Source organism: Thunnus albacares, chromosome 8, assembly GCF_914725855.1.
Source record: "Thunnus albacares chromosome 8, fThuAlb1.1, whole genome shotgun sequence".
Lineage (NCBI taxonomy): Eukaryota > Metazoa > Chordata > Actinopteri > Scombriformes > Scombridae > Thunnus > Thunnus albacares.
Window position 1 is genome coordinate 29,980,757 of NC_058113.1, and position 72,089 is coordinate 30,052,845.

The 72,089-nt window shown below is 39.1% G+C and overlaps 2 long non-coding RNA genes across 3 annotated transcripts in view; both read right to left on the bottom strand.

Annotated features, from left to right (window-relative positions):
- Nucleotides 1-21,901: 21,901 nt before the first annotated feature.
- LOC122987629 lies at nucleotides 21,902-43,611 on the bottom strand. 2 transcript variants are annotated; one of them, XR_006404535.1, is made up of 4 exons: nucleotides 43,438-43,611; nucleotides 22,774-22,959; nucleotides 22,130-22,153; nucleotides 21,902-22,014 (listed from the first exon to the last, which is right to left on the bottom strand). It is a non-coding gene; the product is annotated as an uncharacterized LOC122987629 (long non-coding RNA). The 2 variants fall into 2 exon arrangements; XR_006404536.1 differs by lacking the exons at nucleotides 21,902-22,014; nucleotides 22,130-22,153 and adding an exon at nucleotides 22,185-22,702.
- Nucleotides 43,612-70,312: 26,701 nt separating this feature from the next.
- The window catches only part of LOC122986678, a 9,660-nt gene continuing 7,883 nt past the window's right edge, over nucleotides 70,313-72,089 (bottom strand). The window contains exon 3 of the long non-coding RNA XR_006404347.1: nucleotides 70,313-72,089. This exon is cut by the window's right edge and continues 873 nt beyond it. This is a non-coding gene — a long non-coding RNA (uncharacterized LOC122986678).

Below are 72,089 nucleotides of genomic sequence, written 5' to 3' on the forward strand. Positions count from 1 at the left end.
TAACTGAAGCAGAAGTAAACCAGCCAGGCTCAGAGAAAGTGGGTAAAGCAGACATAAATTACAGCCCATCATTACAAAACAACCCTTAATAGTGTAAAATTATCTGCAGAGCAATCTGAGGATCAAACACTCCTTTAATGTCGATGTGTGTAAATAATTCTTTAATAAATGAAATTTGCAGCCACAGTGGTAGCACCGCTAATGAGTTAGCTGTACTCTACACTGCCCTGATGGTAACCATAGGGAGGCACAGTGGGGGAGGGCTGGCTGTCAAAGAGACATGCAGTGCAGTGCTTCTACTGTGGCCCCATACAGCCGTGATGAAGTGGCTCCATCCATCTTGTTGGCTCCCAGTAAAGAACAGCCTCATTTGGCTGCTGAGCTGATGACAGATGGGAGCCGCTGCAAGCTTTTCTCTGCAAAAGGCCGGGACCCCTGGCTCTCAGATCTGCGGACTGCACTCTCAGTGTCGGAGGGGGCAGAGAGGGTACAGATACACACAGAGAGGATGATGTCATTCAGTATGGTCTGCCTCTCTCTGTAAGTTCTTCTTCCAGTTATGCTCACAAAAAGAGTGACTCATAATGAGAGCTTGGATTCCTATATTGCTAATATTACCAGCTACTAAAATGAATGTTGTCATCTGTTGGGATCATAGATATTAAATCGTACAAATAGGTCATAAGCGCCACAGACACATATGTCAGTTGTAGCTATGGATACCTTTAAACATAACTACTGCATCTATGCTTGTTACTGTAATAATATATTCAAAATATGTTGACTCAAAGCAGCTTGTGTCTCTGCAGTGCCTCTTTACATTCTCTGCGTATTAATAATGATGAGCAGCCGGCTCCCATGATACCTCTGAATGTAACCTAGCATTAACCGCTTGTTATGTGCATTGCATCGTCTAGTGTTATTTCTGCATTCAACTTTCATAATTTGAGCACCGTGGATAGCATTTAAAAAAGCAGTGTGTACGACATCTCTTCACTTTGCCTCATCTCATTGTGATCCTGCAAACTGCTGTGTGCTGTTACAGTACTCTAACTATCCTGAAATGTAACTTCAAATTTGAATTATCGACAACATCGGCATGCTGCGTGACATCTCGCATAATAAATCAAGTTATTCTTTGAACACTGTAAACGTGTAGCCAAAGAAGTAGCATTATCTGGAGCACACATCATGGAAGAGGAAGAGAGAAACAAGTTGGCTGGCAGTGGGAGATCATTTACTCAGTGCGGTTTTTTGTCTTCTTTCCTCCCTTTTAAATTTAACAATGGATGTAAGAGAGCTGGATAGGATGCAGCCTGTCAAACTTTGCCCTGGTGACCGACTGTGGTTTTGCAACAAAAAGTCACCTCCTACCCAAAAAAAAACACATTGTCCCCATAGACCACTAGAATAAAAGCAAAACAAGGTATATTATTAATCTTTGTATTATGACTATTTATAGTATGAGGTTGTTGAACAGATGGGGTCTGGGACAAAACAGCACAATCCACAAAAGAAAAAAGCGTAGGTAGAGTTCATGACGCACTTAAAAAGGTTCAGAAAGGTTCAGAAATTATTAAAACTCTATAATTATTAAAACTATCATTTTTTCCAATATATCCCTCTTCTCCTTTTGAAGATGAAGGGTAAAAGTCATTTTTTCCATTGAGTGAATAGGATTGATTATACTGGTATGAAAGGCAGCTGTGGGATGGTTCTTCTGGAGCCAGCATTTTGTAATAGTTTTTTTTTCAACTTGAAGCAATAAAAAATCTTCAAAAGATGTGTGTCACTTTAACTTAGACCTTTGAGAATATTTCCAAGGTACAAAAAAAAAAAAAAGAAATCAGATTTGATTTCAGGTCTAGAATCTCTGAAACTAAACTACTCACTTCTTTCCAAAAAAGGCTGGATAGATGAAGAAAGCTTAAAAATATGTGTGTGGTCCACCCAAACCGATCCACAACCCCTCCAGCAGGGGTGATGAGATCCACTTAATTTGGATTTCTGCATTGAAAGTAATAAAAGAATGAATCAGGTTCTTTAAGCAGAAATCTCTCCAAAAGAAGGAATTAGTGCAAGTTGACTGGGTGACTTCCACTTCTGTGTTTGATATGTGAAAAGAGTGCTGCTGGTGAATGGTGACCTATTAATTTGATTTCTACTGTATACCTGGAGCCATATTTTGTCTCAACACCATTTACTGTGACTACTGAATGATTATATGAGAGAAAGGAATTGGAAATGACAGCTATGATTCAGAGGGGAGACGATGTGTACTGAACAGATGAATAGGTAAGTTTCGGCCTACGAGTGGAAGACAGGGACTGATTCTATTGTAATAACTGGAGCAGGAAGGTCATTCTGCTGTCTGGGAGTAAAGGAGAAGAGCTGAGACTGAGGGGAGGAAGTCAGTGCAGGAAGCGAGCCAACAGCACAAACTGGACACAATCTTTTTGGCATATCATCCCCCCACCATGAAGCAATACATGAATGTATCTGTCTTCAGCAGAGCCTGCTGATGCCAAAAAAAAATGCTCTACTTGTAAGTTCGGGGTTTTTTTTATCTGATGATCTGTCAGAAACTTTGGAAATTGTTCAATATTTCATAGAGAAATTATGACACTTTTGGCAAATTAGACCTGGGTCTTTGGGGTGGGTAGATTTGTAGGTTGCTACAGGAAACAAAAGGGCTACGAACAGCTAGGGGACATGATAGGCGATTTAGCAAATGACTGTTGGGTAGATATATATTTATATATACACTGGGGATAATGGGATAATGAGGGGAACTGTGTAGGCAGGTGAGGTTCAGTTAACTGGTAAAGTTGGGAACACAAGTTAGAGTTAGTGGAGAGGAAAATGGAATGAATAAATGAATGATTAATCTGATGGAGGTGATTGTGAGGATGAAGTGGAAGTCATGACAGAAACAGATTAGATCAAATAATTCAGAAAATCGGAGAAAAAAAAAATTATAATACATTATATCATAACATGAGTGAAGCTCCAAAATCATGTTTTCCATTCAAATGATTATGGATTAAATTTGCACAATAACACAATTTCAAACTGAGAATTTGCTCTAATGTTTGAAGTGACATTGAAACTCCTGCAGGTGATGATTTCTGGGCGTGTGGAGGTGAAGGGATGAAAGTTACTATACTGTATATGTGTGTAGATCACCTTTGTATACCAAAAAATGAGAGTTTTCTAGTTTAGCCTGAAGAACTGGTGTTGGAAGTGTCGGAGGAATGTGTCATGGCTGCTGAAGACAAGATAGAGAATAAAGAATATACAAAAGCAATTCCACCGCAAAAAACATTCAGCTGTGAAGTGTTTCTCAAAGTAGCAGTCTTCATTTAAATAAAGAGACCTGTCAGATGATGTATTACCTTGTTTGGATACAACCTTTTGATGTTGCATGCTACATTAAGTGACAGAGGAACAGCACTGCTTGAGTTACGATAACTGCGCCTCTGTGCATCAGCTTTATCCTTTTTTTTTTTCCACCACCTCGCTCTCCTCACTGCAACATTACCCTTAATGTTGCAGCAAAAAGTGAGCAAAGCACTAATTAAAAAAAACAAGGACGGGTAATGGCGTCATCTCATATCCCAGACATTCATAGCCGTCACAAACCTCATTTGCGTAATTACACCCCTCAGTTCCACAACACTGAGAGCGTGGCACTAATTGCTTTCTGTGTAATTGTATTACCTTTCTTTGGGTCTCTTTATTTCACCGGAAGAGATAATGAAAGGTTAGTGCTGACCATCTGTACCAAGCAGACAAACCAAAATCAGAGTCTACACTCCTCTGATTACACAGGTACAAATATGTTGCCATTTAACATTGCTAAGCAGCTGGAAAAAATGTCTGGGAGCTATTGATGACAAGTTGTTGCTGAATAATAGGCTTTTGATACAGTGTGCCATGGGTGCATTACACTGTGCATCATTTTTTACTCTTGAAATTACATTATAGTCCTCTAGTCGATATGAAGGACTTGATGAATGCCAGCACAGGCTCCTGAAAGCCTTCCCTACCCCACTTGAAGACACACACACACAACATCCACACGTACATCCAATAATGAGGGGTAATTCATCTTCTGATGAATATTGATCATTTACATTCATTTGTGGTTTAGCTTATTCATCAAGAAAAATATGTAAATGTATTGACAGGGCAAAGGAGAAATAACTGTTATGAATTTGGGTGAAGAGTTCAAGTTAAATCAACAATATGTAGCATCTTGTAAACATTGAAAATGTCACTATAAAACAATGGAAAAATAAATTATGTGTAACCATCTTAATTCTTGCCTATAAAGATATTTTGGAGACATTTTCAGATCATAGTTTCCAGTTGTGTGTCTAACACAGCAGGAGTGCTAGCTCTGCCTTTTTTTTTTTGAGGAAAATGAAGACTTCAGCCTCTCCAGTTTTCCTGTGTTGCTCTATTTGTCATCCACAAATAAAGCGAAGCATGAGGTTTTATTGAGTTGTTTAAGAGTGAGAATATCTCTGAAATTTAAGCAAAATTTAGGAAGTGTACTTCATAATGTTTAATTTTTTCTTTTAATTTATAAGGAAAATAGAGCATTTTTAGTTTGGTTTTTGTTTAGTTGTGAGGAGTTTAAAAGCAGTTGTTGATTTTTGAAGGTATTTACTCAATTTAAACCAAACTTAATATTTATCCATTATTAATTTATTGTGACGTCCCTCGTTTAAGCAGGCGATGAGACATTAGCTGGTTTTCGCTGCAACTTTATTGCACACAATAACACAGGCTACTGTGGGCCGTAGCCAGCGCCAAAATAACAAAAGAGCTGCCGTAACTCTTCACAAGCCTCTCACACTTAGCCTCTCGTAACATAAAAACTAACTGCCGGGCGCCAAAACAAGAAGAATGAACAACCCACCCCCCCCCCCAACTTCTCGCCAATTACAGGTGTGCTATCTCCTGCTGATCACTGTTAGAGGTAGCTCACATGATGGACAGGCTTACAGCATCTAAGCTGACAACGACATGTTCACTGACAGTCTGTAAATATCAGTACTGCATCTCAGCAGACCTTATGTCCGAACTAAACTAACAGTAACAATCATAACAGTTAAACACTAACATGAACACAGTCTGTTACATTGTTATCGGATACTTTACTCTCTAAATACAGTACCAGACAAAAGTTTGAACACACTTTTTCATTCAAGGGAATGGGAAGGTGTGTCCAAATTTTTGACTGGTACTGTATGTTAAAGGACAGATTGCAACAGACTGAATACACCCCCATCCCTCTCCTCTTCTAAGCCTGTAGGAGAACCTACAGTCACTGCGAAACTCGCGAAAAACGTGAAAGGCCCTCTCTAGAGCCAGTGTTTGGTTTGTCTGTTCTGGGCTACTGTAGAAACATGGAGATGCTACATGGTGGGCTCCCTATGATTATATAAAGGGCTCATTCTAAGCTAATGAAAACACAACAGTTCTTATTTTCAGATGATTATACACTGATTAAAATATAACTATGATTATTATATTCTATTTCTGCCAAGTCCGTTCCACTAGATGCAACTAAATTCTACACACCGCACCTTTAAATTGTATGCTTGCCCAGAGACAAATTGAACATTTTTGTATGTTCAACTGTCCTGCTATGTACGGATTAAAAAAAGGAATAGGAATGGATTAATTATCACATTAATGCACCACAGTTTCCATTTAACCAGTAATTAGTGTCAAATGATATGGTGCTGTCCAGGAAACCTCCACGGCAATTGTTAGAAAGTCATCCATTTGTTTTCCACATGCATATTATGGCAAAATGTTATCTGAGTGCTGATGATGTGCAGTTGGGCTGTTAGCATTGTATGATTAGCATACACGCGGGGATAGAAACACCTGCACAATGTAATCTAATCCAAAAAAGAAACAACCCTGTAATTAATCCTACCTTTGTTCCCCAGTGTATGTAAACTGAGGCGGTCAAAACACACCATGCTGCATGTATAATGCAATCCAATATAACAACGGTCTTCAGAGGTCCAGCAGCAGATTATCAGTTATTATTTAAAAAGTGCTCCAACGATTTAGCATTTCACTCCTATGACACCGTCAGAGTCATGATGGACAGTTTAAAATCAATGGAGCAGAACTTTTCACCTATGTTACCCACAATGCAACTCCACCACTATCAGTTCTGCTGGAGATTTGGGTGTGTTATACTAGTAGTGGTTAATGTAGCCTGGAGCTGCTAGCCTCAAGCAGAGATGAGGAGCGGGCTGCAGACCCACAGAGTTTTTGTCATTTTCAAACTTGTAGTCTTCAGCCCCAGCAGATGCCTCAAAAGGCTTTATACTACTTTTTTCATATATGCAGTAGTACCTCCCAAGACCTGTTAAAAAAAGACTTTGATATGTAAAATTGGTGGAATTCTCCTTTAATGGAAACCTGTTACATAAGGATAGAAAAGCACAAGCTTTCAGAGGTAGAGGTCTTCCTGGGTCTTAAATGTTAGGCCCAAAATTCAATGCGCATACATTTATTTTCAACAAAAGAGACAGGGACCAGAGGACAATCGGATCTACAGTATGAAAAATTCAGCAGACTCAACTAGAAAAAAACCCACAATGGCAACAGCATAATGCGCTATCAATTAACAAGCATTTGAAAAGAGCGGCAGTCATGTCATTTTTCCCATGCAATTCACAGCCATCTGCCTTTAATTAAAACACATTTTGTCTCCTGTGATGATGATGACGTGTGTGATAAAAACCACTTGGATCCACTCAGGTATTAGACAGATCCCAGACTCCCAGATGTAGCACGGGACCCTACACAGACCTGACCAGAGTGGACCTGTGATGATCTCTAAGAAACTAATGTCCCCATAAATAACCATAGATTTTAATCAGAGTCACATTTTTAATCTATTGCAGTGTTGTTTTTTTTATTTGGATAGCATTTCATTGTACAAGGTTTCCATTTTCTGAGTCATTGAGTGTAAAGTGTATTATTTGCAGTAACCCTGAACAGACTAGCATGAATCATGTTAGATGTTTGTCTCAGTGTTTCAGTCTCGCAAATTCCTTCCTTTCCTCTTATACTGTCACTGAATGAAATGTTGTCGATTTCACTGATTGTATTTGGTTTTAGTATCTGAGTCTCAGGGAAGCATTTTGTAATGACAACAAAGATGAAAAGCGCTAATACATTAAAGGCCGGTGACAGCTCAACATTCACAAACACAATGAAGGTCAGCGCTGCTTGTTGCACACCGGCTTTGATCATAGCGTATTTTTTTGAGTGCCTGTGGAGGCTTAATAGCCAGACGTGTGCCAATGGGAACACTCAGAGTTCAGACAGCTCATCTAGATACAGTAGTAACACAGAGCTGAGGAGGAAGGAGTGGTTACATACTCTCTATTTAAAGGTGAAAAGTTGTACTTTTAAGTCCTGACTCCACAACACAATGCTGGATAATTGTGGCTTCTGTTCCTTTAAAGACAGAAATAGAGTTCAATCTGATCTGTATCACAAGGAAGTAGAGGATCATTATTATCCTTCAGTTCAGGGAACAAGTGTAGCTCCAGCAAGTGTTATTGTAGGGATGTGTACCTGGTAGAGCTGCAACTAATGATAACTTTCATCATCGTTTCATTGTTTTTTCATTAAGCACATTAAATGTATTCGATGAAAGAAAATTGCAAACCTCAAATCGTTACATTTATAATGAAACAAAGAGAGAAAAGAAGGAAATCTGCACATTTGAGAAGCTGGAACCATGAGAAACACAACAAAACAAAACAAAAAAAAACCCTCAAAGGAATAGTTCAACACACAGTTCACACTTATTTGCCTTCTTGCTGAGTTAGATGAAAAAATTGATACCACTCACAACTATTAATATATAGCTACAGCCAGCAGCCGATTAGCTAAGATTAGCATAAAGACTAGAAATAGCGAGCCCAGCTCTGTCAATGTTATGTCTAATTTCTTAAAGACTCATACAAACAAAGTTATGGTTTTATGGTACATTATGCACAGGATTATCTCTTAGCCTGGAGCAATGTTGAACTATTGCTTAAAGCGATTATCAAAATCACTTAAATTTCTGCCAATCAATTAATTTAATTAACCATCAATTGTTTCGTTACTAAAAGCAGGCAATGAAAAGCATGTATTAAGGAGTAGAAACTGATCTTATAAAAATCTCGCTTGACAGTTCAGTTTATAGTCTGTCAAGCTCAAGCTTTTAAGTCTAAATAGATGAGAAGTCTTGGAGGTGTTCAGAATCAGACTTATGCAATTAGGTTGAAAGCTGCAGAGCAGCTACTAAATGGATCTTGAAGTAAAACTATTTTGTCAACAAAATAGATGCCTTTAATGGCTGTGGGAAGAGGAGAAAAAAATTAATGTAAATGTTTCCCTCCTAGAGTGAAACTTCGGTCGTGGTCGTTAAACCATTTTTTTTCAGCCTTTAAGATTAAGAGTTTTGGAGTTAATGAGGAAATACTACTTCAAAGTTGTTTAAAAATGGAAGTGACTGTTGCGTATGTGCAAAGCAAAGACGAAGCGTCAGTGTCTTGCATCTTGACACCACATCCAGCATATAAAGAGTAAGCCGACAGATCATTAGAAGGACCAGGAATTAAACACTTTTTGGCCAAATTCAGTCTTGGGATTAAAACTAATAAATAGTGTAAGAGTAAAAGCTTCAGGATACATCTTTCCTCTTTTTTTTTTTTTTGCACTCTGTATGCGTGTGCAACTAATAATCCACTATTGAATATTACTCTCCAGTTTTGGCACGGACTGCTGTCTCAACAAAACTTCACGCTGAGTCCAAGCGCATCATGGCCCTAAGAAGTGGTTGTGTCTTTGTATCTCATGCAGCTCATGAAAGTAAACTCTTACACCTGTCACAACAGCAGATGTCAGCTCCGTCAGCGTGTTTTAACATCCTCCTGACGGCTGAAGCTGCATAATTCTACATCAGATGATTCCTCGTCACCACAAGGCATAATTACTGCGTCAGAACTGCCTGATTTGTGGACCATTATACATACAGTAATTTTCTGCAGATCATACACTATATTTTGTACCATCCCTTCCCTTTATATTGTGTCTATCACTGCTACTGAATCTGATGCACTCATTTCACAGTCCTACTTATTTGCTATGGTTACAGTAGTGAATAAAATCATTGTAGCTCTATATGCGGCCATTTTTAAATTATTTTTTGAAACATTTCCCTTCCTCCAGTGCAAAGGCTAGTGTCATTTCAGAATGCTTGACAGATAGTAGCCGTAGACCTTGAAATATGGCACCTTTCCAAACCCAGTCTGCCATTATTAAGGTTGTGGCTTCGCTCCGAGACACACTGAAGTCACACTTGAGGTTAGATCTCATTTATGACAATCTCCGTGTACCTCGTTGCTGGCTTAATGTACCTCAGCGTTCTATTGCACACACCACTAAGCTCCCAATGGCCAGCATGAGCCGCATTTCGCTGAAGGTCGCACAATGTGAATATAAATAGTTACTCAGCTGAGACATTACAGCCACCAATATTTTTAAAGTCCACCTAATGCCAACATTTGTCTCAGGGAGTTACCAGTGACCGCACAGGTGTGTTAACATGTTGCTTGTTGCACAGTAAAGAGCAGATGATGTCTTATATCCGCCTTTTCATGGGCCACTAAACTGCAATTCCACTATAGTATCTTGATTTACGGCTTTATAGTAGAAAGAGAGAAGGTGGGCCTAGGTGTCTATCTTTCATAAAGGTAATTTGTGCAAACCAGAAAAGAGCAATAGGCTTGAACGCACTAAATAACGAGGTTTTTTGTTTGGTTTAGATGTGCTTATGTGAAAGAAATAGGACCAGAGCAGCTGAGAGCAATGAATAATAACACAATCTATCAAAAAATATGCACATCATACAAGTTTCAAAAGGAAAAAAAGTAATTTAGTTTGGATGAAGTTTACCCCAAAACAATAAACAGCACTGAGCTTTGGGCAGATTTAGTGCTCAGTGAATGCATGCAGAGCACCTACTGGATCCACCAGTTTAATAAACTAATCTCACCATGGAAACATCCTGACTGCAGCCAAGACTAGGTCCAAAATCATAACCACAGTATGTCTGGCAATTGTGCCCTCACTGTGCCAAGCCAACAATGAACTCATCATGACAAATGTGAACATGATAAAAAAAAAGAAGAAGAAGAAGTAAGAAATCATTCAAAGCAACATTTGTGCAAGATGTGTATTATTTTTTGCCCTTGTTTGGATTGTTGTGTGAGAGTTCCTGTAGTCGGGGCTCAATACAGTTGGTGGGAAGGCGTCAATACACAATCTCACCGAGGATTAACCATTTTAATTACTTCCACCTCTGTGCTATCACCATCTGCTTTGAGTCTGGATGGCCCTCCTCGAGCAACATGCTATTCAAATCAATTGCAGCAATCTGCACAATGTTACCATGATAAGCCATGCTGAGGTATTTTCTGGCTTTTGTAATCCAGTTTGCGTAGAACAGATAAGGTTTATTACATCCTGCGGTAATCTTTCCATGTTTGGCAACCTCCGGACTAACTTATCCAGCGGGGGTGTTGTTTCAGAAAGGACCCAGTGAAACAAGAACAAAAGGTTTGAGAGAGAATTATATGTTGTCAGATTGTTGTTAATGCATTACAGATTTAATGAGATAACCCTAAATACCAGCTTAAGTCATTATGCTTTCATCTTCTGCTGTGCTGCTGCTGCTTCTGCTTTTAATATAAAAGTCTGTCTAGAAATCCCTTGTTTTTTTCCACACTGCTACAACGGCCACGCTTTTATTCTGTTATGTTTGAGTCATATTTATGCCATTGATTTTATAAGTAGTGCATACCCAACACGGTCAATCCAGTTTCTTGCTTAACACAGCAAATATTGCCCGGCAGTGAATTGTTTAAGGCCAGAACGGTTCACAAACATGCCTGTTGATGAAATGATACTTGATACAAGATGTTGATGTGTTGAACGCCACAAACAATCGATGGTTGCGTGGAGGGAGGGTATTTGCTTGATGACTCGCGGTGCACCTCTCTCACAATAATTACTGGAGGATATACAGTATATTTCATACTGTACTTTGCCTCCTGGCAAGGTTGACCACAATCTACTAAAGCTCTGCTGTGAAATAAATCAATAGTCCTGAAACTCAGTAATTGCTACAAGAATAGGGCCATAAAATCCATCATCCAAAATGTTTACCTAATTAGATTAATTTAGCAGAAATGGCTATGTGGGTGAGTCATGGTGAAAGTGCGTGTGACAGTCTCTACGGTACGGTAAGATAAATGAACTTTGAACCACAGAACGACCAGGCCTGCTGGACAGAGAGGAGTCTGGTTAGTGTCTGAGGAAAATAAGGATGGAGGGCTCATTATTGGCTTTTCACTGTCAGTCTCAGTGGCTTCAATGACACTGAGGGCTCTGTAATTCCTTTTCAGTCTCTCCCTCAGTCTTCCTCACTAAGTCCAAGATAGACAAAAATAGAGAGGGAGGATTAGGGAGAGTTCGGCAGACAAAAACTGCAACGGAACGGAGGCGAGATAAGGAAGGGGGGGGGGCAAAAGAGAGAGCAACACCCGACGATGACATGCTAAGGAGACAAGCCGGGGGAGCAAAAAAAAAAGTTTAGACTATGTCAGTGTGGGATGAACAAGTTCATCAGTGTTACAAGAGTGTTAATGAGGATCTCAGGGTGGGTGAGCCCTGTGGTGAGAAAAATAAGAGAGATTAAAATCTGCCATCTTCAATGGCGAGGGTGCATTAGTCCAGAGATTGCCTTATTTAAACTGTAGACAGGATCAATTGGGCCTCATAGTGCAGCACAACGAGATGGCCTCCTCCGGCAAGAAAGGGTCAAGCACTCAGCTCCGGCGTGCAGAACACTGTTTAATTTGACTTAATAATGCGGTTCTAACCGAGAAAAGCCTTGCATATGCTGCTGCACATACATCAATGGATAAACGCCAATTTGTCTTTGAGTGCTGATGGCTATTTCTTTCTCTCTTTTCCGCCTTTTTTTTCCCCACCATGAATAAGTGCAATGAGTTTGTTGTTATGGAGGCGGATACCAGGCAACAGCAAATGCATATTATGGAGAGTAAAATGTCCATTGTTGCTTTGTTCTCATGCAGAGAAGAGAGCCAGATACAACCATGAAATATACTAAGTACTTTTTTTTAAAATCAGGCTGCACTTTGCTCCTTGAAGCTCCACTAAAAATATTTTTACATTAACATTGAATCAAGTCATCGGGGTCACTCGCAGTGATTCACCTACAGAGAATTGTAACCAAACTCTGCAGCCTTTTAGCCTCTTTTAGCTCATAGCTTTGGATTTTTGGCACACATGTGCACTGTTCAGCATCGATGCTCTCATCAACCTGATTTCCAGCAGCATCAGGCAGCAGTTTTATGCAAAAAAGCTGCGATAAGCTCTGATAAGCCCACTGTACACTACACTACGTGCCCCCGCACCAAACAGCAGACAAAATTAGCGACTAGCTGGTGAAGAAAGTGGAACATCTAGCAGCTAAAGAGTCATATATTTCTCTGAGGAGCTAAAAGGAGAGTGAATATTGAAGGTGGATCTCCAAGTGATTGCTAATGTTGCTCTGTGTGGGCTGGATGTGTCAGAAGGCAATTGCTTGATAATACATTACAATTTAGACAATATTTCCTGGTTGCTCCAAATAGCCATAAAACAATTAATTAAGCTTTGCAAATTTGAACAAGAAATAGCATATTCTTATTCCTATAAAAATGAAAAGTTGGATTTAAAGGCAATAAATCACAGCCATACTCACTTGAAAACACAGTTCAAAAAAAGTTTTGCCACAAAAATCACACTTAAATGTAGGACCAGAGCCTAATGTTAGCTTAGCTTAACATTAGCTAGATATTTGTGTCTGGCTATTACAGCTTTAGTCGTCACTATTATAAGGTTTTATCACAAACAACAAGAGTAAACAAAAACAATTAGTAAAAGAGTTTGTTGTCCTGGATACGGTGCTGTTGCATCTGCTCTCAGTCAGGTCACCAACAGTTTAGCTACTGGTAACTTGTACAGATCATCGTGCAAACAAAATCATTGAAATCACCTGTTTTTACATATGAAGTTTCAAGCCCCCTCTGTTTTATTGTTTTTTTTATTTGTGATTCACTTGTAATTGTTACGGTTAACATGTAGCGTGACATAACATGTTGGTGGCATATGTGGTCATGAAAAAAGAGAAGGAGAGGAGTACAGATTCAGGAGGGGAAAGATCAAGGTCAATGGTGAGGAATGTCTGACAGTCAAACTATTTTTAGGAAATATTTTATATATTAACACATATATACTGTACATTATTCTCTCTTGACACATAACCAGTTCATGGAAAGATCCCCAGTAACTATTCTAAATTCTCATTGTCTGGTACCTTTTTTACTGCATTTCCATTTTACATTTATGTGGTGTGACAAATAAAAAGGTATTTAGTTATTATGAGCAATGATAGCCATCATTACTAAACAGAAAAAGAACAAAACTGATCCTCATTAACAGAAAAAAACAAGGAAAACATATCACAGTACCACCCACACTGTTTAATTGACAGGAGATCACATGGGAAGAGCAATAAAAAACCTCCACGACAATGAGCACTTAGCTTATTAAGATTAACCCACAAAAAAGAACATGTCTGTAGATGCAAAATGCCATTCTTTCTTGTGGGAAACACAGTGTTATTCTGAACTCTAACATCATTTCATGTTCATTTTCTTTATGCACGAACAACAGATGGTCTCTAATTTTTTTCCTCTCAGTCGGTACTGCAGTTCTTTGCAATCGTAATGTCATTAATGAACCCAAACACCATCTACTGACAAATAAACAAAGCCTGTGTTCCATAATAAGTGGTGAACATTGCTGTAATGACAAGATATTTAAGTCTTCCTGTAGGAGACTGTGTTCTGACTGTACAGTACAAGTACATGAGTGTTACATAAAATGTACTGCACTGAGAAACGTCACCCCCGGACTCTGTGTCCGCAATTAATATTCTGCCGAGGGTCTGATGAACTAAAATGAAAGTACCAGCCAAGGATCACTTTTAGTGTCCGGAATAATAAATATCTTCTTGTTAAGGACAAATTGCACTCTGCTCATTTTGGCATTTTGTTTAATCATTTCAAGTACTGTAAAAAAAAAAAAAGATTAGAATTAAAAGAAAAGAGCAGATTTAAGATTCTATTACTTATTCTTATTCATGGTGGATCTTTTGACTTTATTATTATTATGTTAAGTCAGCTTTATTTGCGTGCAGATCGTGGTGGCGATAACTCGCACCAAACTGAGCAACTGTGACCATTCAAGTCATAGTTTTTCACAGGACAGCGTGGCAAAGTCAAAGGCTTTGTTTTCCGTGATGAAAAGTTGGACATGTGTTGGGTTGCAAAAAAATTAAAAAAAATACAGCAATATTAGACTGTCGCCTGCAGCTCTTTATCTAACAGCTCACTGTGACTGTTTCTCCTTATATTATTCCTTGTTGCGATGTTTAAAACTGAACCACAAAATAGAAACAGAGACCTCAGGATGAGCAACAGAGCTCTCTTCCAGGACATGCAATATATATGGTGTGTACAGAATAGATCAATACAGCAAAATAGTATGTAAAAACAGATAACATTACATGACTACTTCAAATTAAAACCCTGCAGGTGGTTCGTCGGTGTTCGTTAATGTTATGCATCGCCGTAACTAAACACAGCTACGATGCGGCTGTAGGAGAGTGATCAGTTAACAGTAAGGCTGATATCTGTTAGATGAAAGTATGATCAGTTACGTAACTAAACCACAGAGATTCAGTTACAAGCTCGAAAAGTACAGAAATTAAAAACAGAGCTCTCTAACTAAAAGCACAATCTCACATGTGTTGCTTCATCAAAGACATGGCTTTGGTTGGAGGGAGAAGACAGTTCCAGGTTGGCCTCTGTCAGCCCTGCTGCAATGGAAATGCATGAGTTTGCGGATTGGCACAGCATGCACAATTATTGGTAGTTGGTGTAGATATTATTTTACTGGTTTTATTAGTTGTATTAGTTTGATCGCTTTTTGTTTTGTTTTATTGTTTTTTTCATGTATGAATGAATTGTAAGGACATTGATGAGTATCTAAGTATTTCTGGACATAAATGCTTTGTGATGCAGCAATGCTGAGCCCAAGAAAAAAATCTCTAAGGGGACAATAAAGTATATCATATGTTATGCTATGCTATGTTATGTTATGCTCTTATGTTATGCTGTGTTATGTTATGTTATGTTATGCTATGCTATGCTATGCTATGCTATGCTATGTTATGTTATGTTATGTTATGTTATGTTATGTTATGTTATGTTATGTTATGCTATGTTATGCTATGCTATGCTATGTTACGATGTTATGTTATGTTATGTTATGTTATGTTATGTTATGTTATGTTATGTTATGTTATTCTATGCTATGCTATGTTATGTTATGTTATGTTATGCTGTGTTATGCTGTATGTTATCTTATCTTATCTTATCTTAACCTATCTAACAAAAGTACTTGGGCCACTCAAATTTGGGCATGTGAGACACCAGGAAATAAATAAATGTAACACAAATTGAATTCTGGTCAAGGTTTAAAAAGGTCCAATGACACTCAGACTAAAAGTCAAAACTGTACTGTGTGTCATTCCTTCTCTTTCACAGAGTGAGACTGACAAACTATCTGTTTTTTGCACAACTGTCTGACCATAAAGGCTAAAAACCCTTTACAAATAAACACAGATAAAACAGAGGTCCTTATTTTTGCTTCAGATAGCACAGCTCCCAAGGTTGCTCAGTGTATTGGGTCCCTTTCTTCAGCTGCACAGTCTAATCCTAGAAATCTCGATGTTATATTTGATCAGGCTATGCAATTTGATCAATATATCAAATCGTTAACACATTCATGTTTTCTTTCATTTAAGAAACATTGCCAAACTCAGGTCTGTTATATATCACAACCTGAAATAGAGATGATTATTCACGCTTTTATATCATCCCTTTTCATCTCAGTAAGTCGTCCCTGGATCGCCTACAAATGGTCCAGAACGCTGCTGCGAGGCTGTTGACCAGGTCCAGCAGGACGACTCACATCACACCCATCTTATCCTCTTTACATTAGCTGCCCATCAGGTTTAGGATTCATGGTTCCTGACCATGCATGTGCATCTCTTACCTGCTCCATCATTATATCACCAGTAGGCCACTTACGTCCTCTGATCTGGGCTTACTGGTTGTACCTTGTGCTTTACTCTTGTGACGCACTTGCCCTGTGAAAGGTGCTATATTGAATAAAGTTTGCTTACTTACTTACTAATAGGGAGAAATCTTCCATCAGCAGTTGGTTTCAGTGGGGAGTTTGTTGCTAGTAGCAACCAATACTGGCACAGTTACATTAGCATTTGCTGTTTCACTGACATTGTGACATTCAGCCTTTTGTCAGTGACCAAGATGATCACTTTACTGTTGTAATTACACTGGCTGTCTGAGGCAAGTGTGTTGCTAACACAGTGTTTACTAGATTAATTACCAGTTGTTTTTTTTTTGCTTGAGCAGAAGTAGCAATAACACAGTATAAAAATACTCCATTACAAATAAAAGTCCTGCATTCATAATTTTACTTGAGTAAAAATGAGTTACCAGCAAAATGTACTTAAAGCATCAAAATTAAAAGTACTCAGTATGCAAAATGGCACTATTCACTATTATTTGACTATTTTTATTGATACATTAACATGTAAACAGTAACTTACACTAATATACTGTTGGGTACTTTAACCTATAATGATGCATCATAAACATGTCATCATGATATGTTTTACATGTAAAGTCTTTATCTGAAAAATAATTAGTAAGTAAAGCTGCTGAGTAAATGTAGTGGAGTAGAAGTATAAAATAGCATACAATGGAAATATTCAAGTAAAGTACAAGTACCTCAAAATTGTACTTCAGTCCCGTATGTTTACTTTCCACCTCTGTTAATTACTGTTTTGTCCTTTTGGAGACTTTAATTTTGGATTTTTCACTGGTGACTCAGTGTGAATAAAATTTTCTTGCTAGTGTACTGATTGATTTTTATAAAAAAGGCTTTTATTGTATCTCATCTTTTCCTAATTTGCCATTACTATCACTGAGCTTCCAGCGCTTCCAGTAAAAATGTAAAAAGTCCAATTTGTGTCTGAGACAAAGGTTTTAAATCAATATGTAACTTTGTGCATTTAGTTCAGCTTTCAGGACAGGAAACATTTTGTTGAGCCAAATAGTGAGCATTTCAATTTGGAGCATAACTTTCTAATGTGCATTTATTCATGGCATATACTCTTATAATGGCTGAGATTGTTAGTAATGGATGGTGACTTCACTCAGTATTAATTAATAGATGACTCCACTTGTCACATTAAGATTTAGAAGGCAAAATGAGCCATCCTGTGATTAATCAAAGTGCTTAATGAAGACAAAATACGTGAATGTCACTGAAATGCCAAGAGATTTAATTGTTGCCGCTAATATGGATAAATCAGAAATAACACACACATTAACGGAAGCTTTTCATCTATTCTAAAGATGGTTTGTTCCAGCACTAGTTTTATGTAATTTCATCTCTACCTTTTCTAAGCTTCAAGTGTCGCCTTTAAAAAGGAGCTCTGCAGAAATCACAACATTTGGCAATGAGCCTAACGTCTTCAAAAAAAATGACAGACGCCTCGATAAATGTGGTTTTGCCATTATGAGGAAATCAAGAATTCACTGGTGTTGGTGAGAGGTTTGAAGTATGAGACACAGTTTTTAGAGTATAATTTTCTTGCAGTGTGACAAATGAAAAGACGCTTTGTTGCCAGTAAGAAAACCGCATGGGTAAGACTTAATTTGAACCCCACGTTTAATATTTACAATAAGTATAGAAGCAATTAAGTAATAAGTACTGTATAACATACATTAACACACTATAATGTAGTTTTAAGCAGATATAATTGAATTATCTATGTATTTGCCAACAACTGTAGCTGTAGAAGCAATAGATAATGAATGATTGACAATATAATATAGAACAATTGTACTTGTATGATGTGTTCTAGCAGATTTAGCACTCATTTTGACATGCATTAATTATATGTTTGGGCATGCTAGCAGCATGGCTCTATGGATACCTCAATAACTAAATTCACAACATTTATTTTCCGTAGATGATAAATCATGCTGACTTTGGTGATCTCCTGACTTTACCTCTATAGCACCACCATGAGGTTGGCAATTCAAGTTTTTAGTGAAATGCTCAACAATTATGGGATGGATTGACATGAAATTTGGTCCACATATCCATGGCGCCCAGATCATGAATCCTAATGGCTTTGGTGATCGTTTGACCTTTCGTCTAGCGCCACCAGCAGGTCAAGCAGGTCACTTATCTTGTGAAATAGTTCAAAATCTACTTCATGGACGAGCACACAAATCTGTACAAGCATTCATGGTCCTAAGAGAATGTATCCTGATGACTTTGGAGATTTTCCCTGTTTTTTTCTCAAGCAGGTAAACATTACACCTGCTTTACATTTGAATGTTAGCATTTGCATGGCAAACATGTTAACGTGCTGACCTTGGTATTTAGAAAGAAAGCCAGCATTACAGTTATTGTACATGAACTTGACACTTTAATGTGGTGGACAAGGTGAATCCAGTTAGAGGCTGTTATCCCTTATTGAGTTTTCCTTATCAAATCAATACCAAACACAGCAGAGGAGATGTAGATAACAGAGAAACCAACTCCAACTAAATATCAGAAAAACCGATGTTAACCTGCTGCAGCCACTGCAGCTGTGAACATGCCACCTGAAATCACCAAAACTCAGTCATTATTCCTGTTATAATGGCAGAAAAACAGCACTCAGTAACCTTGACAACTTCCATCCTTTGTTTGTTGAAGCCAAAAGTTTGGCTACACTTCGGGGCTTTTGTGATGCCTGTGACTAACGGTACCATTTCCCCCTGCCTGCCTCTGTGACACTATTACAGGTAGCAATCAGCATGCCTGAATGGGCCATCGGGGGAAAATGGCTTTAAAAAGAAGCACCTTATTATTTCCAAAAAAAAAAAAAAAAAAAAAAAAAAGCTTTTACATCTCAATCTTATCCAGAGTGACAGCTGAATAAGCTTTAAATTATAGTTCATCATTGTTGCAAGCAGACTAGTGAGCACTTGCGAGGGTCAAATTGACATTATTCATATGGAAATACTCAAAATATCCAAATAGTTCTGACAGTGTTTTACGTTTGCTGGTAAAAGAAATGAGCCTGACAGAAAAATCATTTTTTCCAGGTTAAGACTAAAATCACAGTGAGAACAACAGGGCACTAGGTGACACCATGTTTGTTTGACCTTCATTCATCTTTCCAGACCAGGAAATTATGATAATTATCCAATGATTGTGCTCTGCTCCACAGAGAGTGTGTGGTAATGTTTTATGAAATCAAAATTAAATATAACTATGCTTTCCTCCACCACCTCACACACAGATGATTAAATTACAAGCACGCCTGCACACAACAAGCATACAATCTTATACACACAAATCAGACACAGAGAAAAAACACATAAACAAACATGTGCACTCACAGTCTCTCAACCAGCCCTCCCGCCCCGCAGTCGAGCACATTAAAAAACAATTAGGCCTCTCTGATTTGTCTGTTTTTTCGCCGCCTCGCCTCGGCAGCAACCCGCAGAGTCCAGCTGCTTCCCTCAGGCCTCTGCGGAGCAGGAGGGAAAAAAATTGCTCCTTCAAAGCGACAGAAGAAGATGACACAGAGTGAGAGAGGGAGGACTTCACTGCAGCCAAAGTGGTGGACAGAATGAACTGGTGGTGGTGTTTTGAGTGTGTAATGGCAGTGGAGTAAGCATTCATGTGTGGTAAGTCCCGTCGGCCGGATACTGTTGCTGTAAGCTCTCTAATTATGTTGCCGGGCAGGCTGATGGACAGGCAGGAAAGATGCAAAGCCTCTAGAGAGGTAGGATTTAAAAAATATATACAAAAATAAGATTACAATTACTGACTAAACTATTATGCAACTCAGGGTTTTTTTGCAGGAAGGATGAGTCTGGTTAGTTTCAGTGCAGCTCTAAATGAAACACAAAAGTAAAAAGATTCTTAAAAGGCAAGATTCAAAGTTATTTTTTTTTATTTTGTGTCCCATCTTTGTTCCAAAACACATTTCTGTTGAGTTTCTATTCAGCAGAAATGTAATTTCCAGAGATCACTTTCAATCAAACAGTGAGACTATGACGTCAGTGTTACGCTTGACACTGGAACTTTGAGGCATGAATTAAAGAGAAGGTAACATGCACATTTCCAGGTCTATATTTTTATTCTGGGGCTCTACTAGAATCTCTTTGCAAGATTTACAGTTCAAAAAAACTCTTTATTTATCTTATACTGGCCCTTTATGCAGCTCCTCAGTTCAGTCCTGTCTCTGTCAGTCTGCCCTCCCGATGCCCCTCGGTAGATTTCCACCAGCTCCAACGGCTACATAAACAAACAGTGGTAGTAGGATTTCACTTCTTCTTCCCACCCTTTACTCAAAATATAAATCCAAAATATGTGACTGGACAACGCAAACAATCCATGGAATAACCTTTGCTAAAACCTCAGCAACAAAGGTAACTTTGCAAACGGAGTGTTGAGAGTAGGCCAAAGCTCTGGGTTTTGACTTGCAGGGAGCATTTTTATACACGTTCACCTCAAGTTTTCGAACTTTGACTATGTTTAACACAAACATCCAACATTATAATAGTATAAAAATGACAGAAAATCACAAAAAAACTGTTAAATTCTATGAGAATGCCGGGTGGATTTTGCTTCATTTCTTTGAGCACTGATTTGGTGGTGTTCAATATTAATTGCCCTTTAAATATATGTATTGCTCACATACAGTACATTAAAGCAAGAGAGAGACCGCAGGCAATACATAACCACCCTGGAGCCATAACTGGTAATAACATCAAATGAACACAGTCAAACAATAAAATCTTTATGCATAAAAACGGTTGAATAAATAAATAAAACCAGCGTTCCCATAGGGATGCTATCAGCACCATAAACCAAGAATGATTTGTACCAACATGTATACACAACATTACTGTGTATGTATGAGAATAATAATACAACCGGCGTGTTTGGAGTTGCTGTCACAGAACCTGGCCGTGCAAATTTTCATACTTTTGTAGTTTCAATGTGAAGCAGGTGCAATTTACATAATATAGTTATTCATATGCTGACAAAACAGTAATATTGTCTGAACAAAAACATCAACTTTCCAATCAGGGTCAGCCCAGATTTAATTCAGACATCTTTTCTTGTGAAAACCACAAATCATTCTTTGTTCCATGTTTGGGCAATTTGCAGTACTCATCTGACCCTGCACTGTCCTGTCAGTGTTCAGCTGAGATATGATTCCTCCGTATTTTACCCCTTTATACATATACATTTCACTGTATAAAGAAGATTACAACCAGATTTGAAAAACATCTCACATTATCAGCAATAAGACAAAACCCTCAGTGAGCAGTGCCACACACTCAGATGATCTGTCGCAATAGGTAACGGGACTTAATTGGCCCAACTACTGGGCCAATTACACATCGCAACATTGGCTTCATCTGCTACTTCATTCGACCAATGGGTGGCGATGGTGAACACTTGAAACCTCGAGAAGCATACATATATTCATCAAATGGCTAGAAAGCCTCAAAATTTCATTGCCATCACTGTTGTTTCCTCGGATTTTATGTTGCTGAAGTTAAAGTGTCTTTTCAGCCATGGTTGTCTTCATTGGTCATGATAACAACTCTTACATTTTTTCCAAAGAAGACAGAACTGAAAAACATGTAATTTTCTGTGCACTGGACAAGACTGCAGTATTTTTTTGGGGGGGGGAAGAGGAGAAGCAAATAAAAAAGCTTTCATGAACTGTGTACAGACTGAATAACTATTATATCAGTTGGCAATGGAGAAAAAGAGAAATTACCTGAGAGGTCTTGAGCCATTTCATCTATATTTGAAAAAAAGAGAAACCAAATATCATTGGGGGTCAAACTCTGGGTCATTGTTTTACCACTGTTCACATAAAAATAAAAATATTTAACAGTCAGCAGCTGCATCACTGGTGACATTCTGAATCACACTGTAGGAGAGGTGAACGTTTTCTGGTTGCAGATTGCTTCACCTCTGTCATCCCCAGCTCCATCAGCAGGTGACTTGGAGGGGATAATCCCCGCCAATCAATTACCCTTCACAGCCAAAGTCATCAGCCGGCGCCGGCTGGGCTTATTTCAGCAGTCGTCGAATCAAAGGGGGGAAAATGAAGGGAAGCATTTAACCGAAGTGTGCACATTCTACAAAGCTGTATAACCTGCTAATGGAGCGCCATAGCAGCGAGTCCCATGTGACCTCGGCATTCTTGCAATGATGGATACAGGTGATTTAAGAGTGGCTCGCGACGTTCGATTGCGCTGCTTTGTCGCAATTTCTCTCAAATGAGACAATTTGGTGTTAGGGAAAAGCAGGATTGCTGCGCCTAGAGTCGATAAATAGTTTTCTCCTGCAAAGCAAACAAGAAGCCGGGTCACTCCGCGGTCACTGTGGTCATCACTAGTGAGTTCAGTTACTTACCATTTAGGATTAAGTCATCATTTCGTGTCACATTGCGGAGGTCCCTCACAAATCACCCCACGCTGATCAACTCAGCTCAGCTTAAAGCAAACACATCATGGAAGCGAAGTGAGCGTCCCATCTGTCTGCTGGTGGTGGTGGCGGTGGCGGTGGCGGTGGTGGTGCTCCCTCTCTGGCACACTCTGTCTGTATATCATAATCAGGAATGAACACAATCAGGAATGAATGATCACAGAAGAGACAGAGGAGATGTCTGTGTGGATTCTCAGTCATCCAGATCATGGTTATCCAAGGAGGGTTGAGGATAGAAGATAGCTTTGGATAGACAGAAGAGATATGTATTAGAGCTTGGCTGATGGCATTCATTTCAATCGCAGCCAATTTATTCTCCCAAATAATACAAGCACTAATCTAATAATGACAAGGAGGGGAAATTGCTTTTCACCAGCGCTCTGTCACACAGGCGTACACTCACTGCAAAATTAGCAGTATGTGAACGTGTGTGCTTATGCGTACATGTGTAAGTATACTGTATGTGTGTTGCAGTTGCTTCCATTGTGAGAACATGTGTGGGGATTTTGACTATAATTTTAGTTACAGTTTGCATTTGGCAAGATAGATGATAGTGCGTGCGTGCGAGCGTGCGTGCGTGTGTGTGAATAGCGGGCTTAAACTAATTCTTCTTACCATTATCATTAGACAGGGTGAGCAGAGCTGAGAGGGGATTACTGTCTTAGTCATCCTCTACATCACTTACTTTAATAAAACTTCAAGCCTGTGATTACATTTCATATGCAGATACAGTATGCTGCGTGAATAGACAATGAGTAGTAAGACAAGGTTAACTCTTGTGTCACTCCTCATTCTGTGCTCTCTCTCTCACTCTCTCTCTCCTCATGCAGTAAAATATACTTCAAGTATAAACAGTAAAGGTATATGTGTAAATTTTCTTCAGGTAATCTAGGTTTTTTCTAGTTGAGCAAAGGTTTGGCATTTTTAGCAGAACATACTGTAAGTGTAAGAATTAAAAGTAAACATCCTCGTTATGTAGAACGACTGCTTTCACAGAGTTGTGAATCATATACTGATTAACCTGCAAATCATTCGACATAGCACATGTTGCTATTTCAAACTGTTTACAGCAACAGTATATCATATTACTATGGCTGAAAATCAAACCTTAGTGCTTTTTTTTTTGGTGAAAACCATCCCCCCTCCCTCAAATTTAGATTTCATTTAGGCAAAGTTTTAATAGGAAATAATTTAATAGGAAAAGCTTTATATTTATTTAAGTAAGATATCAAAAAAAGTATTTCTGTGGAATCAAAACTTATATCAGCGATAGTATCAACTAGTATCAAAAAAGCTGTACATATTGTGGGAATTTATCAAATGTTTGCTTTGTAAAACCTCAATCTGACAAGTTACTGTAGCAACTAAAAGCTACAAGTACAATATTTTCCTTTATGTAGTGAAAACGAACAACGCATCTAAAAAATGTACACAGTTACTTTACATATGTGGCAGCCTGTACAGCCGTCAAATACATATAGTCCAGCAAAAACTACATTTCCTTCTTAAATCTCGTGGGGGAAAAGAACAAGTGTCTCTTAAAATGCAAATAGTCCAGTAAAGTATCAGTGCCATAAAGGTGTTGATTACTTGAATAAGTGTATTTCGTTAATTCCCAACTCTGCTCACAAACACAATCACATACTACCAGAAGTATCTTTCAAAACAGTCTTCCATCTCATTGCTCGCTTCCTCCCCTTTTACTGTGCAATTCTCAAAAATAGTACAATCGTGTCAAAGCGACCCGCCTGCATCGGTCTTTTTGACGTGCTTCCTCAGCGGTCTGCCCTCACATGTGATTTTGAGTGTGACCATGTATGTGTGTTTCATGCATGTCAGAGCTGGATCAGTTTGGGTAGAGTGTGTGTGTGTGTGTGTGTCATTCCTCTGACACACCTCACAGGGAGAGGCAAAGGACTACAGCAGAGCTGACAGTGCATGACTAAATGCCCCCCCGTGAACCTGCCTGAATGGAGCTGACTGCTCCAATGAGGCAGGGCAGACGAGACAAAGCACATGTGGGCGAGGGACCGGAGAGCGATGGAAGAGGCCGGGCTGGATGTGTCAATCTTCCTCGCCAGGGGACAAGGAGACTTTGTGTCAGGGCTAAAGGATAGGAAACTCTGCATTGACCAGGCTATAGTGGGACACTGAAAAACCGGAACTATTGTTCCATGATTCGGTTTTGAGGGCGTTTTGTTTCTTTGGAGGAATGGGAAGCTCGGTGACAATGAGCTTGATGGATGTCCGCGCCTCTGCCCTCTAACATCTGTGGATGATTATTCTTTGTGTCATGCCACTTTTTGGGTTTTGGAGGAAACTGGTGAAAAGGATAGTTTTGATTCTTCATCTGATGGGCCTATTGTTCACAGAAAAATCCTGAGAGTTTTTCTCACATGCTGACGTCTATTTCTTCATTGTCATCGCCTGAGATTAGTTTATTATTCTGCTCCAAAAAATCAGCACAGCAACCAAGAAATTAAAAAAAAGAGAGAGAGAGCATTTTCAAATTTCTCCTTCTCTTCTTCATGCAAAGTCAAGTGTTGGTGCTTGAAGTCAGAGTTTGGGCAAACCCATATTGAACTAATCAATCACCTAATTCAGGTTCTTGTTGAAATTGGCTAATTATCCCTGGAGCCCAGTGGAAAAATCAATCCTACTGATGATTTTGATTGGACTAACCATACTCCAGTTGATTATAAAAGGGGCTTGATTGTGTAAGAGAAGGTGTAGACCGCCTGCTACCATGTGAGAAAAACAAAGAACACTGGCTTGTTATTCATGGTCTAAAAAGTTAAATGGCACTTTAAGCTGGACATGAAACACCTTTTCTTTGTGCTTAAATGAGGAACATTGCAGCCATGGAAGCACTTAACTGCTGAACATGGTAAGTGGGTAAATTGTACTTTGTTGTACTGGCTGTGTGCAATGAAACAGCAGTGACGACTTATAGTTTCAGACCATGAGAAACATAAAAACGTCTCAACCATCTCCATGTTTTACTTGAATTGATAAGCCGGAGTCATATAAACAGAGCTAACGGGGCAGTGAGAAGACAAACTGTGCCATCAGATCCTCACAGAGAATGTCTCGGCACTCCCTTAGCTTTTTACTATTAAAAAGCAAAGGCGTGGATTAACTTCATGTATTATTCAGTTTTGATAGATAATCTTTCTTTTGCTGTGGCTGTGTTTACGATCGAGGTTAAGTTTATTGCATTGTCTGGCTTCATATTTTATTGTATTTCCTTGGCTGGCACCAAATAATACAATTAGATTTTTTTTCCTGAGTTGTGTCATTTGGATCATGCTTCAAGCTGACACACTGCAATCTCAATCTCATTAGCAGAGAAGCGGAAGCATGCATATTATGCTGCGTGCTCGGTCGGCAGTGGACACCGCTTTGCCTTTAAACTTCGTTGTTTTTCATGCGTGTATTTTGGTTTATTCATCATTTTGAAGGAAACAACCAATTATGCAAATAGCACTCAAAAGCAACCCATTCAGCAGATTTCAAATGGCCTTTTCTCTGTCTTCTTTCAGTGTTGGTTGTGCTCTTTGTGTATTTTTGATAAATCAAGTAAATCTACAGACTATGGATCACTCTGTGTCATCTGTCAGCAGGAAATGAATGGTTACTTGGAGATTTACACAGGGCTTTTGTATCCTGTTCCCTCTGAGGACAGCTACCATGAGAGAACAGGAGAGCAGAGGTGAACAACAAAGAAAAAAAAAATCAGATTTAGAGTCTCCTCTGAGAAATTCATCTGTGATATTAACATCTGATATCTGAAGCATGGCTGCGTCTGTGTACATCAGGACGAAATACCCTTTAAATTTTCCCAGGACGTGCCACTAAGTCTGGATCGGTAAGTAAAGCAGGGGGAGAAAAATCAATAGAAAACGCTGGGGTCTGTCGCAAATGAGGGAAAGAAGATTCATGCAGCAGTCCACTAAAAATAGATAAAAACCTACAGAGTTGATAGGAGCCAGGCAGCTTAGGGCCAGAATCTCCTGAGTGGCTCCAGTCTTCTTATGCCTTCCTTAGGCCTTTAAATCCCTGACCATGCAGACCATGCAAACCAGGCCGACGCCAGCCGCCTGCAGTGTGTCCATCCCCTCCACCTTATCGTTAATTTCCACTCCCGTCCTTGGAAGGTCACACAGTCTTCAGGTCCAACTCCTCTCCCTTCCTTCACTCCCTCCGCCCCATCTCTAATCCAAGTGTCAAAATTGGCCTTGGAGCGCTTGTTAAACACATAGATGGAGCATGCACATATGGCGAATGGCACAAAGGCAAAGATGGACACTCAATCACACACACACACACACACACACACACACAGATGGATTGCTGACAGAGCTTTCAACATAAAGTGACCAGAACATATGCCTGTTAACACACGCTGTCAATTAAGGGCCAGATTGTGATGGGAGACAGTTGGACCCCTTTCTTCAAAGCACTTAAAACGTATCCATCTTAAAAAGAGATCTAAAGTGCAACTGTGTCTTAAAGGGGCTCCATTGTGGGAATTCATGATTTCTACCATTTACTCACATTAGTAATCAAAGATGTTTCATGCAGGGATTGATATATCTGGGTGGTGAACAAGAGGCTCGATTTAAAGTTATGGAAATTATGAATATCTGCTCTGTTCACCAGGCAGTTTAGTGTAACTCTGGTCTTGGTTCTGGTCAGTAGCAAAAAAACGATTCTAATCAGGGTGGTTTTCAGCATTTCATCTTGGTTCGACCAGTCTGACTCACTGGACCACTGGGATAAGACCTCCCACTGTGACATTCTGCCTCTTTCCGCTTACTATTCTCAATTCCATTGACATTTTTCAATACGAAACAAAAACAGCAAGTGGTCGCCCTCACTGTCAAGCTACATAATGGAAAATGTTGACAAAAAGGAGTATTCTGCATAAGTCAGGGAACTGGCCAGGTGTAAAATATTCCTCAAAAACATTTAGGCCTCTAGCAAAAAGTGGGGAATGTTATTATAATGCTAATAAAGCTTATTTTTATTGCACTTATCAAAGCCAGTAATTACAAAGTGCTTTAGGGCAAGCATAAAAACAAGAAAGAAGAACATACCAAACACACATACATTCCCACATATATAACATTTAAAACTGAATGTAGAGGGGACGTGATTTTCTGCCATTTATATACTGTTATAATGTCTGATATTCATGTGAATGGTGGTCAAAATTCCCAAACTTGAGGTGAAAATATGTAAAAAATTCCGTCTTCAAGTCAAAAACCAGGGCCTCAACCTGCTCTGAATGCTCTGTTTGCAAAGTTACCTCTACTTCCCCATCGAACTGATATCAGATTGTTTGCATATGCCCACAGATGGCCATCCGTTCCACAGCCTTTGTTGCTAAGTGTGGTATATTGATCACATAATGGTTGTATTGTTAAAATGTTTACTTATGCTTTTGGACCTCTGTGAACACGGTAAAATTCAAGGGTTGTAAGTGGTGCATGTGCATTGATCTGTAATGAGAAATATGGCCTTGTAAAGTGAATGAACACTACCCCTGCCTCTGCCTCGTTAATACACAACAGAAACTGGCCCTTGCGGGGAAAGATAGACACTCGGTGTCAGTACTAGTGAGTACAATGGCCCTGTTTAGAGGAATTGACAAGTTCAAGCCAGAAAATGAGCAGTGGTCGGCATAGATTGAACAGCTGCAACAGTTCTTAGAAGCTAACGACATAGCAGAAGAAAAGCAAGTAGCTATGTTGCTAAATGTAATGGGTGCAGCTACCTATGGACTCTTGAGAAATTTAGTGCAGCCCAATAAGCCAGAAGACAAAACATTTGATGAAATAGTGACCATTCTTGAGGGACATTTTGAGCCAAAGCCTTTATTGGTAGCGGAGAGGTTCCATTTTTAGCCAAAAGGCTAACCAGTCAGTGGCACAGTATTTAGCTGAGTTGAAGCAATGCACAGCTAACTGTTAGTTTGGTGTGAACCTAGACTCATCACAACGAGATCAGTTCATCAGTGGAATAAGAAATGAAGCCTGCTAGACGACACTGCTCTCTGAAAATTATCTCACTTTTGCCAAAGCTTTTGAGATCGCTCTCAACATGGAGTCGGCCGACAGAGACACACATGAGAGGAATGGAGAGTGAAAACGTCGGGGCAGCTAGGCATTCACAAGGTGAGGCCACAGGGAACCAATAACTGCTACAGATGCAAAGGGAAAAATCACCATGCCAACGAGTGCCATTTCAAGGAGACAAAATGCCATAACTGTGGCAAGACTGTGCACATTAAAAAAGCATGTCATTCCAAGACACAGACAGAGAGTGTAAGGAATTCTCAGGGCTGAGGACAACAAAAGAAACACACAAAATATGTGGAAGCTGTAGAAGGTGGAGGTGTTCACCATTTTTGACTGTCACAAGTGAGGATGCTGAACTGTAGAGAAAAGCAACATTCTCTGTAGCTGATGTTGAATTAGAGATGGAAATAGATACTGGAGCTGCAAGGAGTATCATATCACAAGGAACATACAGAAAGAAAATCCTACATCTGTCACTGCAGAGAACTAAAGTTAAGCTTAAAGTTTAAAATGGAGGTTACATTCCTATTTTGGGGCAGATCACAGTCAAGGTGGTCTACGAGGGTCAAACAGAGGACTTGCCACTTTTAGTTGTTAAGGGAAATGGATCAACACTGTGTGGCAGAAATTGGCCAAAGAAACTCGGGCTAAATTGGCAGCAGATACAAGTATCTGAACAAAACAATGTGTAGGTCACTTGGTGAAGAGCTGGATAAGTACTCAGAGGTGTTCGGAGAGGAGTTGGGGACTCTTAAGGACATAAAAGCCTCAATCATAGTTAAACTTGATGTACCCCCTAAACTTTGCAAACACAGACCTCTCCCATTTGCTAGGAAAGAGAGTAGAGAAAGAGCTCAGGAGGCTGGAAGAAGCTAACATTATATCTCCAGTGAAGCACAGTGAATGGGCAGCACCAATAGTGCCAGTGGAGAAAAGAGACATGTCTTTCCACCTGTGTGGGGATTATAAAGTGTCAATAAGTCAGGCAGTTGAAACAAACACCTACCCCTTGCCTCGTTTGGAGGAGCTTCTAGCAACCCTTAGTGGAGGGAAGGTCTTCTCTAAGATAGACCCAGCAACAGCTTACCAGCGGGTGTTTGTATATACTGTTAGGACTCGGACGGCACATCAAACCAGTTCTGAATGACAATAAATCATCATAAAACAGCTGCCCGCAGGTGTCCTGACTCCTTGCAGGAAACAGAAGGGTTGTTTTCCTTTTCCACTGCAGCACAACTAGACTGTTTCAGTAACAGTTTTGGCCAATGAGCTATTGTTGTATGTTTACATTTTTCAGTATAAAGGACCAAAATATTATTTTCTACCTTTCTTTTTTTCATGCTGTATTGAAAACGTACCAAACCGTGAGTTTTGTATACTGTTTCACCCCTAGTGTCATCAGATCAAGTCAATAATTATTCTCAATGAGTCTTGGTGGTATCAGTCGCTACATTCAGGCCCTCCGTTAAGTGTGCTGGTGGAGTTACACCAACAAGACCCTCACAGGATGCTGTCATGCAATATTTTAAGTTTAACGTTACGTGATTATCATACATTGGGAGTGTTTGTAGAATGTGAAAGGCAACACACCGCAATTCTTATTTGGAAGGTCCTGGCTCCAAATGGAAAAGATGGCGCCGACCATAAGCAGCAACTCTGGGCTTCAAACCAGCTCCAATGCAAACCATTGGATGACGTCACACCTCGCTACGTCCATATCTATATACAGGCCATGATGTAAACTAAGGCTGAATCCAAATGTCCAGACTTCCCAACACTTGCTGACTTGTTGACGTAGATGGTGCACTCTTGGGAGGTCTGAGAGCGTCAAGGTCCAAATCCACAATTCATGAAGTCCAAAATGGACATTAAGAGGCCTTTCTGTGAACTTCCAGAGAGCCTGCTTGGGGATTTCCTCGGAAGATTACCCATAGTTCATAGCAAACGTAAAAGTTGGAGTTGTCATAATATATAAATAATAATTTAACAACATATATGATAATAGCAGGAGAGCTGAACACAAGTGGAAAAAAGACAAGTTGCAGGTGTCTTGACATTTTAAGACAACTGGCACAGATATCAGAAAATTGTGAGCACTAAAAAGAGAAAAATACTTTTCTGATATTATTTCACATTATATGTCACAAACCTCATGTTCTTTTTAGTACCATTATTCTTAATATCCCCCAATCTGCTTGTCTTGATGTTTCCTAAGAGACCTAAAGAAAAATTCCTCCTTTTTTGTTGACAAGATTGCGATCATTAGTTACACATCTCACGGACTTCTTATGACCCATCAATCATCCATCCATGCTCTATGGGCAGAACATGCACACTAGAGACTTCTGCCGGCCGAGCGGCTAACTTCTGGTTAGTTCTCTGCTAACTTGAATGGGGATAAAATATTTTAATCACGTGGCTCTTCTACACTTTCCAAATGTTATTGGACTGAATGGATCAATTTCCAATAGTGAAACGAATCATTTCGCTGGGGATGTGTGACACTCAAAACAACTTATCCACCATTTTACAGCCACAAAAGCAGCGACAGAGTAGGCTACGATGGAGCCTATGATGTAAGCACGTGTTGACATTGTTAATTATTGTCAGTTGTAATTATTCTCATGGCCAGAAGGGGGAGACAAAAGTCCCGTATCCCAGCTTTAAGCCCTGTCTTAAAACCATAGACTGTATGAAAATATGGATGTAGTTACCATGACGTCACCTATTGGTTTCTGAAGAGCGGTTTTGAAGCTCAAGGTGAGCCGCTCCGGCCACTGCCATCTTGGCAGTACGTGACTCTGTCTAACTCCCAGCCAATGAAAAATGGGCAAAGAGGCAGGCCGAATGGCTGAAACAAGCCACCTAGCGGCTGGCGGACCTGTCACTCAAAGCAGCCATGTTCATCATTATGCATAACTTTACGGCTTAATAAAATTTAAACGGATGAGTTATAAACAAATACACCCCTCATAAAGTTGTCATGAAAGGGGAAATTAGCTACAGAGACCAAAACCATTTTTTGTACCAGGCTGTAAACATGTTTATTTCTGCTGTAAAGTTGGGCATTTTAACATGGGGGTCTGTGGAGATTGACTCCCTTTTGGAGCCTAAAGTGGCCATTCAAGGAACTGCAGTTTTTGGCACTTCCGCATTGGCGTCATTTTAAAGCCCTGGTGGTTGCAGCTTGCTTAAAACACATCTTTATTCTTTGGCTTTTAACTCAGTATGAGAGTTGCCTTTCTTTGTCCTTTTGTCCGTTAAACTGTACTTTGTGTTTTTTACTGTGTTGTTTTATGGCTTTTGCTATTTTGATTGTACAGCCCTTTGGTCAACTGTTGTTGTTTTTAAATGTGCTTTATAGATAAATTTGACTTTGACTTTGAACAATAATAAAAGCAACCAGTGAACTCCCTGCACACAGTTTATAAACTGTTATATTTATTTTTGATGTGCCTGACCTATAACTTTATTGATGTTGTGAGGTTTATATCACATGAATTGTTTATTCCAGTAACATTAAAAAACATTCCAAAAATTTCTTTAAAATGAGTTATAGGGTCAGGAATTTTGATTCATCACATCACTGAATCACTGGCCATTTAAAGATCCCTTTCTAATTCACTTTCAACGTCCTTTCAAAATATGCAGTCTTTGTTATGTGCAAAACTGTATTATTTAAAAGTTTATCTGAAGCTAAAATGAATTAGCCAAATCAAGTGGATATCTTTCAGGGTTAGTCTTTTTAGTACAAAATTCCTTCTTTTTGTTTAACTAGAGAGACTAACAAAAAGAGGCAATTTGGCACTAAAAAGACTATTACTTTGGAAGATGTCCACTTGATTTGACTAATTTAGACAGCTGAAACCTCACTTTAGATTCAGATAAACTTTGGAATACATTTTTATCCAAAATGAGGACTGTACATTTTGTCTTCCATCACTTACACTGAAAGCACATTTTGAAGGTGAAGACGTCATTGGTATAACGCAAGTCTGGAGGTGTACATTTGGATTCAGCCTAAATTGAATTGGTTCTCACAGAGACGGAAGCACAACAGCACACACACTCTTACTGTACAGTGAACTGGGTTTGTGTGGAAACCAACATAACCTCCCAGTCACTGCCACCAAATCGCGCTATGTTCCTCACTGTAGTTAACACTGCTTCAAGGTCTCAGGAACAGAGTTTCATGCATACATAAAATATGAGCGCTAATGACCAGTTTCACCATTACTGCAACGTGCAATTACCATCATAATGATTTGCCATTTATTTGCTTTCACAGCAATGTGAAGAATTGGGTTTAATTAATAATTTGCTAGTGAGGAATTAATTGGAGGATGCGGCTGTCACAGCTGTGCGAGTGTCCCCTGCCTTGCACGGAGGGCACAATTAAGTGATGATTGCCAGAGCTGCCATGTTGAAATGTGACCCGCTTTGAAGACCAAAACGAAGAGGGAGGATGAGAGTTCGGGAGGCAGAAATGACACTGACAGACAAATGGAGGGTGTTAGGTTTAGCTACTGTCGCTGTGTCAGCTCCCATTAATGCTTTCTGCTGAAGTGGGACAGGATGCTGAATGCTTATATTTTTTATACACACTGACATACATACACATGCACTTACATGGTCCTTGGCCCTGTTTGCATTAGAGAGAAACTGTTATGGAGGTTTAGCATCTGAATTTTCAAAAACGCATTAACACTAGAGAGTGAATGTCTCTGCAATCACCGGTGCCCTTTAACATTTTACATTTTGTCACTTCACAGTTTGATAAAGCAAACCTTGAGCTTTGCACTCAAAAATTCCAAAAACCTTTCCTCCATTTTTCATGACAGGAGGAAGATTGAAAACGTGTTTCCAGCTGAAACCTGCCTGCTGAAAACAAACAACGGCTGAAATGGTTTGATTTGCACAGGATTAGCGTTGTCAGGGGACGTCTGTCGTCACTGAAATATGGCAGATCGTTTTCTGTGGATTCTTTTTACAGATTAAGAGAGGATTAAAATCACTGTCCACAATTATCATAAATTAGCGGATGTCCCTATAGGTGATGTTTGTGCTTTGCCAACAGAGTCTGCCTCTCTCTTTCTCTCACACACACAAATGTGCTCACATAAAGACCAATATCAGGTTGCCATTACAAATTTAAGATGATTTTGGCCTTTAATTAACCTCTTGATCCCGTTTTTTGTAGTTAACTTACCTCATAAGTTGGAAAAAAATAAATTTTCACTCACTAATTTATATATACCCACCAAGATATTCTGTATTCTCTTTGTTTTTGTATGGGCCTTGAAAAACCGTTGACTTAAATCTAAAATTTTATTATTATAATTACTCCCACAGAACTGAAAGATCCATGACTTATTGACACGACTTCCTAGTTTATATTCAGAACTGCCCGTCAGACTCTCCTTTGCTTTGTCACATGACAAACTGCAGATGTATTCACACTTAATTTCTGAAATTTCTTGTAGTGCATCAAGAAAGACCACAGTAAGTTAGGCCAGAACCAGTAATGGAGGGTACTTTTTTACAATTTTAAGGTACTTTTATTTTATTTGAGTATTTAAATACTTATTATTTATTGTTACTTCATTCTCTAGTACATTTAAAACAGATATGTTGCAGTTTTTACTCCTCTGTCGTAGTTGTTAAGATCTTACAAAACAAATGATCAACTCATAAAATTTAACACAACAGTACATACATAAGTTAAAATTCACTCCCCCTTGACCTACTACAATATTATGCAGTAATGTAATATAGAATAGCAGAGGCCTTTCTGCATGAGTATTTTTGCTTTTAATACTAAAGCTGCATTAATCAATATTTTCATATGAGCAATGATTTATGATTCATATGAGCAATGGGTCAAATTACTATGTGGGATGTGAAAGGCTCATAGTGACGAATCCACAGAAATATCACCTGATTTTAGTGTCCTCCACAGCTCTACAGAGGATTTTTCATTGTTTTTTTTGTTTTTTTTTTTTACAAAAAAAAACAACAGCAGCTTCACTGTTTGATTCACTCTCACTGCTCTAATCAGCCTCTTCTCCAACAGCAGCTGGGAGTTCAGCTAATGAAATGAATGCTCTGCTGGAGGTGTAAATAGGGAACTTTTTGCCGACACACTGCTGCATTAACTGTATAAGTGATAATATGGCAATTCTGTGTTATGTAACAGTTTAATCCACTGCCTCCATGTGGCCAAAAAAACACTCACACATCTTTGACATATAATCACAATATAAAGTTGAAAAACTATTAGCAAACAGTTACCAGTTTACATAGAACATTAGCATTCAGACACAGCACAACATTAGCAATTATTTAGAGCTGTGTTTGTGGCAATATTCAGTCAATATTCATTTACCTCTAGGCTATGTGTATGTAGGGAAATATCTGGCTTTTGATGCTTAACTATTATCACCAGCTGGTTGCTAAGTTTGTCTGTTTGCTTTGTGGCCGTGAGTGGGTAACATAGAGGGGGATTATCAGAGCTGAAACCAAACCAAAAAAATTAGCTAAAAGACGCTAAAATGCTCTTAGGTGATAACTCTCTGTGAATTTGTCACTACGAGTGACCCCTTTCATATTGTATATAGTAATTTGAGCCATTGCTCATATAGAAATATTGATTAGTGCAGCATTAATTACATTTTGCTGATAATATTCATGTATAATTATACTTATGTGTAATTTTAAATATACAACTTTTAGTTTTTTAAAGGATCTAAATACTTCCTCCACCACTGGTCAGCACTGGGTGAAGTGAACATCAATACTGCATGAGCCGAACACGATCCTGGTGACCTCTTGCTGCAGATCACTGATTGCATACAGTAAAGGCACAAGCAACTGTGTTACATGTGACACAATCAGGACAAAAATAAACACAAATCCATTCAGAATTCTATTAAAAGCAAACAAAAACAGTCAGATTGTGTCCACTTGCTGCCATGTGGCGGTCACTGACCTCAGCGCAGCCAAACACAGAGCTAATAACCAGGTACGTTCCCTGGAGGTCTCCCCTGTGTCCTTTAATCCCTCTGAGACGAGCTGCACTGCTCCAGAGGAGATGAATAACCACAGCACTCGGTTTCAACACTCTCACAGGGGTTGTATGTCAAGATCACACACTACCAGCCTTTCCGTTTATTACATGAGAAACTCTGGACACAGTAGGAACAAAAAAGAAAGAAAAAAACCTAAAGGACAAATGTCAAGATCTGGGAACAGCAGTTCAGAGGTGGACATGCTTTTCTGGACAGAGACAAGTCAGAATTCGTCATCGTGGTCAGGATGAGGGACTGTAGATGCCAGAGGTGTTGCTTGAGTAGATTGTTTATTCCTGCCACTGGTCCGAGGCAGATAGAAACTTGAAAGGATTATGCACCTATTCAAACTCTCCCCTGTAATCCTTATAAAGGACAACAAACACCTGAGGCGCTACGCCTCCACAAAGTCCACAAAGATGATTGTATACAACTCTGACAGGATGTTTGTGACTTAAAAAGCTGCTTTCCTCATTTACATCTCTTGCAAGTTTTTTTCACTCAAGGTCGGACATCTTCCCATGGGGAAACTAGCAGTAGCAATGCAGATGAAAACGAGTCCAAATTCTTTTCTCTGAACAAGCTGTCAGATATAAGGGCCAAGATTGGAGGAACAACATGTCATGTCTTTAGAGGAGATTTTCATGAAGTCATTGTTTGCTTCTTTGCTTTTACGGCGCTTTTATGTGAGTGAATTAACACAAGCAGACATTTGACGGGAAATAAGTCCTTTCCTCCATCCTGCAACCACTTCTGCTGTAAACTTGAGTTTTCTTTATTTATTGGGGAGTGTTTGTTGTGAACAGACACAATTGTGCTGCAGGATGAAACTGGCAATTTGTCTGACACTGACCTATAAAAACGTCTTTGCACTTCCACATTAAAAGGTTCGACTGGTGTGTGTACACCAGTCGCCCTTGTAATTTCTCTGATGATTCCTTTCAAGCAGTTTGGTTTATGGATCACGGAAAGGCCGCCGACCCAAACAGCTTCAGATACAATCAGGGGAGTGCACTCAGCTTTTTTTCAGAATTAGCTGTCTGTGCACTATACTCAGCATCAAATTAACGTAAAAGTAAGAGGCTGGAGCACTGATTCAATTTTGACAGAAAAGGTGGAGCCATATCCATTGAATTTCAAAATCTTCTTGACCTCTGAACGTCCCTGCTGAAACACAATGTTCAGTATAGTCTCACATTAGTGACCTGTATCCTTAGTACGTAGGAGCACTGTGCCAGTGCAGGACAATGGCCTGCCAGAAGTCATTCTGTGTTTGTGTTTGTCGTTTTGTTGTAAGTGAAAGACACATTATGGGTTGTTTTAATTTCTTAAAAAATAGGTATCATCAAGGGCACAAAGTTGCACAAAGCTTCAATCTCTTTGCTGGACAGAAACTTTATACTGAACGGTCTCACAAAAACACAGATTACACTCAATCCCAACATTTTTTTGTGAATTCTTCCTGCTCTGCCTGCAAATGGCAACTATAGTTTGGTTATGGTTAGGCAACAAGAACTAAGGTATGAAAGACATCCATCATGTCTGCACCCTGACAGGACACACTATCTACCACTTCTAAATCTTGTTCTGCAGTATCGTCCAATATGTATGCAGTTCCAGTGGAAACTAGGCTGCAAAGCTCACTGGTGCCTTTACAAAAAAGTGCTTGTGGAAAAATCTTGCACTTGGGTAACTAAAACTTCTCATAACTGCTCAACACACCTACAAGAACATTACTTTTAGATAGTTTTTAGTAGGCTCAATCGACAGCAATGTTGGTTGGTCAGTCAACCATTTTGGTGCCGAATGAAATATCTCAACATGTACTTTATGGATTGCTATGAAATTTTGCACAGATGTATGTGGTTCCCTGAAGATTTATCCTATTCACTTTGATGATCCTCTAAGTTTTCCTCTATAGCTCACATTTCACAACTAATAAGATCACATTGGTGTTTTTTAGTTCAAGGTCTCAACAAGCATTGGATGGATTGCCATGAAATTTAGTAAAGAATTCATGTCCACCTTGGGATAAACTGTGATAACTTTGGTCGTCCATCAACTTTTAGCACCATCATCAGGTCAAAATTTCATTTCATTCAATCCTTATACCTGCAAATCTAATGACATTCCCATCATCAGCTATACTTTGCTAGATATGTTTTAAATTGGCAGTGCTAATTGGCTTGTGTATCATCCTGCTAATGTACATTCTCTCAGTCTACTGACCTGATGACACCCTACAGTTACAGTTGGCAGATGCATTCAACTCAATGCTGGTGAAATTGGATGGATTTTTAATTGGTTGTAATATGGGTTATTATTAGTAGTACTGTGGTCATGTTTTGTTAAAGGCTGCAAGGAATTTGAGCCTTTAAATCCTCTATCCTAGAAAACACTGCAAACACATGGTATGAATGTATGTTATGGTAGTTTCTTTTCTTTTATGTGGTCTTAAATGGGTCCACATCAGTGACTGCCAACTATCCACACATGTCCAGATTGCATTTCAGCACTTCACAAATAATAACATGTAGTCTCAGGTTTCCTGTTGTGTTTTAGTGGAACACAGATGATTTCTCCATGAGAAAGAGTGAGGTTACTAATTAGACAAAGCAGATGGTGTTGTGGAAAATCTGTGCTGTATCACTGTTGACTCATGACACTATGATTTTTTTTGTTGAAAACATGCATAAATGTACACAGTAACAACACTGAGCTCTGCTAGCACCCCCAGGAGGCCAAACTGCTCCTAACACCCAACAAACAAACCAATGAGTCAAAACTAGTTTCTTTATTAGAGTTTTGGATCTTAATACCAGGAGACTTTGTGAGTAATTGTGATTTTACTAGTTATAGGTGCAGTGTGTAGATTTTAGTGGCATCAAGTAGAAAAAGAATTAGCAGTAATGGAATATAATATTCATAAGTATGTTTTAATTAGTGTATAATCACCTGAAAATAAGAATCTTTGTGTTTTCGTTACCTTAGTATGAGCTACATAGTTGCACAGCCATGTTTCTACAGTAGCCCAGAATGGACAAATCAAATGCTGGTTCTGGAGAGGGCCTTTCATATTTTTTGCAAGTTTCACGGCCACCGTAGGTTCTCCTACACAATGGAAGGGGGCGGGAAGGATATTCAGTTAGTTGCAATCTGCAACCTCACCGCTAGATGCCACTAAATCCTACACACTGGTCCTTTAAGAATTTGCATGAAGAAAATAGTCTGTCAGTCAGTCCAGGCTGTACTTTGCTATTTGGTTCATTTCCTTATGCCAAACTTTTCAAGCATGCTGTTGGCAACAGCTGGCTATCACATTTCCTTACCTGTCTCCTTGCAATGAAAAATCCAAATACTTTAAAAATATTTTCTTGCACTTTGAAATCTCTCAGTTTGAATTGCATCATTCTCACTTTGCAAAACAAACTGAATCAAGTCTTTAATATATAGTTTTCTCCTCTTATTTCCTATTAAGTGGGTTTAAGGTTGGAAAGAAAATTACACAGACAGTAACATATATATTCTGTATCAGCTTGTTCTGCTCTTCATTGAAGCTTAATGATGTTTACATTGAGTGACATATTCAAACCAAAGACTCCATGTTTTTATGGTAGCACTGTCCATCAAATGGAAATAATGAATAAATAATGAGTCATGTCACATCATTCTGTGCCATGTTGTGCACACTTTCCTAAAAGTCAGCACAGCAACATATTTGGTATCTTTGGGACCTCCATGAAGTTCTGTTTGGCTGCACAGCATGAATTTGTAATGACTGTCCCACTGGTGATTCAGTGGGGTTTAAGAGGCGTCAAATTAATCAGTGCCAACTCTACTGTTGCGCTCAGAGTGAGCTGCCCTTGGTAACAGAGCCAAGTAAATACAGAAAACGTAATTGGATGCACAGCAAATCTTGTTACCTATGGTGAGAAAGGATGATTGTAGTAAGCATGCTATCCTTTTGCAACAGCAGTCATGTACAGTAAGATTATTTCACAGTGTGCACCATCCTCTGCTCAGATGTTACTTTAATCAAACACTACCACTCTTCACCCTGCATTCATAAATGACAGAAAGATAAGCGTTTTTTGTTTTTTTAAAAAAAAGGCTGCTACAACTTAAATGCAGTGTTTAGAGGAAGAAGTCAAGCAGGAAAGTAAGGAACAGAAAAAGCAAAATCAAGACCACCAACTAAACCCCTGAAGAAATGAACTCAGGCATGCGGTGTAACTGTGCTGCTCCCTGTTTTCCACAGACCGGTGATGGATGGAAGTCAGCAGATTGTTGCAGCCCCAACCGATTCATCCAGGAATGTTGTGACATCTATTTCTAATGGCATCTGCGTTCCACGAGAATCAAACCTAACACCGTCTGACAGAAACATATGTCTCCGTTGTGCCTGTATGACTCCAGTTCTCCAGGCTCAACTCTACTGTAGGGATGAAAAGGGAAGCTTTGTTTCACAGGTACTCGCTCAAACATTCAGTAGCTGCTCCTCTGATCTGCCTGCTGCTCACATGTAGAACAGCTGATTGCTTATTACTCTACCAGTAATAAGCAAGGGGTTAACATCAAACAGAATCCTCTATTCTACATCCTATACGGTGCAGCAACCAGTGCAACAGCCGCTAGTACAGAATTGTCACAGCCAGATGCTGTGGAGATGAATATTAACTGGAAAATTAAAACACCAGTTTCAACCTTTTAAACTGCAACTTTTCAAATCACTCTTGTGGTGGCTTCAAGTGGAATGAAAGGATCTGCTGGGAGATTAGGAGTATGGGATATGGGGATGAGGGATGTGGCTCACAGACATTTGGTTTATGACCAAATACCTGAAAATCTAATGACATTCCCATCAGCCCCAGCTGTACTTATGCCGTGTTAAGTGCTAATTAACATGCTAACAAGGTAAACTAAGATGGTGAGCATGGTAAACATTGTACCTTCTAAACATCACCATATTGTCACTGTGAGCATGTTAGCCACATTAGCATTCTGATGTTAGCATTTGGCCAAACACTGCTGTGGGTTAGGGTTCATTATGACTAATTATAGGGGAAGGAGATGGAGTGCGACAAAGATTCCCGACCAAACTCAAACTGAGGACATTGGTTTATGTTAGGGGCTGAAACATTGTTTTTCTATAAATTAGTCTTTTCACTTTCTATTATCACCTCCCCACCAGAGGACTTTGTTTGCTGTAAACAGAGCTGCAGACTGAATACATTTTTGATGTGTGAGGACATAAAATCAAGGTGAAAATCTGTTTAAAAAGATTTACTTTTATTCCCCTCTTGTGGATCGATAAGGTGTTACTGTACCATATTTTTTTAAAAAGTCAAGAAATTGATGAGCCACTGGAGATGAAGTAGCAGAGCAGCAGTGGCTCGGTAAACATACAGAATAAGCCATCATCTCTAAAAGTAATCTAAATGTTAAGTAAAGTAAAACTGCCATGTTGATGTGTGTTTGTAACTCAGTGGGATGTCATGTAATATAGACACAAACTGTTTTAGTGGCTGCACAGAAATAGTTTGCACATAAGCTAGATCTTTAGATAGTTCTGCATATTTCAAAAGTTCATCCCTCTAAATCCTACAGGAAACTATTTCTGAGGAGTGTTCAGGCATGTGTAATGGGTTGTCAGGTGTCCTTGCGATTTTAAAAATTTATACTGTACTTTTAAAATGTTCTACTTACTTTTGCACATGTATTTTACTGCACTGAACAGTGTATATCTATTTTTATAACACATCCAGAGACAAATGTTGCAGATGAATTTAGAGATCCTATAATCCTAAATGTTGAGTCTATTCAATGAATACTCTATAGTTATACAGTATGTATCTGTTCATTTAAAGTATGAACATAAATTAATTAATAAATAAATAAATACAGTTCAGGAAACAGGGTTGTTGGAGGGGATGTGTAGTCTTTGTGACAGGTGGAGGTTGGTGGAGTAGCCACGTAGTATTAAGAAAAAGGGACACCTGCACACACAAATCTGTATGACATATCTAGGAAAATATTAAAAATGCAATGGAAATATTAAAATCACATGTGATTTTTTTAGATATATCATAGATTTGTATCTGATTGGGGTCGGGTGATGCCCTGTGGATTGTGGGAGGAGTTCAGTCTGAGCCACAAGGTGTAGCCTACTGCCACTAATAAAATGTTTGTGATAATTAGTCACTATGAACCCTGCCTTTAAAGATGTTTATTTCCATTTATCAGCATAAACCTGAAGAAGGTGGTTGACTGAAATGTTGGATATATTAATGTATCTTTATTGAGCAAGTGAAGACAATGTGTGGGTGTCCCTTCTTCTTTTTAGAACATCCCAAAATGATCCCAGCTGTGAAGTTGCGGCTTTGAGCAAAAGCAATTGACATTTTTCATATTCGGAATTAGTTAAATGAAAAAGTCATTTTTCTGTTCAATGTAACTTTAAAATGTAAAATGTCAGATTGGGGATTTAAGGTCATATTTGTTTTGTCACACACCTGAATTTCTTTCTGCTGTAGCAGGAAGTGACATTTGAAAAGCAGCAGAGAGGGGAAGTGAGGGGAAACCTGCGGATCGAAGTCTGCTGTCTGTCTGTCTGCTGTGAGGGAACATGGAGGAAGGCTGTGACACGGGGTGCAAATGATCAATGCTTCACTTCCAGCAACCAGCTCAGAGAATGTGGACGGCGTATCAAAATCATTCTGTAATCTTTCTCTCTCTCTCTCAAAAAAGAAATAAAAAAAAGACCAACAGATTTGTCTTTGAACAACACATTCAAGCCCCAGTTCTGTCCAGTAGAATTATTCAGCGTCTGACAGTTGAATACTGAGTTTGCCTGCAGGCAAAATCCCAGGTAATATACAAACACTATGTGTGTGAGTGTATTTGTATCAATATGGTTGTGAGAACAAACATTTGTCTGCACAGTCACACCATGGGGACTTGCCTGCCATCTGAGATCATAAATCAAGTCCCACCAAGGTTGATCATTAATTTTAGGGTTTAGACTTTGGTACAGGGCTATGATTGGGGTTTGGCTAAAGTGGCAAATGTTAGCCAAAGTGTGCATGTAAAAACTTGACTCTCTGTGGTAGCTGGGTATGTAGAGAGCCTCTGCATCGGCACACCAGTTAAAGCATAAGGACCAAGTTCGAGAGCAGTACAACAGTTTGTTGTCTTGTCCACAGGTTCACAATTAATAGTTGACTGGCAGATTTTGATGGAAATGATGATGATGATGATTTAAAGGCTAAAAAAGGCAGATGAAACAATAAGCAAACAAAGGTACTCCAGTAATCTTAATCAAAACGATAAATCGGTACACAAAGGGCACTTGAATACTTTAAGTCTTAACTCAAACTCAAAAACACTCATTCGGCTTATAAACAAAGAAACCACCATAACTATAACAAATGTCCACAACTTACTGGAAGAATGCATCTGATGCACAGGAGAAGGAAGCTAATACGCACAGCTCACCATGCTGCAGCAGACAATGGGAAGAGACTGAGCAAGGCCTGAGCCAGGCCTCTTATCAGTTCAGGTGTGGCTTGTTAGATGGTGTCCCGCCCACCTCGGTCTGGGCAGGAAGGAGGATTTTCTACAGTGCACGTTAGTGCTAGCTTTGGTCTGAGGTAGCGGGGCGTGTTTCCAGAGCATGAAAGGCAACAGCTCGCACTCCTTATTTGGAAGGTCCTGGCTCCACATGGAAAAGGTTTGGCGCCGACCATAAGCTGCAACTCTGGGCTTCAAACTGGCTCCAATGCAAACCTTGTTATGTCCATCTTTATATATAAGCTATGGGGTAAGGTTGAGGTAAGGATCAGATGTTGGTCAAATATTAAGAGGAGGCTACATGGTGAAGGTGGTTGGGTTCATAGAGTGATGCACTGTCAGGGTGCTACCCCCAGATTACAGTTGGAGTAAGAGTGGGATGTTGGTCAAAGGGTTAAGACCTAATGAGACCGCGAGGATGGAGTTAGGGTTGTGTCAGTATGCTTCAGAGTGCTTGTTTCTAAAAAAAATCCTTCCCTCACACATTTCTGATGTCTAAATTTGGAGGGCTGCATCTTACAACTTTTGTAACTTTCTGAAACAGACAATCCACTTCACACATCGATGGGCCATGAAGGTGAGAGAGTGAGCAGGTTTTGAATTTTTCTCTGAAGCTTGTTTTATTCATTCAACTTCAACACTTTTTGTGTTTGCACAACATGTTGGCAGCCTCAACAACTTCTATTCCAAAATTTTGCTCTTGAGGCTGACCAGCTGGTGGACATACAAGATGCAAGACTCTGACACCATAGACCAGGGTTCACATCCTGAGTCCTGCATGTGGTTCGGTTTAGGCAACAACAGCAGGAGGTGGTGGGGAAGAGCGATGTGAATCGCTGATATATCTGACCTAAAATCCACACACATTTCACACATAGGTGCACAAAACAGTGAAACACTGACTAAAATGCAGTTGCTCTACATTGGAAATAATATACAGTAACAATTGATTTTAAATTGTGTCTAGATATCATTTTCCTGATATCACTTTGTAGAGCTCAGAGGACCAAAATAAGTACTACAACTTCATGTTTTTGCAATTGAAATGTAATCTCTGCTGACTTTTTCTTTTTCCCACAGAATATTTAATCACTAACAAAGAAGTTTACCCTGCCAAACTACTACCGACCAGAGAATTCTTACCTCCTTTTTAATTACAGACAAGGAACAAAATTTAAATAATCTCCACAAAAAGCCTGATGCAGAAAGCATGACGTGATTTCTGGGACAGCTGCATCTGTATTCACAGAGATAAAACACTGAGAAAACACTGCTAAGTACTGTCAGTATAATTTGTTATCTTGACCGAATTTCAACCGAAATACCCAACTACTCTACTCACTCGCAGTCATTTCTAATTACAGAATTTCACATTAAAGTTAAATCGTGCTGTTATCAATTTCACAGGCCACTGCATTAACAAAAGGTCATTCTAGGTCACTGAATATTAAGATTTATCAACGTGCTTGGTCTTATGACATTGCTCGGATTCAGATTCAGAATTGAACGGTATTATCTGGTCATCTCTTTTTCTCTTATTTGATTCAAATGTGGATGGAGAAAACAATTTTACTGATGTTTGTCTTTTTTTTTTTTCACCTTGCAAATCCCTTGGAAGGAAAAACATATTTTTCAGGTCATATTTTATAGGAGATTAAACGAAAGCAGAACTGCTGTTCAAAACATTTTTAATCTAATTTTCCTCTCTTCCCCTTACAATTCTCATTACTGTTGTATAATGCATTTGAGATCTGGCTCAACACCTTTCTCTCTGAAAAGCTCTTTATTCATTCAGAGAAGTGCCACCCCCTGCTCCCACTTTCCCACTGACTCAGCAAGGCGGCATGAAATAACACTGCTTCAATTTAGACTGCTCCTCCAATAACCAGATAGAGTTCAAAGGGTGTTTAATCTCACCTGTCACTCAAGCGGCTGCGAAGGAAGGCCGACATGAATGAAGAACAAAACGGCAGATGAAAGTGTGTGAGGGACAGCGGCACGTCGGGGTGAGCCGGAGGTCTTTGATTACTTTTCTCAGCAGACGTACGCAGAGGAACCATCTTCCTCTTTAGGGAAACATGTTAGCGTTATCTGGTGATTTTACCTCTGGGGTTCTGCCTCTGTCCATCACTTCCTGTTGATTTACACAAAAGCACAAACACGGTTTGACTGTAATTAACTTTGTCATGTTTATAGAGTTGCACAAATAGCAAAACCATGACCACATGACAGTGAAAGCATCGATGTGTGAGTTGATCAAAGTTGGCAATCGCCCCCTCTGACAGATGGAGATAGTTTATTTGAATGTGGAAGTTTTTCAGTCTTAAACAAGAGTCTACAGACATGCTAGCATCTCTGTGATGTTAGCATATTGATGTTTAGCAGGTATAGTTAGCATGCTAACATTTTCTGATTAGCACTAAGCACAAAGTACAGCTGAGGCTGATGGGAATGTCATGGTATGCGGTTTTGCAGGTATTTAGTCATAAACCAGGTCAGAGGATCATCAAGTTATTTAATGTCATCCTGATTGGGACATTAATGTCTGTACCAAATTTTTAGAGATCCATCCAATAGTAGTTAAGACATTTGACTCCAAACCACAATTGTCAACCTCATGGTGGTGCTAGAGGAACAGTCAGGGGGATCATGAATCCTCTGGGGATCATGAATGTCTGTGCAAAAATTCATAGTGATTCATCTAATAGTTGAGATATTTCAGTTTAAGTGGTGGACCGATCAGCTGACCTCTGACACATGGATGTATTAGGACAGCTAGATACATCGCTGCCACTCTGACGCGGACAATTTCTTCCAGTGCACGACTGCAACTAAATCTACCCTACAGCCAAAAATATAGACCATCATTATAAATGTCTGTAAAATTGTTGATGGGAAACTTAAGATGGCAAACAAGGTCAATTATTACTCTGCACCCACTGCATAATTTCGAAAAATGCTAAAAAGTGGACAAGGAACTGAGAGAGGGGATGGGGCATGGATGTGTGAGGCAGGAGGGCAGGAGTTCTTCAGTGACATCCCCTGGCCAGAGAAAAATGATAATAATCATAATAATCATAATAATAATAATAATAGTAATCATAATAATGATAGTGAGAGGAAGACAAACAGTGTGACAGAATTTAAATGAGCCAGAAGTCATTTTTAAAGAAGCCTTCTGTGTTTAACTTGGTTTATTTTCACATGACGACAGTTTTGGCTTTAGCAGCTAACAGCAGTACTGATCTGCTGGTGGAAATCTCTCCGTATGTGACTGTCCGCGGGAGGAAATGCTGCTGGCAGCCACAAAAACAACAGAAAACCTCTTCACATTTTGTCCGGAGCTCCACCGCTACTGAACCTGTCCACTGCAGAGCTGTAGAACTGTGGTCCGCTGCGATCTGCTGCTGCTCCGCATTGGACAGGTTCGGTAAGGATTACATGGTTAGACTGCAATTTAACGTTTTAAAACAAGATTTTACCATCTGATAACTGCAGGAACAGACAGCCGGAGAGTTAAAGAGCTACAGGAGGATGCAAAGAGGATTTCTGTTGTTTTTGTGCCTGCCAGCAGCATTACCTCCTGCGGACAGTCACAGATGGGGAGATTTCTTCAAGCAGGTCAGTGCTGCTGTTAGGTCCTGAAGCTAAAACTGTCTCCATCACCACATATTTGAAAATGAGCGTGGGCGGTTTCACAGACTCACACTCAAGGCTGGGGGCTGGGGGAGGTGGACCATTTATATAAATTTCATGATGTGGAGAACTCCCAAACGGTTAACTTTACATCAGCATTGGCCCTGGATTTTAAACAGCAGATGACAGATTGAGCCATTTCAACCCATGAAATGCCGATTTGTATGAATTTGGTTTTGTTAATATTAACGCCAGCATTGATGTGTTTCATCACAGTTTAGTCATAAAATTTAGTTTACAGCTCAAAAAACACATTTAGGTGTGCAAGGTTTGATATTTGTAAAACGTTCACGCAGCCTAGAAAAGCTATTTTATGTGCATGATGTCATACCAAAGTAAAGTCTCCGGGGTGAGCGGGACCGAGCAGATGGGAAGAGACGGAGAAATGCAAAAAACATTTGCATGTGCAATGGGCCACACAACACAGCACCAAATCAGGAGGTATCAAAACTTTTTTGGCTTATGCACTTGGCGAGCAATTCTCGAAACGAATGACCACCATCTTGGAGTCCAATATGTTAGAATCAAGCATGCTAACATGCTAGCCAATATCATAGATTACATTACGTCCATATATTATTATCTCACTCAAGTAACAGTTTCTCCAACCTAAATTATAATATATACATATATACATATATATATATACATATATATATATATATATATATTATAAAATGCATGTTGGACTTTCAAAATAAGCGTTTTCTGATCTGATTCCTGCGATGTTTGCAGGACATCATTTATAAGTGCCTTCCAAAAACTGTATGATCTTTCATTGATTTAAGATTTGATTAAGTTTTTAACTACTTGGTTAAAGTTGATTAAAGAACAGTGTTATCAGTTGGTAGGAGAAAGGATGCAAACACAGGACTCAAAATCCCGTACTACCAAATCATCCACCCGGCCTCCTCCATCCTTTGCTTCTGACACTCATTTTTTGCATGATTACAGCACATGCTTGTCAGGAAAACATGAGGAAGATATGAGTGTTTGAACAAATGACAAATGCTGTTACATTTCTGGTGAAGATAGTCTCCAAAAACAGATTTCATGTTTAATGTAAGGCTTTTATCGTGTTTGTACCCTTTCACTGACCCATTTATTTGGCAAGTATATCTGATCTGATCTGATGTCACACATTTTTGCAAAAGTTTAGCCATGTCAAAAATACACTTTTGAGATCCATTGTCATAGAACATGAATTTTAAAACAGCCTGATAAATAGAGCCTCTCCAAAAGCAAATATTTTAACAGAAAAGTAAGTGACTGTGTGAAGAAAAATATCTCTGTTGTAAATAAGCCAGCAGAAAACGAGCGATGCAATTGGGGTCATGGATAGATCAGGGGGTAATCAAGCAGCTTTTACAAAGTATTGGAAAAAAAACTATGAGACTCCAGATCTTCCTTTTTAACTGGGGCTTGTTCATGATCTAAACAGGCAGCTTTTTTTAAAGAGGATGTTACATCTATTCATTTGTAAAATATGTCTTTCTTCACCCTGCAATCAAAAAGGTTTAAAGGTGGAGAGAGCGTCATTAGTACAACGAAAAACTGCTGTTAGTCTACTTCAGTTAAATATCCATCAAGCCCAAATGACAATAGCTGTCTTAAAAACCACTCAAGCAAATGTATTAAAGTAGCTCTTCTGAAGATAACCTTGAGTAATGGTATAATCACCATAAAAGGGCCAATTAAAAAAAATGCATTCATTTATTTGGATCCCCATTAGCTGTTGCTAGCGAAACTGCTACTCCTCCTGGGGTACTTTTCCAATGATGTTGCATGCTAATGGAAACCATTTCAATATCAATACAGTCTACCAACTGATCCCTCTTCAGTTTGTTTATGCTCTCCAAAGTGGTTACCATCTTTTCTTTATCAGAATATTTTCTCATATATGGAAGATTTAAAATGCCAGAAAACAAATCAAACACATGTACAGCAAAATTCATCCCTTAATACTGCTATAATGAGTCAATACGACAAAATACATTAGTTATAAATAATAATAATAATAATAATAATAATAATAATAATAATAATAATGGATATCCATGCAATCCAGAGCAACACTTGACCCAGACCTCCTCCTTCCCTACTTGGAATTTTTCACTCTATAATATAATTTCCTCATAGTGGCACGGAAAATTCATGTCACAATAAAAATTGAGTTGAGCATGATATTTAATCAGAAATCTATGACAAATTAAGTCAAAGCTAAGAATGGGACCTAATTTCAGAACTAGCCCTTGTAAATAATAATTACCTCTGAAAGAGCCGAGCCAGGTTACACACTAATTTTGTCGTCATGTTCATTAGAACCACTAAAAGCTATAGAGCTTTCAGGATGTGGTGCGCTGCTTTCACTGAGATATTTGGGCTCCTCATCACTTTTTATCAACCACATTATGAGTATACGGATCTTCCTTTTGTTGTGTGCTAGCAAATGTCAGCACGCTAACATGCTAAACTAAGATGATGAACATGGAAAACATTACCCTGCTAAAAATTTGTACATTGTAAGTCAGTCATCTGTACACTCACAACAGCTCAGTGGGATGGGTGCTGTATCAGCGCACTATATCAAAGCTCCCTTTAATTTTATTTGCAGCGTTTTGACCAACTACAGGTCTTCTTCAGGCAAATGTGTGCATGTGTTACCCGAGGAAGACCTATAGTTGGTCTTAATCAGCATGTTAACATTGTGATTGTGAGCATGTTAGCATACTGACATTAGCTTTTAGCTCAAAGCACCACTGGCCAGTATGGCCTAACAGAGGTGCAGGTTCAATTATAACAACGAGTTCTATTATAATTATGTAGTCATGCTTTTACATGTTTAACTTTTATGTAACAAGTTCCAGGAAGTTAAAGGATATTGTTTCAATTAATAAAAACATTCATCATGTTATGAGCGGATATTATTGGGAAAATAAATTAAATTAGTTGTGATTAAACGCTTTTTAGATCTGTTTAGTACGAACATTATACAACTTTGCAGACACAGTCATTAATAATGTTTCCTAATTATGTTGATTAAAAACATAATCTGGCATTATGTTCATTTGAAAATGTATTTGCTGTTGTAAATATGAGTGTGAAAGGAAACAGTGTATAGAGCACAGTACAGTAATACACAGTGTTTCACAGTTTAGTTTTGAGGAATTCATTGATTGCTAATGTTTGAAATTATGATGTTTTAGCAGGTTTGATTTAACTGTGTAAACACAAATAATATAAAGTTTAAATTCAAGTGAAAATAAAAATGAGAGCATTGTATTTCATTTACGTACACGTTGGTCCTATACAGCATTATCACTGTGCCAGTGAACTAAAACCCCCCAAGACTGAAGTTGAAATTTTCTCTCTAATGGACAGCCTATTATGTGAGGTGTAGGATCTGCATTAACTGAGCCATACCTTTGTCTCTTGTGTGTGCCTCAACTGCTTAAGACCCATCATTCCTTTCTGTCGCAGCCTGATAAATCAAGGCACCTAATCAGTGTATAAATATTCATGAGTCCAGCTCAGGGTGCTTTTGAAGGTGTAACTCTTCACAATAGCTTGGCTCGCAGCCTCCCGTGTGCCACAAATCCTGCAGCCGAGTGGCAAAGTTGAGAGGTGAGGGAGAGGAGTGTGTGGTTGAATTCAACCTCTTAGCATTTAGAGTAAGTTTTTCACATGGGAGCACCCAAAACTCTTTTTAAAAAATCCCCAGAGCGTACTTTTCTCTCATTCATTTTCAAGATTGAAATATGAGGTGTCAAAACATGAACAATTATGGAAAATCATAAATTTGTGACCAATTTAGAAAAGGGAATGAGGTTGTCAGCCATCTGAGATGTATGCGTTTTCAATTTGGCATTTCTTAATGTCTGCCAGCTTCTCTCCCTGTACCGTTAAACTGCCATTTCTCCTTGTACTAATTGAACGCTCCCCCGTTTCTCTGCCCACACCATCATGTATTGCTCATCTATCATTGTTTGTTGGGAGCCAGTGTGGTTGTCCTTTCCACTGACTTTGAGAGAGCACTTCATCTTATTTGTTTGTTCCCTGACATGGGCATGATGCACTCGACCAGGCTGGCCATTTAGAAGCTGGGTACCGTTCAAGAACAGCCTCCTTTATCATCTTGTGTTACCCAGTGCAGTGGCTTTGTAAAGAGCCTGCACACTCAGGTCATTTGTCATTTGTAAACTAAAACTATTTACCATTGGCATCTAATTTACTTAATAGATAAGCTACAGAAACAGACCTCCGAATGCCACACAACTGTAATACATAAAGGACTTGAAATGGCTCTACAGCAATCTGTATTTTAAAGATTATAAGCCAGAAAGTAATTAATCTACAGCAGACGTCAGTGAAGACATTGTTAGTCAGAAGTGAATAAAACCACCAATGGAAGGTGATGTTTGACAGTCAGTTCATTACACAGAAGATGAATGACAATCAGAGTAATGTTTCTTACTAAAACTACTAATACTGTCACTGATAGTAGTAGTTAGGATGATGATGATGATAATAATAAACATTTAGCATCTTTAAATAGCAATATTTAAAATATGCTTTACAGGAAGTGATCAAAACAGCAGGAAGCAAGATAAAAACAAGATATGAGTATAAAAATAAAAGAAAAACATTGAGATGAATATTCTACATATTCTACATACAGTATAAATATAAAAGACAAAAGTTATACATACAGGAATGTATCCCAAGAGTGCAGGGACATTACTTACACAGACATACTGTACATATTGACCTGATACAGCGACGTCAGGACTTTGACAGACCAGGGTTTGTGTTGTGTGCTCCATGTTTTGTTAGATTTGGGCCACTAAAACATCTGTTTCAGGTTAGGACTGAATCTCATCCCGGGCTTCAAGTCAGAATTTTTCTATACGTAAAGACCACAATCTTTCCTTAACATTAAACAAGTGCTTTCAGTTCCCTAAACATGCTTCAGTTGCCAGTTTTTCAAATATGCTGAATGATAGTATGACTTTGTTCTGTTGATAAAAAACATAATCTGAACAGCATTATCGATGGTCAAAACGCAAAACCTCCTATCTGCAGAATTTTCTGATTGGTGGTTTTCACTTTGGACGATGAGAACGAGGAAGGCTGCTCATATTCAGTCTGTCTGCAAGATAATCCCGCCCTTCGTTGTGACATAAAAGTCACACAACAAAACAAAAACACAACGCAGAGTCTCTGGGTGTGTAGAGAGGCTACAGTACGAGTGAGTTACACTGAACATTCATTTCCAGTGGACCAGGAAGCAAATACACTGAATTTAAGGATTCTAGTATACTACAATGTAGTAACTATTACATTTACTACATCTTTTTACCTGAAAACCAATTTAATCTTATTTTTAATTTAATTTTAATTACTAACTTAATTCAGAGCATCGTTTTGTAGAACCTCTTCCAACTTTCAACAAGTGCAAAAGCTCCTATCTGCACTTTGCGAGGCATTAATATCTAGTCGATATTGTTAACACATAATATAATAATATAGTCCAAAAAACGCTTTAGTTTTCTCAAAAAAGTGCATTTTCAGATAGGCCATCGTTATGTTTCCTACTAAATGTACTTCATAGTGCACATTATTTGTGTATGAAAGAAGGTTTTAGGAGACAATGTTGGACCAGCAGCATCGGTTTTTTTTCTGTGACATACAGGCAGGTGAGACCAATCAGAGTAATTAAAGGTAAGCACTAAACACTGAGAAAACACAGATAAGAATCTTTTTGATGGAGAAGGATCGACCCCAGCCTGCTAACTCCTCACCCAGGAAGTGATGAAACCTCTGACTTTTCAGGTACAGGACTTTCTTACCACTTGGTACTCTTTCCACTTTGAGCACGAGGTTGATCCTTACTAACTGCTACAATAAAAGCAGCAGCCTGTATCTGTGTTATAATGCTGGTTGATAATGGTTTGTATAGAGGGGTGTCTCCTTGTGAGTCTTCTCCCTGCTGCTTTAAATACAGTAAAGCCTGTAAAACATGAAGTTCTCCTTTGAGTTACTGATGTCTGGCAGTCCCGACGTGTTTCCAACTCTTGAAAACCAAGAAAATATAGCAAAGCACCAGGTCATGACAGTTTATTATCCTCTATAAATAGCAATTCAGCTGATTTTCAAAGCTGTAAGTATGATTGGCACCCTACCATGGCTTTTAGAAATAGTCCTGCAGCTTAAAATCCGCCCACTGGCTTTTCAGCATTATGAACTGTCTGTGCATTATGGTCACCGTTTCGATCAGGGTTGTAGCTTCGGGGTTATATGAGGAGAAAAAATTCATTCTCGCTCTCTGAGTCTGTCCATGTTTCTTTGATGATATTCATTGTTGCCAGTGTTGGACAGGGCTTTTATTCTCATGGTTGGTTCTCTCCCCTACAGGAGATGCTGTGAAGGCGGAGCCAGCACTAATCAAAACCCCAGGGCAGCTCTTTGCAGGATCCAATGGTTTCTCTTAGGGAACAGAAGCCTTGGATGGAGGCGAGGTGACCTAAGATGAAACTAGCTCAACCCCCAACCACTTAGACTCGCTCAGGACAATGAAGCTGCAGCCAGGCAGAGACAGTATGAGGGCGAAACGAACCGACTTCAAGGACAATACAGATAAAGTGCGTGAAGGTCAGATGAAATGTTGCTGCAGGAATTAGGCTGCATGCGGGGAAGTCAAACATCTCTGTTGTTGGATATTTTCTCATTAACATCCATGTATCTCTGAATCGGGTTAGAACAGGCTGAAGGGGCCAATGGAGATGATATCGACTTAACATAAAAAAAAAAAACTCCTATTAATATTAATACCAAAAAGGATGTTTTAAACACTGAAAAATAGATACTCATGAGTGAATTTCTTAGTAATGACCATTAAACAATAGAGACTGGAGCCGAAGTATCAAAATTTAACAGAATTTATTTTCTTGTACAAGAAGGAGCGTTTCGCAGTGCAACACACAGGATGAGGTTACAAAGAAAAAGGCGCCTACAATGAGTTTTTATACACCTTCCTCTTTACAAATATAATGCTGAACTTCCTTTAACCTCAGCTAATGAGTCTGCTGATGTTGCAGAGTTGCAGTACAATACAGTAACAATTCATCATGATCTAGGTAAAACAGTAACACACATACACAGTGTAATCATAATTTTTATGACAGTGAGGCTGTTAGATTTTGTCTTGAGGTGAGGCAATTAAGTTATGAGTACATCAGGAATTAGGTGACTAATAACAAGCTCAATGCTAAAATAGAAATACTCTATATAGGCAAGGCAAGTTAGTAAGTTAGTGACTTTATTGTGCACAGTGTTAAAAATTGTGTTTCACCACACAGCACAGACGCAGTTGCAGTATGTGAAACTAATAAACATTTATGTAGCAGTTCTTTACATAACACATAAAAGACATTAAATAAGTAATACAGCATAAAACACAAATTAAGACTCACAGAAATGTAAGAGACAGAGAAAATAACTACAAGTAGATGTGGAGAGCTCGAATTTTAGCCAACAGCAGAAGGGACGTGTTTTGGATGTCAGGATTTAAAGGTGGTCAAAGTCGGGGGAAGTCTTCAATCTGCTGCTGAAACTTTATTCCAGCTTTGTTGAGCAAAAAAAACACAATACTGCCTCTCCATGTTTGGTTTAGACTCTGGAACAGGATGCAGACTGCTAACAGAATTACTAGATTGTGTCTGTGTCATATGTTAAGACTAGCCCTAATAGTTACTGTTAATTTTTTTGACTTATCTCTAAACTTTGCTTTATTGTGAAATGTTGGAAAGTTTTACCTCTTTGGTGGAACTGCTAACAGCTCAAACATCTGTAACATGACAATGAACTACAACTACACACAGGGGTTACAAGCCAAAAAGTTTGGGAAGTACAGGTTTAATCTTTAGCTTTTTTTTTTTTTTGTATTTCATAAGCTTATCATTTATTATTTAATGTAAATTTTTATCCTGAAATGTAACAAAAGCTGTCAAATAAAAGTAGTGGAGTAACAAGTATATAATATATATAAATATTTCCCTCTGAAATGTAGCGGAATGGAAGCATAAAGTAGCATAAAATGAAAATAAAAGTAAAGTACCTAAAAATTGTACTTAATTATAGCATTTGAGTAAATGTACTCAGTTACTGTCAGGAGTTCAGTTCTCACGTGGCTTGTACGCAGTTTATAATGATAACAGAGTTGTGATTTGGGAGAAGCTATTTGGGGTGATCCCAGTTCTGAAACTATAAGCCACGTTCATTTTGAACAGTTTAGACAATGTTACTTGACTCACAGTTGGAGCATTTCCACAACTCTCCTGGTTGAATCAATTAAAACTTAAGGGGAGAAGTTAAGGTGCATTTGAGCAAGAAAAATCCAATCATTGAGTTTAAAAAATTCTGTGGCTTAAAAATTGACAATACAATCTGCAGGTTAAATCAATTTACTTTTAGATTCTGGGTCAATTTTGGAGTAATCCACTTACTACGGTGCTTCGGCTTTCTACCTAAATTCCTCTGTATGAGATCCCATATTTGATCTAACCACTACATCTGCTTTACAACAAAGAAGAAAATGCAGTGTGAGCATTTCCAATGTGTCAAAAAAGAAGGAAGGGTTAGAAGTTTAGTAGAAGAAAGTTTAGTAGCTACATTTACATGCACAAATGGGATTCGGTGTTATTTACAGCGCCCAGTTAAGGTCTTATTTGGATTACAGTGTTTATACGAGCCCATCACACCATGAGATCCAGTGTCTCTGTTGCCATGAGTACAGCAGATGACAAAATATCCCTGTGTAGTGCACACCTGTGGTTTTCCATCCACAGACAGAAGAGTCTGCCAATATAACAGTAGGAAACAAACACATCTGCCAGTTTCCCTGTGCCTCCTGGACTGAGCATGAGGTTACTTCTTATACCAGGGAAAGAAATGATGGTCCAAACAGTAAGTGAGGATGAGGGGCCAAACCTGTAGTTAGTAAGTTCCAGGTGTAAAATGAATGGTATTTTTTATTCTTACCATGCATTCACCCTTGTAAAACCCTACGGTGGCTACAAACAACCCTTTATCCTTTTGTTGTCATTCCTCTTCTGAAACACCATAACTTGTATCATGAAACTTGTTCCACACTGCAAAATATCTTCATCCAATAATGATTGAATATTACTGAGACTTTTCTTTTAAATAAGTGAAAAGTCTTCACTTGTTTAGAATATTTCAATACTACCAATACAAATTAAATACAAACACATATTACATTTTTACATGGATCTTTTAGAAATGAGTGAAAAGAAGCTTTAAGGAAGATTTCTGCACTAGAAACAAGAAAAAAAAATAGAAATGTCTTGAAATTTGATGATTTGTACCAAAAACAGGTTGAAAATGCTTCACTGTTGTAGATTTTTTTGATAATTGGAATTAAAATTGTAAGACTGAAGGACAAAGTGACAAGATGGATGTTTTTGCAGAGCAGATTCTCACTGATATTTCCATTTTATTAGCTATGTATGATAAAACTCCTGGTGATAAACTTTGATATTTACTTTATAACTTAACATAGAGAACCTGAACACACTATTAGTTTTTAACTGCGTCCTAATTCCATAAAACATAATCATTTTAAGCAGGTTTTACTAGTATTTAGTGTAATTGGGAATGGTGTTCTAAAATTGCAGTTTGATTGATGTCTGACTGCGTACATATTGTATCATTTCCTGTTAAGTATGCTGCAAAAACAGTGTACTTTATAGATTAGTACATACTGTAGCACATATACAGTATAATAAGTATGTAGCATGGAATCGAGACACTGCATCTGTCTCCATGTGGTTTGGGAAGGAGGTGAAAGTTCAGCAGACTTCAGGTGGACCACCGTCCTTCAGAAGATCCAGATCTCTGTGTGATTCATACATAAGCTCATATGAAAACTATTCTTAGAGAAAAATGCATTCCCTTTTCCTTCCAGATGGCACATTTACAATGCAGAGACGGACGCAAACAGAGCTTTTGTTTACAAGCAACCTGATATTAGACTGTCCTGGATGCTGGCAGAGGGAACACACTCGAAATAGAATACAGAAGAGAAGAAAAGTCCGATATTTTTCCGCCTTTCGTCAAGGTCTCATTAAATGTGCAAGTAAATTTCTCAGCAGAGGCTTAGCTTTAAATCAGAGGCACACAGTGTCAAGTGCCTTTGTCTCTGCCTCACTGTAACATTCACATAATGATTTGAATGAAACTTGTGCAGCTGACACAAAGCACAACACCGTCTGTGGCTCCCTGCAGCTGCCTGTGGACTCAGGCTGTGATCTACAGTATATAATATCAATATGATATGCTTCATAGCCCACCATTTGAGAATGGCATTTCTGAAAGCTGGAGATGTATGATGCTGTTGTCACACCATAATATGATATGAAATGCTGCTTAATGTCTAATGTCTACATGCCAGTCCCTCCGGCTGGGGGACGCAGCTCTCTGGGACTCCATGGAATCTGGTGACATTTCAATGGATTGTTTATCCCAGAAATGCCTTTACTACAGCTTGAAAAAAAAAACAAGATAGGTCAACAGAATCTGGTGGGTGGGAGGAATGATAAAGCTCAGTTTTCACGGTGAGTTTGGTTGCTGTGAAAGGAGAAGACAAACAGAGCATGGCGCAAGAAGGAATATCTTGAGCTCTCTGCGCGAGCCATGGGGGGTCGTCTCAGGAACATATTAACATATGAATCAGTGTGATATGACTGAGTCAACACTGAATGAAATATGTGATGAACCATATGAGGTCTGCTAATGAGGCAGAAAGACATGGGTGAGATGAAAATAAGAAATTCAGTTTGGAGACGAAACTTTGCCGTCTCTTATTGAAGAGGCTCCAAAAAGATGCAGAAACCGTGTGACGTCACTGTAGACAAAATAACAACATGTATCTTTATGATGAACTATTATTATACTGCATGTAAATATGATGAAGTGAAAAAGGTCCATCACCAAGCTTTTTAGAAAATGTTCTACTTGCTCTGCTTCCTTTTTGCATTACTAAAAAAGTTTATATTGATTTCACCAGAAAAAATTCAAGTATTGTCCCAACACAGTGTAATTGTATAACTATAAGACGTGATCTACCTCTTACTGGTAAAAACTAGTTTGTATTTTCACACTATACAATATGATTATGTAAAAATATACCCTAATTAGACCAGAATAGCTGCAAATAGTGTCTGTAATTTCCTATATCCCTCTGCCAATTTGCCCAAATAATTATCATTACTATTATTATTTTTTGCAGTTAGTGGCAGCTTGTATACACAACTGTTCAGGGATGTGTTGAGCCTCTGGTCATTAGTGTGATGATCAGCAGGTGTGCAAGTTCCAGTTAGTGCATACTACTTAAAGGAGAATGTCAATAATTTTATACATTAAAGTCTCTTTTCAGGTCTTTGGGTAAAAAAAAAGTATAAAGCCTTTTGTGTCTCAAGAGGGAGCTGCCCAAAGTCTGATAAAATTCAGTCGGAGCTGAAGTCTACTTGTTTGAACTTAGCTATATTAGTGGCTACTAGCATAATACACCCGAATCTCCAACAGACTGCCGGCTGTCAAGTTGCATTGTGGGTAATGTAGGTTCCAAGTTTTGACAGGGAATATAAATGCATGGAATAAAGAAGACAATATCTCTGCTTCTGCTGCATTGATTTTGATGCTTAGGGTTAGGGTCCATCATGAGCCATGTTAAAGGAGTCCAATCCTAAGTCAGTGGAAGTGTCCTCATCACAATATGTAAAAATACTGCTTCATTTTAGCACTTCAAATCAAAATGACAGCCGTGATGACATGTAGATGTTTTTTTTCTGGGTCTATTAAATCTTAATCAACGTGGACTCCTTGCCTGTTTTCTCTCTGAATATTTTCACACATAGTAAACAAACTGAAATTCAAAACCACCGCCTCCTCCCAAACAGCACGCCGAACGAACCAGACTTGCTAATAATGGCTGAAGCACTTCATTAACCGTACATTTTGTGAAGAAAAAAACATTAACATGAAAATGTGTGAGACGATATGGTGTCACGCTTCGATACAAAGCACCTTCTCTGAGCGTGAAGCCATATTCAGTGTGTTTCCAATCAAAAGAATTATTTTTTTGTATTTATTTTCTTATCATTTTGTAATGATGCTGACTGTAACTTTTCTTCTGGGTGTTCATTATATACATTATGATAGTTCAGTCAGTCATTAGTGTTGGGAGTCTAGGTTCTGACCTGGTCGCTCTGATCTCACATAGCAGGGATGGTGGAGCAACAATACTTACTCCCCCCAGAGGAAGATGGACTCAGAGCCTACAGGTGGATGCTGGGGTGGAGGTGGAGCTTTTGAAAATGCTATATGAACAGCAGCAGCAGCTGTAATGTCAGCAAGCAAGCATGTGGCAGCAGTTATGCAGCAAAGTGTCAGCAGAGCACTGACGACTTAAATGCGCTGCCATGTTCATAAGGGTGCGTTGGATATACGTTAGATTGAGAAAAGCTCTAGTCGGGCTACTTGAACCACCTCGCAGGCGTCACTTCATTAACTTCAGAGGAAATGGAGGAACATTTCCCTTAAACCCAATGTGCTAAGGCCTATCACAGCCGAGTAACCACTAATTCAAGTAGAGGTTGGACAGAACTATTGATCCCTGAACTATCAAAAGCTAATTACAAATCTTACTCATGACCAGGACACACAGTATATCCAAAATACTGATTAACTATACTGAGGTAATAATTTCCAAATATCAGTGAATTCAAAATGATTAATTATCATCTTCATCTGAGCAGTTTAATTTAGTAAATGGATTAAAGTTAAAATTAAAATTTAAACTAATTTTTGATCAAAAAATGTTTTCTTTATTTTTCTGCTGTGACAGAGACCCTACATTACTGTGACTTTTTTTAGATCAGACTGATGATGATGATGATGATGATCTGTGTGGATGGGCACTAAAAATAAGTTTCTTAAAATCACTTCATTTCCAAACGGCCACACAGGCCATTAATTATAATCATCATTTTGAGCAACTAGCAATTACTTCATATATAGGCCTACATGCTTTTCACACAACTGAATTGCAAGGAAATACATCATAAGTGCACTGAAGTGCACTGAAGTGCACTAAATGAATCTACATTAGTCATATCCTCTTGTGCAGGAAAGCCACCCGCATCTTCTGACATAGAGACTTTGAACTGTAGGCCTCCATCATCTGAGGTGACTTGTTTTCTTTATGATAAGGGAGAGTCTCAGATTTATAAAATGATTTATTTATACATGTATATCTTCATAATAAGCTGTTATTTTGGTCAAATTCACAAACAAAACAGGTGACAAACAGAAAACCAGTACTTGTAGCTCCAGTAGTTTTCACTTGTCTTCCCAAAGGATATGTAGCACTCTGAAAAAAAAATCTTCAAACACTGTTCTGTATGTGTGTGCAGGTCTACTGTGTATATGTATGTTGTGATTCATCATCGCTGAGCCACGCTGAAGTGCACTGTGTGTCGCTGTGCATTTATGAGAGAGACAGAATTTTCACATCGCCTCAAGTGTTACTTTCCTTTTGCCAGTTACAACTGAAGGTGCAAGACACTTTGGTTTGAAGTTAGGTGCTAAATATATGACAGCAGCGCAGATACTCCACAGAGGGCAGAGAGTCTACAGCTTCTAGAGAAGTAAACACAACAGAGTTTGCTTGGGACTTGTTCCTTTTCCTGCCACACATCCTAATTAAGGAGGTCATGTTGGGGATACGATGGTACAGGCATCTTGAGCTCCAAGGACGGTTAGCACAGCGTACCTGAAGAAAGTGGATATTGTTATAAATTGTTACTGAATGAGACAAACAAGACTGCAAAAAGCAACTGCATGGATTGTTAATTTAGCTAAAATTGAGGTTGGATCACCTTCTCACCACAAACAAAGCGCTATAGAGTTCATTTGGGACCGGACTGAGACCACTTCCTCAAAGGGTCTCGGTACAATTGTTTTGGTCTGCACCCAAGTATGATTGCTGTGTTCAGATCTTCCCAAACAAATTGCACCAAAGTGGAAAATTCAATTGGACTAAACAGCACAGGCCTGAAAACGCCCTTATTATGGTGTCAATCCACTTTGTGATATAGCAAGACAATGGAAGGAACTGCATTGTCTCACTACTGAATAGAAGACAAAGGGTGTACAATCATTAATACCAAAGATAATCATGTTTCCATACTTTCATTCTATTTGTGATGGAAAGCGATGTGCAGAAGGTTTGCAGATGAAATGGTTAAAGGAAGAAACTAAAAAGCAGCAGATTACTGAGCATCTTTAACTGGCTTGATATTGTGTTCACTATCAAGAGTTGAACAAATGTAAAAGAAAAACACAAGAAGCCAAGGTGAGCAAACACAATCCTTGCAGTCTCCATGTGTTATCCTCGTCACCACCTTAGCTTGATGTGTAGTTACATGTTTGAAGAGGTGCAAGTCAGCTGCAGTGGAACACACACACACACACACACACATATACACAGCCTCAACACCATAGACTCTTTCAGATTTCATGCTGGTATGGTGTAAGTCCATCTCTAAATTTTGTATAGCTTACATCACTGCAAACCTGCAACCCTGTTTAAAAAAATGTATGGACTTTTTCTACCACTCCAGGCAGCTATTGGCTTACATTCATTTCTGGAAAATATGAAAATCAATTAGCAGATTCTTCAAATTTGTTTGAGCAATGAATCCATCACAGTGAACATCGAGTCTGAATTGAATTCTGTCAGCTGTTATTTTATGCTGACGGACAGGCTGCACAGTGCTAAATCAAATTACTGCTATGGTTTTTGTAGGAGTAAGAAACCACTGCAAGGAAACAAGTAGTGACAGGTGAAAGCCTCCCATTCACAACCTGACAGTCTCCCCCTCTCTGCAGCGACAGGCAGCAGGGTGACCTTGATGAGAAAGGCAAGGTGTCGAGTTAAGGGGAAGATGGGACGGGGGTGAGGAGCTGACGCCAGCCCTCCACTGTGGTCTGTCAGACTGTTATCAATGACGCTGAGCTGCATTTGTGGGCGCAACGGGGAGGGCAGCAAAAGAAGGCAGAGACAGTGATAGAATAACCACAAAGAAGAAGAAAGTGAAAAGACGGAGGGGACTGAGGATGGATGGTGGCAGGAAAGGTGTCTCCAGGAGATGGCGACCATGCAGGGTCGAAGGATGCTATTTGTCCCCCTTGCTGCCTGGTTGTCAGCCCTGCAGTAATGAAGTTAAATGAGGGCACAGACTCAGCAGAGAACGTTCTGGAAATGGGTGATCACCAGTGGCCGGAAGAAAAGAGAGCAACAAAGGAAAGGGTCCGCAGGTGATTGACAGAGTGCAGGAGACGCAGTGCTGGCTCAGTCAATCAATAACTCCTTCCCTCTCAGGCCTAAACCTCCTCACCGGCCTCATCAGCGGCCCCCATCTCTGACCTGACAGGGGCCTCTTTCCATGTGTCATCACACTGAAAGGAAAAGTCACCTTCTTCTGTAGTTTAATGGGATTCTTCAATAATGGGGAGATCTGGGAGTAACAAAAGAGACCTGCCTTTTCATTCTTTAATGGAGCTGCTCCTGGTTGCTGCTGGAGAGCCAGCAAGACTCGGAAATCAGTGCTTTCATTATTCATACTGCAGGGCTCAGGCTTTCGGACAAGGTGATGAGCGGAGAGGCAATGATAGCAAAATGTAGTTTTTGTCATTCGAATATTATAATAGAATGCTAAATTAACCAGGGGAGGAGGTTAGTCTGGGCCAGTTCATTAAAAAAATCAGTGGCATCTGCGGTCGACGCACAGGCTATACATTTGTGTCATTAGTAAGTTATTGCAGTGATTTTTACTTTAGTTTTATATCACATTTTCCAAGTCTCAACACTTTCACATCAGGTTTTATGTCAAGAGCAGATATATCATGGTCGGCTATTTCTCTGATGAATGCCTCAATATCCATTTCCAGGAAATGCTCTGCAAGTTGTAAATTACGGGACATGTCTGTAACTCATTCACTCAGCAGGCAGGTTCCCAGTAAGCCTCGGTGTGGTGATTTCGAAGTATGAAGACACCTTGACAAAAACTGGGCTAAATCAATGACTATGTTGCAACGTGTAGAGAAGACCTGATTGATATTGAAATATATGTAATTCATATGTGAGGTAGAGGTCCAAAGAATATTCACTCAAGTTTTAACCTACATACATATCTGCACATCTCTGAACCACCAAATCATCAGATAAATCCCAGTTGGTGAAGAGTTGTTACAATAATAGAATATGCAGAAGCCAGAAATAACAGTAGATGCTTAAAAATCTAAAATGGTAAATCATAAGCAAACAGTTTTTTTTTTCCAGATGAAACATTTGAGTATATACATATAAAAACAACACACAGGCCTACCCATGCCCACCACAAAATGAGGTGCATTATGTACAAAGTCAATGATTGGTCTAAACCAATTGGGAATTGTGGGATGACACCTAATAAATTAAATATAGGAAAAAACACAGGTTTAACTCAAAGTGAAAATCTGCTTTCATTTTCAGAACTTCAACATCCTAACATCAAAGACAGTTCCTCCTCACTGTACTGTACGTCCAACTTGGTTTCAAAGGTCAGCACATCCACTGCAGCTTGGTTTCTTCCCATCCAATTAGCGTAGTACGACTTGCACTTAGAGGGGAAAAAATACTGTTTAATGCTTCTCAGAATGTTTCAGGAGATGACAATTTTAGTAAATGTGATTTGGGTCATATTGTTGAGAATCCAGACTGGCCAATACACTTCAGACGTGAGAAGATGATGATTAATAAGGACTCACTGAAAACCTGTCTAAATATTGAAGCTAAATTAAAATTTAGACATTGCAATTTGTTACCTTAATGTTTTTCTATATTCAAGTATCTTTCTCATAATAGTCTGTTGTGGCAATTTTGCAATTCCACTCTGACAAAGAGCAACAAAACAAAAATCTCTTCCCTCTTGTCAAGACTGCGTCTTCCAGTAAATATCCCTATCTGGTTTTGGCACTCTTGCTACCCTCTGACACATCATTTCAGCCTTGGACTTTCTAAACAGTTAACAGTTAGCAAATTCAATGCTCACAAGACCAAGATACACATTCTATGAACCCTTCTGTTATGTTACATAGCACCTTAATACTGTACATAATCAGGTTAAAGTTCTCTCAGTTAAAGGGTATATGGTAAAATTAAGAATGGTCAAAGACAGTGAAAATTAAACATGTGCAGTAACTGTATTCACAATCCTCCCTTTTTTATTGTTCTTAATCAACCATAAAACTCAAAAAAATGTCTATGTTGAAAACGGAGTGAGGTGGTTGTGCTGACATTGTCACTGTTCTTTGGTTCAAGAAATAATACAATTGGGACAATTGCATGGACTAAGATCCTAAGACAACATGTTGGCCCCCTGAGACTACAGCCTGTCATCCTGAAAGGATGCCAGGGCCTGTCATCAGGCATTGTCTGTACAATATTACAAGTCAGTGTTTTAAATCAAAAATGTTCTTATCTGTTGTCCAAATAGATTTAGGGGGATCTATTGGCAGAAATGGAATATAATATTCATATGTATGTTTGAATTAGTGTATAATCACCTGAAAATAAGAATTGTTATGTTTTTATTACCTTAGAATGAGCCCTTTATATCCAGACAGGTGACAAATTAAAGAAAAAAACAACGTCTTAGTAGAGTGTTGGGCCACCACATGCCATCAAAACAGCAGCAATGTGCCTTTGCATTGATTCTACAAGTCTCTGGAACTCTTCTGGAGGGATGAACACCAGTCTTACAAAAGATATTCCCTCATTTGGTGTTGTGATTGAGGTGGTAGAGAGCGCTGTCTAACACGTCGGTCCAAAATCTCTCATAGGTGTTCAGTTGGGTTGAGATCTGGTGACTGCGAAGGCCATAGCATATGATTCACATCATTTTCATAGTCATCAAACCATTCAGTGACCCCTTGTGCCCTGTGAATTTGGGCATTGTCATCCTGGAAGAGACCACTCCCATCAGGATAGAAATGTTTCATCATAGGATAAAGGTGACCACTCAGAACAACTTTGTATTGATTTACAGTGACCCTTCCCTCTAAGGGGACAAGTGGACCCAAATAATGTCAGCAAAATACCCCCCATAGTATAACAGAGCCATCGGATCCCCTCACTGTACCATTCTCTTGATATACACCACACATGCACTCACCCACTTGTTGAGAATATAGTGAGGGATGACTCATTTGACCATATCACTTTTTTCCACATCTCTGTAGACCAGTGCCTATGGTTTTTGCACCACTGAACTCTAAAATGTGCATTCATCTTTGTATTGAGGGGTTTATGCACCGAAATCCTATTATAATATCCCCCTCTGGACTGTTCTTGCTGACACAGTCTGATCACATCCTGGATTGACATTCTCAGTCAACCAATGAAGAGTTGCTCTTCTGTTTTTCCTTATACATCGCACTAACGCACAAGCATCATGGGCATTGAATGTGCAAGGTCAACCACAATTTCCGACCCTATTTACTGATGATCTGACAGATCAAAATGCAGATGTCACTTTAGTCACTGTTCCTAGTGAAACACTAGCCATTTGAGCAATCTTTGTTACTGAAGCTCCTGCTATTCGTGCCCAAACAATGAACCCTCTTTCAAAGTCATCTAGATCCTCTTGTCATCTTGATACAAAATCAGAATCAACTGGGCCTGCTCAGCATTTTTATACATGCCAAAGACCATGATTGGATGTTAATTGCTTAATTGTGCCATGCAATGCACCTGTGTGGAAGCATCTGCATTCATTATGTTTATCCACTCATTTGTTCTGGTTTTTCTGTTCATTTGTCACCTATCTGTACTTAGGGAAAAGGTCCTCTTCCACAGAGTCATGTTGTCATGTTGCACTGCCATGTTTCTGCAGTAGCCCAGAATGGACAAACCAAACACTGGCTCTAGAGAGGGCCTCTTGTGTTTTTTGCATGTTTTGTAGCCATCATACGTTCTCCTACATGCTGGAGCTCGAAATTTTGATTAAGTGCACACAGTAATTAAGCTTTACATCTTCCAGGAGGTTTGAGCTGAGGACTTGATTTTCATAGAGGAGCGCCATTCCTGTGTTCATAGGTCTACCAATGAGAATCTCAAATGGTGGCAGACCTGTTTTGGCCCTTACTCTTCCTGCTTTTATCCATGTGAGTCCTGTCTCAATTTTTGTCCCATTTTCTTTTTCAACTGCTCCACTGCTCTGTGGGTGATAGGCACAATGCTGTTTCACATTGATACTCAGAAATGTTGAAAGTTGATTAATAGCATTATTTACAAAATGAGTTCCATTATCACTGCTGATCCTTAGTAGAATTCCCTATCTGGGAATGATTTTTCTCACTAACACCTTTGCCACTGCTGAGGCATTTGCTTTGCCTGTGGGGGAAACAAACCCATTTAGAAAACACAACCACAAGACAATATTTCTTTCCCTCACATGGTGTTAGTTCAATGAAATCCATTTGTGAGTGATCAAACGGTTGGTCAGGGGGAGGATGGCTGGAGGCTAGTGTGTCCCGCCCTCTTGTGGCATTGTTTGTCAAACTTATTAAACATTTTGAAGAAAAAATTTCTGAGTCATTTTTGAAGCCTCTAGTGAACCAGTGTGTGGCTACTGCATTCACCACCCCCCCTTTTGTCACATGGTCTTTGCCATGTGACAATATTGTATAAAAAGGAAACAAACATTTGGGCAGGCAGGGACATCCATCCTCAGACTAGCATATATTGTTTACATATGTACACCCAGCCCTTTTCCAGGCTGCTGTCTCCATGTTATCAGCATGGCTCCATGCTTCAGCTAAATCTGTAAGAAGAGCATCAGTGAGTTGTGACATTTGCAGTATGTTGGTTTGTTGGGCTGCTTCCTTTGCAGCTGCATCAACTCGAGCATTACCTAGAGAAACAGGATCAATATTTATAGTCTGAGCTTCACATTTGCAGACTGATATTGGTGTAGGGAGTAGATTGGCTTTTAGTAAATTGTATATTAGAGGTCCATGTGAAATGGGCTTGCCAGCTGATATTAAAAATCTTCTTAGTTTCCAAAGTGTGCCAAAATCATGAACAACTCCAGAGGCATATTTGCTGTCAGTAAAAACAGTTAATGTTTTTCCTTCTGCTAAAATGCAAGCTCTGGTTAAAGAATACAATTCAGTTGCTAGTGCAGAGCACTTTCAGTGATGTTATTATCACTCTCTACTGCATATCAAACTTCATTTTCTGCTGTGATTGCCTTCTCTCTGACAGAACCATCAACATACCACACATACTCAGTTAGGGAAAGGTGTTTCCTGTAAATCTACTCTTGGGCTGCAAACTTGTGTTATGACTGCTAAGCAATCATGTGGCTCTCCATCAGCTGTGGTGGGGAGCAGAATAGCAGGTTTTAGTTCTGTGCTACATTTAACCTTGACATTAGTCAAAGATAAAAAGCATTTTATTGTATCTCAGTCAGTGTGCTGGAGACAAATGGGCTGTTTTTTGCTCTAGCAGAATGGAAGCTACAGAATGTGGCACTAACAACATGACCGTCTGATATCTCACAGTATCACATGAAGCAATTATTGCTTTTCCTGCTGCACCTACTGCTCTCAGACAGAGATGCAGACCTGATGCTACACTGTCATATTTTGAGGAAAAATATGCTACCTGTCGTTGTTTTCCGCCATGGTCTTGTAGCACTACAGACATCATAAAACCCCCTTTCTCATCTACAGTCTGTGTAAATGATCTGATTGGGTCTGGTAGTCCCAGTATAGGTGTGGTAGTCAGAGTCTGTTTTAGTCAAGTGAATCCTGTGTCAGCGTCTTTTGCCCACATCACATTGTCAGTTGGTCTCAGTCCATGGCCATGCATAATAGACAAAAGTGGAGCCTCCAGGGATGCATAATCACAGATCCACTGTCTACAGTAGCCTGTCACTCCTAAAAATGGCATTGCTCTTGTTTAAATTTAGTAGTTTGTGCTAAATGCAGTGCGAGTGCTCTGAAATGGGTGTCTGTGTGTTTTCATTCAATCTGAATACTGAACTCCTTCTCCCCTATCCTCCCATGTACAATCTTGTGAACACTGAGCCACCCATGGTCCAAAATCTTTCCACTGCAGATCACATGCTCTAGACAGAGACACGTGTGGTGTTTAGTTATGTACATTGAAGAATTTGGTTATAGTAGGTGTTGGCACAACTGTCAATGTACAAATTTGTATATTTGTGTAATACACCCAATCACTAGTCATGAAGTCGGCTTCTTTCCCTTCCTGAAACCAGTGTTTCTCAACGCTGTGTCTGCTCCTTCACTAACTGTGACTGTTCAGTGCAAATCAGATGTCTGCATGCACATGTGCTGTGATGTCATGTGTGTACGTGCTTTCTCAAGCAGATCAGAGATTACTGACCTGGGCCCCAAGGTAACAGGTCCCATTGGTACATGTACAGTGACGTGCCACACCTTAATTGTACATATTGACCGGGGTAGTCTGATACAATACAAGATCAACCCTAAAGCACCCATTAGGTCTTGAGCTATGAGATTTACAGGGCAACATTTGGAAAAGAGGAAGGAATGTTTTTTTTTTTCCTAGTGGCATGGTGTATAATTCTTTTACTGTGGTGCCTGATGCTCCCAAACAGTAGCCCTAGAGTCAACCAGAAATTTATTTTTTTTGCCTGTTACCAGTAGAGTCATTTCAGGCAAAACTTAAAAACTACTTATTTTTGTCATATTAAGTACTCCTTTGTATCTGTGTATCAGTGTGTGTGTGTGTGGTGTTTGGGGTGCATTCACCAGACTCTGGAGTCTCCTCCACCTCTACTGCCTTTCATGCCTCATCCTCTCTGTAGCCTCTTGGGTAAGTGACAGTCACACCACGTGGGGGTCCAGTGGGTCCCCTTTCTCTCCTTGGTTTGGGACAGTCTCTTGACAGGGACTGGACTTGGTCAGGGTCTCCACAATTCCAGCATCTGTCGTCCTGAGGGCATGCATTGCGTGATCATCTGCTCGGAGCTCGATCTCTGCTCAGAGGTGGACCACCGTGCCCTCTGCCTCTCCTTCTGTTTGGTCCTTGTAGAGATTGGACCTGTGCCAGCTAGAGCTTGTCATTAAGATAAGTTTTACTCTGCTGTTTCTTTTTTCTCTGACATTCTCAGTTTCTGCTCACTACGGATGGTGTGATCTTGGACAAGTGACAGGCACCCCATCCCAGCATATGCAAAGTTGGCGTATGTGGTAGTTAATTCGCTCATCTCTATCTTTCCAGTCTATTTTACTTTTACATTTCATTTTTAATATTTCTCCAATTTATCTTGTAGTTTCTGTATCTGACCCACACTCAAACTACCATTTTCAGGAAAACCAAATTGCTTTACCCACAGAGATAGCTGTTTACAGGAGTATTTCTCAAGCATAATTTTGCACATACCATTAGATCAGACTTGTCAGTCAAATGTTTGCCCTAACTTTCTCCCATTTTCTTGTCAATTTGTAGTCATTCACTTACCCAGCAAACAAAAATCTCCTAGACATGACATTCATTGATATTATTCATTATTCCATTTAGGGATCATCACCCCTACAGACTGTTCATTACTCTTTAGCTTAAGGTGCCTTTTATGGTCTTCAACACTGTATTCTCTACTGATGGGATACACAAACTCACAACCAGTCTCTTCTCACCCTGGAAGTTGTTATGAGCCACCCTCAGGGGAGGTAGACTTCCTGGGGCTTGGGTGTTTTTGAATCCCCTCACCAGCAGTGCGCAGATCAACCCGTGTGGAAGGTGGATTGAGGAAAGAATGATTTAGGCATCCTGGATGAGCCCCCAAATTTGTAGCAATTTTGTAATTCCACTCGGACGAAGAGGAATGAGGCAAAAATGTCTTACAGTATTGTCACACTTTATTAATGCTCAGAAGCATGGTACACAGCACAAAGTTAGTTTGTGGTATGCACACTGTACAACTCTTCCCTCTTGTCAAGACTGCTTCCTCCAGTAAACATCCTTATCTGGTTTTGTTCCCCTCTAAGGTATTGTGGCAATCTTGCTACCCTCTAACACATCATTTCAGCCTTGGCCTTTCTAAACACTTAACAGTTAGCAAATTTTCTGTTCATACCCCTAAAGACCAACATACATATTCAACAAACCCTTCTGTTACATTGATTGTACCTTACTATGTAATCAGGCTAAAGTTATCTCAGTTAAAGGTTACATGGTAAGACTCACAATGATCAAACAGTCACAAGACTTATATATTAAGTTTTACTTATTTAAATATAAAGTCTGGGTTGTTGTATGGGTTGAAAACTGCTAAACATCCTGCCATCATTTACATACCCATTTCAGGTTTCAGGTGGATCCTTTATATTTTATGTCATCATGATTCAGCTCCATGTTCATCAAAACAAAGAAATATTTCTTTTGGAAGATGTTCTTTTATAAAATTAGATAAATCGCCGTAAAATGGAGCTAGTGACAATAATTATCAAGCCTTAAGTGAAAATTTCCAAGTGAATGGCAGACATTGAACAGTGCAGCTAAATATTTTTAATTAACTTCAAGCGTCTTGAGTTCTATTGGACCTGTCAAAACATCCAGCCCTCTCTTTTAGCCCTTTAATTATATTTTAATTGAGAACAAGGTCCAATATGCAATAACCACCCAGGGAAAAGGTTCTCTTTAGGCCTTCCAGTGACAGGTGGACAATGTAGATGCCATTGTGTGTCACAATGATACAACGCAAGTGTAGATCACAGCGCACATCCTATAGATGTTTGAGAGAAATCTTTAACAATAATTTACAGGAGCTATTTTCCAAAGTCTGTGTTCTTTGTTTGTTCCCTTTATTATCCTTAATTTGCCATCCATCCAATGGTGATGAGGAGTCTCACTTCGCTTGTTCCATTAACTTTATTGCTAATAATATATTTCATTATGGCCCGTTATTGGAAAGAATATTGCAATCTGCTCATGATAGCTCACGTCCAAAATTGTTAATTAAGTAAATGAATGGTGAAGCACAAATAAATATATAAAGAACACAAATTAGCATACCGTAATTGAATGTCACTCTTGGTTATTCTGCTCTTTGAACTGATGGATGGGTACCATCCACACCATAGGCTGTAATAGAAAAGAGAACGACTCCTCAGCTCACACACACTCACACATACTGATTATCTCCATGCATTAATCCACAGTATTGACAACGACACTCAACACAACATGAGGACTCTGCGGGCAAACAGCCTGTATCTGATGTGTTATACACAGTTAATCGCATCTCAACAGGCTGCTTTCCTATCAATCAATGGAACGTCCAAAAGATTTATTTCACAAGGCCAACGGTCATATGAAAACAGAACAAACACAACAAAAGGAAGATACAATACAATCTACATGGTGCCACTTAGGAACAATGACACCTTGACCTTTCACTTCTGATTTGTAACCAATCTCTTCAGTCAATGTCATTGTAAATAGTAAGCCACATAAACAAAGCTGACATGTTGACTTTAGCATTAAGCTAAAATTGTCAGGTTTTGACATTTTTCTGTATGGATAATTGTAATTTTTTAATTTTTAAGAGTACTAAGTTAAATGATAGAGACAGAGGTGGCAAAAGTATACACATTCTCTGACATGTATTCAAAAGTATAAAAGTGGCTGTCTGAAGGACATTGCTACAGG